Source organism: Balaenoptera musculus, chromosome 1, assembly GCF_009873245.2.
Source record: "Balaenoptera musculus isolate JJ_BM4_2016_0621 chromosome 1, mBalMus1.pri.v3, whole genome shotgun sequence".
NCBI lineage: Eukaryota > Metazoa > Chordata > Mammalia > Artiodactyla > Balaenopteridae > Balaenoptera > Balaenoptera musculus.
In genome coordinates, this window is record NC_045785.1 from 180,632,140 (window position 1) to 180,703,503 (window position 71,364).

A 71,364-nucleotide genomic window follows, 5' to 3' on the forward strand; every position below is an offset into this window, starting at 1 on the left:
TATTTCAGCAGCCATATATCTCTGTGCTCACTGATTAAGATGAACTTACTATGTAATACTTCCCTATTTTGAACAAAAAATAAATGGGAATGGGTTCTGCACTCTAACTTTTTAAAAGCATACTACTAGTAAGGTAAATTGTTATACAGTTAAGATTATAAACAGATAACCTCTGTTTATAGACCACTTTGACTGTATGTTTGGGGGCAAGAAGGAGTTATTTCCTCTAACCGACCTACTTTCTAATCAAGGAATTGACATTAAATGCCTGTATTAACAGTAGCCAGTATTGAAAAATTAAGCCTTCACTTTTATGGATGTTCCTACCTGTGCCATTAGCTGTTTCTAATCAAACCCATAAGAGCTTTGCCTGAATTGAGGACTGGAGGATTTTTTAAGGGTGAGGTTTTGACAGTAAAATTCTTGAAGTTGGAAGGATGCATTTAGGAAGTGATTCTTGGACCCTAATTAGAACCATTTGCCAGACGTTGCCATCGTTCTCCTCTTAGTCTATAGGAGGCAGATCAAATAATCTATAGAACGTTATTAGCAGTCTCTTTTTTTCACCATGAGAAGTGTACTTCTTCAAGATGATTGTTAAATAATTCAACAGTAACTTGTTTTATTTCTTTTGCAGTGTCCATATGGTCAAGTCAATGTTAAAGATCCATCCAAAAAGAAGCAATTCAATTCATATTTTTATGTTTGAGAAGAATTTCATTTCTGTTCTCCATCTAATTGAGCCTTATTAAAAAAATAAATAAAACCTTAATCCAGAATTGCTTTCTGTGCTGTTAGTACTTGAGCACTAGTTTAATCTTAAACTTAAGCATATATTAATCTTAATCTTAAACGTGTATTAAAAGAACATCAATAAAATTAAAAAGCTGGCAAATGTTTGTGTGTTTCTTTTCTGAGTATAAATTTATTTATTTATTTATTTATTTATTTATGTTTGGCTGCGTTGGGTCTTCGTTGCTGCACGCGGGCTTTTTCTAGTTGCGGCGAGTGGGGGCTACTCTTCGTTGTGGTGCCTGGGCGACTCATTGTGGTGGCTTCTCTTGTTGTGGAGCACAGGCTCTAGGCACGAGGGCTTCGGTAGTTGCAACGCACGTGCTCAGTAGTTGTGGCACACGGGCTCCGTGGCATGTGGGATCTTCCCGGACCAGGGCTCGAACGCTTGTCCCCTGCATTAGCAGGCGGATTCTTAACCACTGTACCACCAGGGAAGTCTCTGTTTGTGTGTATCTAAAGTGGCACACTGATAATTATTTTCCTTTCTTTTTGCTTCGTTATCAGACATATGTCGAAGAAAGAAAATAATGACTGTTCCATTAAATAAATAGCAGCAATTGGGTCACATTAGTAGCTCTTGATTTTTTTTTTCTATAGCCTCAATTCTCCTACTGTTTTCTCCTCAGAGTTAGCAACCCAAGGGAGCTTGCTGGCAAATAGAAGAGTTTGAATACATTCTTCCTTTTATTTATATCTTGAGCTATAAGGAGATTGATATAATGCTATATCATGCAGCGTATGAGTGTCCAAGAAGGGCCATTCTGCGGCGAGAAATGCTCTCATCTTCCATCTGTTCTCCTAATAAAACCTTTAAATCATTCTGACTTGGGGGTCAGGCTGCTTAAGATGCTTCGATTAAACCATTCTTTTTTTCTCTCCCCCCCCCCCCATTTTACTCCTCCATCTCTGATGGCACTTTGCAGGCTAATCTGTTTTAGGATGTTTTATTAGCTTTACACCCATTTCATTCACTGCTGCGAAGACCCTAGGCTTCAGTCTCCAACCCAGGTTCTGGGTCCCCTCCCCACGCCTCCTTTTCTGTTTCTCTCTGAGGATAGCAGCCCCCAGGAAGCCTTTTCCTTGCAGGGGAAAGCTGGTCAGTGAAATGGAAGGCTGGCTTTACCCAGAGCTGACCCTCAGCTTTTTCTCCCGGCAGAATCTGAATGGTTCTCCAACATCTCAGAGGTCTGCCTACGTCTCTGCCCGTGGTCTTCAATGAAGGTTTTTGCCTAAAGCTTTCTAAAAATCTTAAGCAGCAAAAAGACTCTGGTGCCTTCTCCCATATTTGACTCAAAACAAAAGACCTAAACTGTAAAATGAGTGAAAAGAAGCCCATTAAGTCTCCAATGTGCCACGTGTTCATTTTATGTCAAATAGTAAGTTGTCTCCCAAAACTGTTGGCAGTGTTGGTGCCCCAGTGTTTCTGACGCTCCTAACGGTGGTTCCCTCAACAACACTGCCCCGGGCCCTCCGTGGATGGAAAGAGAAGTGTCTGTGGCCTGGTGTTGCCCTCTCCAGGAACTATTCGGAGGAGAACAGGAGAAGGGATCGGCATTGTGACAGAGGAGGCAGTCAGCCTTTCCAGAAAGGTTCATGGACTCCTGGGAGCCACTTTCCTTTCCATTCTTAGGTCAACAAGCAGCCAGCTAGCTCCATGTTTCCCACTAGATTTGAAGATTACCAGAGACATCTTCTGGGTGGGAGCCGTATGGGGCTTTCTTCAGCAGTCCCAAGAGGAAAACCAGAAGGAAATGGAGTGGAGAAGGCCGACTTTCTGGAGACACAAGAGGAGGAGGAAAGCAAAGAGAAGTGTTCTATTTGCTTTTTGCAAGTTCACTTTGAGGCTCCCCCACCCCCCCGCCCCCGCCCCCGTCCCCGCCCCCTCGTAAGGCAGTGTTTTGAGAAAGCCCCTTGGCAGATGGGAATGAGGTAAGGGATGCGTCCCTCCTAGAGGCAGCTCTTTCCTCCTCCCAGAGCACCTCCTGCAGTGCTGAACTGGTCCAAGACGGGAGGACCCTTGGCGTGGGACTTTGTGACTCTTCCTGGCAGAACTTCTAGGCTTCCTGGCAACAACAGCCAAGGAGCCGCCGCTGGGGTGTGGGCGGGGAGGGGGACGCTCTGACTCTTTCCTGCCTCTGGAGCCGGGGAGCCGAGGTCTGAAGTTCTCCGCCGCGGTTCTGGGGAGATGCTTGTGAACCACACGTCGGGGATGGCAGCAGCGGGTGCTCCCGCATTAAACACAATACGGCCACGTAAATGGGCCTCTCGCTGCAAGAACTTCAGGTTCTATTGTATTCGCACCTTGTAAAGTAAAAAGTCAGGTTTCTTACTGGGTGTGTGTGTGTGTGTACAAATACACGTGGATGCCGAGAAATAGACTTCCCAGTTTAAATCAACTCCGCTGCTACTCCACTTTTAAGGTTTTTGGAGACTCCTGCCGCCGCAAGGCAGGCACCATAAATCAAGGGAGATTGATTTCTAGATTGTTTCTAATACTGAAAGACCCAAGGGAAGCTGGGGGTCTTGTGCGGGGTTTAGCGGGGTGGAGGGGGGCGGGATACGTTCCTGCCGCGGTGGTTCTTCCCTTCGCGGGGAAGGCCCTGCCCTGGGCCGTTCTCCCAGCAGGTGGATTACGTGTACACTCCCCCCTCTTCAAAAAGCCACACCGACCCCATCGATTTTGCAGAGCAAGGAAGGGAAGGGATTTTTTTTTTTTTTTTTTGCCCGAGTGCAACCTGGGGCTCCCACACCGGTGTGGGTGTCTTTGGACCAGAAGCGGCCTGGAGAAGCGGGGTTGACTCCCCGGGCGCGGCGCGGGTCTTTGTTCCCCGCAGGGCGCCGTGTCCTAAGGCGACCGCAAGTCTGTCCCGCGCGCCCGGATCCACCGCCGGAGGCCAGCGGGGTCTCCAGACAAGGCTGGGGAAGGGAGACCACGACCTGGCGAACGGCCATCGGCATGTCGCCTTCCCCTGAGCACTTTGAGGCCTCACGGTCCCCGCCTTTCCCCGAAGGAGCCCCCCCCTCACACACCTGCCCACTGCGTGTCGACACCTGCCTTTTCATTTCCTTTACATTTGAGCAAAGGCTTGAGTTGTGGACGGGACGTCTGCCCGTGAAGGAGGATTAAAACTCGGTGCTCTTTTTTTACTACCCTGCAACAATTAAAAGGTACTTCTGGATGCCAAAACTATCACCTCCCTCAGGAAAAAAAAGAAAGTCAGAAGTTTAAGTGTGTGGGTGTGTGTGTGTGTGTGTGGCGGGGGGGGGGGGTGTGTTGGCACCCTCTTGCGCGCCTCTGGAGAGCTCGATCTCTGAGAAAATGTCGTGGAAGAACTCGCAACTGTCTGTTGCCCACCCAGGCCCGCGGGATGCCCTGCAGAGCGCCCAAGCCCAGCGCTGGCTCATCCTCGCCCCTACAAATGGTTTCCAGGTTGGGCTCCTGACACAAAACCTCCAGACTCACGCCCCACCCTCTTCCTGAGACTGTGGGTGTAAAAGAGAGTAAAAACTTGGAATCATGGGCTCTGGGTGGTTTGGAAGATTCCCGGAGATAGCATCTTCCCATCCGAAATTTGTATTCTAAAGTGTGAGCTTCGGTGTGCACTTCAGTGCGCGCACGCGCGCCTCTGCCTCTGTGTGTGTGTGTGTGTGTGTGTGTGTGTGTGTGTAGAATGCATGTTTTTATCAAATACCTAAAACGGTTCGTGACCCCAAAGAGGATTAAACCCACTGGTTTGGACACGGATGAGTGGGAGCTCCTGAAGGTCTGCGGGTCGGTGTCGCCGTCCATCCATTCGACGGCCTAGCCAGCGAGCGGAGGAGCTGAACCTGGGAGGCTTGTCCCCTCCCTGGCTGGGAAAACGAACCGAGATAGGGGGGATTCTCGAGGACAGAAAGAGCTAAAGAGGACGGCTTGGGAAGGGGAACGTCGGGGGTGAGGGGAACTTAGAAGGTAAACTAGTAGGAATAGTTGGCTGGTGGGACTGGCTAGTGCAACCAAGGGTTCGGGTAGAAAGAGGGACTCTACCGGGGTGCTCTGAGCTACATTCCGGGACTTGGGACGGAAAGAGAAAGCCTGAGGGCTTTGATTCGTGGCTCCTGCTGGATCCCTTGCCAGCCCTAAACTGTGGGCAGAGCTTGCGGGGCGGGCGAAGGGGTGGGTCTACCCCTGCACAGTCCCACGGGCCCCCATCCCGGGCAGTGGTCTCCTGCGGCTCGCTGATGTGCGGGATCCGCCAACCCCCTGCGCGCTCGGCCCGCGCCCTGCGGAGGAGCCCCTGCCGCGGCCCAGAGGTGGAGGGGCAGGAAGGGAGCGCGGCAGCAGCACCCGGACCCGCATCGCGGAGCGGCCAATCTCTCTGCCCACACCCCTTCCGCATCCGCGCTGGAGCCTCCCAGTGATCCCCCGCCCCCATCTCTGAGCGCGAGGGGCGCACCGGGTGGACGAGTGGGTAAATAATTGGCCAGAGGCCAGGCTTCCCGGTTCTCTCTCCGTTTCCCCGCGGCCTGACTGCGCCCTTGGTTGCTGGGGCGACGCAGCCCCTCGGGAAGCCGAGACCAGGTAACCGGGCCCCCATCCCGTCCAGGTGTGGGAGTCTGTCTGTGTCCCCGCGAACTCTCGTCTCCCAGGGTTTGAGTTAGTTTTCTCCCGGCTGGATCTCCATCCCCGCCTCCTAGCCAGAGCCGAGCTGCAGAGATACCTCGGGCCCTCGCGCTGACCCGGCCGAGAACGCCACCCTCGAGCGCAGAACGCACCCCGAAGTGCTGGGTTGCTGGCGCCAAGCCCGGGAGCGCAGAGAGGAAAGGGAGGACCGGGAGGGAAAGGCGGGGAGGTGGCGGGTGAGCAATCAGTGGCTTAGCCCAGCTCCCTGCAGGAGCTACCGCCTGTTCACCGTCTATGCAGGCACCAGCTGGCAGCAGCATCTTTGAGGTACCAGCACCTGGAAGGCCAAGGCCGGATGGAGGCCCGGGAGCCCAGGGCGCGCCGCGGGACTCCAGCCCTCCCGCTGCGCCCAAGGCTCAAGATGCTCTCGGCTTTATGAGGTTCCCAAACGGCCGAGTCCTCCATTAACACCTTCCCTGATTACTGAGAGGCTGGAAGGGCTGAACACGGCCTCGGAGCTTGTCTCCCTGCACTGGTCCTCGTCTGTGTCCTCTGCCCACCCCTTTCTCCTCCTCCTCCCGATCTGGAAGCATAAATAGAAAATAAAAGACAGGTGGAGGGAGCTGCGGGTCAGAGGTGAGGGATTCGGGTCAATTCCGACAGAGAGGGGGGCGGGGAGAGAGAGAGAGAGAGAAGGAAGGAGAGAGAGTGGGAAGGAGAGAGAGAGGGAGAGAGAGAGGGAGAGAGAGAGAGAACCATCCACCCACCCAGCCACCGGTTGACTTATTTATTTGGATTAACAGAGGACCCCTTGGCGAGATCCGGGGACTGGCTCGCACCTCTGGCCGCCGACTCCCGCCCTCCCTCGCCGAGGACCGGGTTCTCGGGCGGGAACGTCTGGACCTCAAGGTAAGATCCCGATGGGGGTTGCCTGGCCGGAGCAGTTTTCCGCCCTCGGTGTGAGCCCGACCGCCCGGCTCCCGGGAGCGCCCCGGGCACCTACCGGAGGCTGCCCGGCTTCCCTCGGGGCCTCCCGGTACCCGAGGCCGCGGCGGGAGGAGCAGCTGGGACGCGCCCCCCGCGGGGTGGGAGGCGCTCGGGGCCCCGGGCCGCGCCTCGGAGCTGATGCGCTCGTTTCTCCGCGGTGCAGCCACCGTCGCTGAGGGACCCACTCCTGCTCTCAGAATGCTGAACGGCACCGCTCTAGAGGCAGGTGAGTTACCCGCCAGGCTCTTCCTCTTGCCCTTTCTCTTAGGCCGGAGCATATACTGTGTGGGTGTGTGGGTGTGTGTGTGCACGCGCGTGTGCACGCCTTCACCGGGTGGGAAGAAGAGGAGTTTGTTTGTGTCTGTCTTAGACATTAAACCGCGAACCGTAGGCTCTAAGATACATGGTCTCGTTCAGAGTCTCCTGACAGCATTCCTGAAATCCGCGTTCCCCTCCTCTCGCCTTCCTCTCGAAGGTCTGAGCTACTCAGGGCGGAGGCGCTGGGGGCGGAGGTCACGGTGCCACTGAGCCGCGAGGTGTCGGGGCGCGAGGGATGCGCTCCGGCTCCTTCGCGGAGCTGCTGGGGGCGTCTCCTCCCTGGAAGGGATGGGGCGGGGACGGGGGCAGGAAGACGTCGCTTCTCACCCATTAGGGCTTAACTGGAAACTGGTTTCACCCCCACTGTTGGTTCAACCTGACCCCCGCGTAGCCGTTTCTGCGGGCGATCTCCGCGGACGCGGGGGTGGCGGCGGGGGGAGGCTCCCTTTATTCCTGGGGCTGCTGCGGGCCCGCCGCGCGGCAAACCCCAGGTAAAAGAGCTTCAGATTTCAGAAGCGCGGTCTCTGCCACCGGCCGGCCGTCCCTTGGAGAAGAACCCAGGGGCGTTGGAGGCAGAGGTTTGAAGGCAGCGCGCAGCGGGCCGGAGACCTCGCGGGGCTAAGGGGGTGCGTGGGCACAGGGCGCACCCGAGGGCAGGGCCCGGCGCGCCGGCCGCGCGGAACGGGCTCCCGGCCGAGGTGCGCAGCGGCCCGGCCGCGGAGCTCCCTCTCCTCGCGCTAGAGCTCCCGCACCCCGGCGCCGCTCAGCCCCTTCCCATCCCGGCCGGAGGGAGGCCGCCCTTCCTAGTAGGACTGAATGCGAGGGGCGCCCTGGCGGCGGCGCCAGTCTGGATCGGCCACCCTCGGTGTACACACAGTTTCCCTGCGCCCACGGATGGAGAAGGGCCGGCTCGCCTCCGGGCTATGCTCTGGCCTCCTGCCCAGCGCAGACCCCGAGGCATCCAGGGCTGGGTGCGCGGTTCCAAGCCCCAGGACGGCGCCGACTCCCCCGGGCCCTGGGATGCTCAGGACGGCGCCCAACGCCGGACGCCGCTCCAAGAGCTGCACCTTTCAGACCAAGGAGGCTCCTCAACTGGCTTAATTGGGTCAGGCGGAAAGGCGACCTCTGCCCTTTTAAGGGCAAACCCGGGGCACAGGATCTTGGCCTCCAAAATTCAGGTCTGAAGAGACCTTGAGTCACTTATTCTCTCAGTCGAGGCAGGGTTTCCCCTTGGGACCCTAAAGCCTCCGTTGCCGCTTGATAAAGCCGAGCGTTCCCTTTGCTTCCCTCTCCTCCCCTCTGGGGAGGGAGTGGGAACCCGGGACCAGGCTGCCGCCCTAGCGGAGATTCCGAGGCCCTGACCCTCAATCCCAACTCCTGTGCCCCCGATCCCAGCCGCCCGCTTTCCTCAAAGCGGCCGCTCTAAGCGGCTGGGTGGCTGGTGGAGCAGAAAGGCAAGAGCGGACGAAGTGGGCTCCGTCGTGACGGAGGGCAGCCCCTGGCCAAGGTTCTGCCGCCCTGCTCCAAATAGAGCTCTGAGTTGAGAGGGGAGACTCGGGATTCCCCTCCTGGCCGCGGGGGTAGGGGTCCCTGCACCTGTCCCACTGAGAGATGCGGAGACTCAGCCCCAGGAACTGGCACTCGAGGGTCATTCGGCGGGCCCCGGGCCCCAGCAGCTCTTCTGGAGAGAGGAAAGAAGGCAGAGCCACCAAGACGCTCTCCTTAAAGTGCTTTGAGAGTGGTGGGCTGGGGGGCACTCTTAGGCCGTCTCCCCGAGGCTGCAAGACAAAAAGGTTAGGACGTCCCAGGTCACGCGCCCAATTCTTGGAGAAAATGTCCCCCGCCCCCACGGGCTTCCTTTTTCAGGAACTGTGAGAGGAGGCAGGGCTCGACCGACGGGGAGCGATTTCCGATCTCCCCAGAACTAAGGAGGACCTCCCGAACTCCAGCAGCCCCCCTGCCCCACCCCTAGCTCTCTGCAATCTTCCTGCATTGGCTGAGAAGGAAGAATCCTAGCAGTTCTCATCTTTATGGGAAGTAGCAAATCCCACCCGGAGCAGGAACTTGCAACCCGAGTTTTATAAGAAAAAGCAGGGATAGCTGGGCTCCAACCTGGAAGCTGATGGCAGGAGGTCCTCTGCCCTGCCTGTACCCGATTCACAATGAACAAATCTGTGTGCAGAGGATGAAGGAAGGACCGAAGGATTGGAGGGCTCACAGGACTTCTGTGCCTGGCTTCCCTGGAGATGTCACAAAAGTTCTAGCTTTTTCTTGGAGTTGTTTGTTAAGCTCTCACTTAATGAAGTCTCCAAAGTTTCAGTCCTTGCAAGGAGGCAGTGGTGTTCTTGGGTTCTTTGTTGTTTTTGCTGAGCAGGACCCAAGTCCAACAATAGCCAAACCCACTTCTGAACATCCACATGGGGGGGGGGCGGTGGAGGGAGTTAGCCTAGAAACTAGACAAAGCGGGTTCCTGGATTGAGGTCCCATATTTACTTTTTCCTTGGAGCCTCCTTGGGTTAATTGACTGATGTTCTTCTCAAAGACCCCTCCTCTTCCTCCTCCTCCCCCTCCTCCTCCTTGGTCCCAGTCACCGCCTTGTGGGAAGGCAGTCTGCCCCTTTGTGAGAGGACCTGCTGTCTCTGAAAGAGCTGCTGCCCCCAGCCCCAGCGTTTGTGCACGTGGGTTTGAAAAGCTCATTGATTTCCATCCAAAGGGGCTAATTACATTACTTACAGTAAATAGCAGCCCTGCTGTCCAGTAGGGCTGCCAAAGTGAGGGGAGGTCTCCAGCTTAGTTCACTTGATTGGCTTCATTTTTGTGTGAAATTGTGTTTTATGAGCTGTATTCTGGCACCCGGAGGACCATAACAGCGTCCAGTCTGCAAATAACATTATTTTTGACCCAGAGAAAAGAGTAAGGGGGAAGCAGTGTAGTCTTGGGTTTTCGTGGTAGAGGTGACTCCAGCAGCTTCAGAAGGCGATGCTTTGGGGCAGGAAGTCAGGATCTGCACCATTCTTCTCTTCCTTCCTTTCCTTTCTACTCCCTCTCTCATTTCCTTCCTCCGTTCCTCCCCCATGCTCTTCCTCCCTCCCTCCCTTCCTTCCTTCCTTCCTTCCTTCCTTCCTTCCTCCCTCCCTCCCTCCCTTCCTTCCTTCCCTCCCTCCCTTCCTTCCTTCCTTCCCTCCCTCCCTCTCTTCTTCCCTCTCTCCCTCTATCTTTCTAGATTTGGCCACCTTCCATGTCGGGCTCCTCCCGAGGGAAGCGAGTGCGCCACCAGCGGACTCCTCCAGGTGTCCGGGACGTGCCGGGGAGAAACGGGCGGCCCCGGGGAAGCCGACGGGGCGCGGTGGGAAACAGGCGGCCGGAGGGAGGACGGCGCAGAGCAGAGCGCAGCCGGGGCTTCCTCCTCTCGGCTCAGAGCTGGGTCGGTTCCTGCCGCCACCGCTCCCCGCTTCGGGCCCCTAGGGGGCTTCTGGTGGTTTGAATGAATCGACAATATCAGAGTATTGTGGACACTTTTTAATAGGGCCGAGGAGGGGCCGCCGCTCACGGGAACAGAGGGAGACAGAACAATCCTGCCTCTTGTGAGGCGCGGGGCTGCCATTCTGCTTGTCAGCTCTCACCTTCCCCTACTCCACGGCGAGGAGCCCCCTTCACATCCTCCTAAATGTGTGGCGCGTCCAGATTTACAAGCCCCCAGTCCAGCCGGGGCAGTGGGACGCGCGCCCGGTCCCGGGGGGCGGCGCCAAGCTCGCGCGAGTCCCCGAGTTGCTGCCCACATTGACAAGTTTCAGACGGGACACGGGACTCGCCATCGGTTTCCCTCCAAACCTGAACTGGGTGAGAGACTACAACCCCCTGTGGTCACGGTTCAGTTGCACATCACGTCTCCAAGCCCACGGCCTTTCCCCTACACTGGTGTGTCAAAGAAAAATCTTTTTGCCAGAAGTAAACTCCAGAAACATAGGCTCTTCTAGCTCCTTTTCACTTTGGGGGTTGCTTCAGTCCCTGCTGGGGTCGGGAGCCCTTGGGGAGGTGAAGCAACTTGCTTTTAAAAAGTGAATTGAGGAAGAGGGGGTGGGGAGGACAGGAATGTCTGTTCAATATTTACTTATTTGGGGATCCCGTAAGCTGGGGACCAGAAAGTCCACAAGGAGGAAACCTAAAGTTGGAAGCTGACATTCTGCATTTCTTGAGCCAGGATCTGCTCTTGAACTTGGACCAAACAGGCCGGCTCTCTGCCTTCTGCGCCAGGGCGGGGACAATAAGGGCTCCTTTTCCCCTTTAAAACGTGATTCCTGGGAACTCTTGGAAGGGTGTGTGTGTGTGTGTGTGTGTGTGTGTGTGTGTGTGTGTGTGTGTGTTGGGGGGAAGTAAATGCCCCCTCCTACTGTCTCCCCCCTACCCCCCCCCCCATGTTTGTCCCCACTTGCCCATCACCAGGGGGTTGAGAGGAGTATGACAGGTCTTTGTTGTCTGAATAAAAATCCGTGGCAGCTCCGGGGAGAGAACTCCTCCTACTAAATTATCAAAAATGGGCTGGCTTTAGTCTCTTAACAAATTGGACACAGCTCCGGCGGCAGGAGCAGTCCCCAACCCAACCTACAGGCACTGGGAACTTGCAAGCAGCCAGGGACCGCTGAAAATAGCACTTCTTTTTCTTTCTTTGTGTTCAAAACTATTTTCTTTCTTCACCAGATTTTGTTTTCCTCCCCCCGCTGCAGTTGTTTCCCATTAGTAACTCGATCTCTCAGAGCAGTAAGATTCGCCTGCCTTCTCCGCCTCCTTTCCCCTCCACCCGTGTTTGTTTGTTTTCTGCACATCTCCTTCAGGGAGCCGCTGGGGCTTTTTCTCCCCCCTTCTTCTTTTTTCCTTTCCGAGCAGACCAATTTCCACTCCGTCTGCCTCTTTCTTTCTTCCTCCCTCTCGCCCCCTCGCCCTCTGTCCCCGAGCGTCTCCGCAGCCCCCCATCGCGCCGCCTCTGCGGTCCCTGCTTCTCCTTCCCTCGGATGAGCTGAGAGCCCCGGGCGTGTGTATATGGAAATAGTGGGGTGCCGAGCAGAAGACAACTCGTGTCCTTTCCGCCCCCCAGCCATGCTCTTCCACGGGATCTCCGGAGGCCACATCCAAGGCATCATGGAGGAGATGGAGCGCAGATCCAAGACAGAGGCCCGCCTGGCCAAAGGCGCCCAGCTCAACGGCCGCGACGCGGTAAGGAAGGGCCGGCGGCGGCGGGAGCCGGGCGCCCGTGCGCGCGCGGGGCAGCCGAGCCGAGCCTCCCCGGCGGCCGACAGAGGATGGCGGCTCGTGGGGGCGTCCGCTCCAGGTTGGTGGGTGGCTTATCTCTGGTCCGCCTGGCTGCAGGGTAAGAAAGGGCTCTTTTCCGATTTGAATTGTCTGCACTCCTGACACCCCGAGCTCGCTCCCCTCTGCCGCAGCTGGTCCCGGGAAAGCAGGGAGAACCGGGCGCGAGAGGATGGGGACGTCCTCTCCTCCGGACCTCAGATTCCCGGGCGCCTCCCCGGCGAGGATCGGCGGCCGGAGGGCCAGCTGGTGCGGGCCACGGGCTGCCGGCGCGCGGCCGAGCGTCCGGGCTGAGCTGAAGCCTGGTGACTCTAGTCCCTGGGTCTGGTGACCGGACGTTTGGAGCGGACTAGAACGCGACTGGGCTCCCTCCAGCTCTCCGGATGCTCGGAACGTGGGACCTTCAAACCCCGCGAGTTTCGGAGTCTCTGGCAGCTCGTCTGGGCCTTTTGAGGGAGACGGGACTGCGCTCAGCTCTCGGGCCGGGCGGGTATGGTGTGCAGGGGACCCTAATAGAAAATCCGGAGGAGCGGGGCACCTAGCCCAAGAGCGAGAACTTTCCAACCCTTAAACGCTGTGATCGACCACCTACCTCTGTCGATTACACACGTAGGATAAAAGTCATGCCAGCTTAATAAAGAAAACCAATGAATAATCTATGTGCTCGCCTTTCCCACTTACGAGCCGGAGGGGGGAAACTACAAAAGTCTCCGGAAATGATTTCAGCCGAACATAGCTATGTAGATCCTCAGGCATCACACCGGGAATTGTGGCTCAGACTAAGCCGGTAGACTGCCCTGGGCGGGTCAGCGGTATTTTGGGTCCACCAAGTAGCCGCGTTGGTGGATGTTTCTACATCTGCAAAATGAATTCAGTGCAGGCCCTTGTCTGAATAAAGGGCGAAACTTTACTTTTCCAGGCCCGCCAGAGTTTCATGGGGGAAGTCCAACCCATTTCTGTTAGTCCTGAGGGAAATGTACAGCGGTTAACTTCTATTTTCCCCCCTTTTGTGGCTACCCTGTTTAAAAACAAAAAGCAGTAATCCAAACGCGAATTTCACAGCGGGGCTGCGCTTGTTAAGGCGAGGTGTCCCCATCCTTGCTGTGTCGTGGGGACGCAGGCGGGAAGCTTAACTTGGGTATTAAAAAGATTTTCCGGACAAAGATCTCCTGGGTATGTTGATGCCAGGGAAAGAGGGCCCGTGCAGAGGGGATCGGATAACGGACCCTCCCCGGGAACAGGCACGGTACACCCTTACCAAGGAAAGGACCAATAACCCTGAAGATTGGAGAACAGCAGGATCTGCCAAATACATCCCGATCAAAACAATGTCGACCAAATTATGAGCACCAGTATACAAACCTCTCCCTTCCTTTTAATTTCAACGTTGCTTATAAGGATTTAGAGAAATAGCAATGTAACAGTGTTTGTTGAAAAAACAATATGTGCTTGTTCAGATCGCCTTTCCATTCTCCAATAACAATTTCCGTTGTCTTATTTCGTGCGCAATGGAACCCACAATTTTTAACTTTTAATTATTCGAGTTTGGAAACATCCACCAAACTATAGTCCGTGCGCTCCTAGCCCTTTCGAAAAAGGCTCTAGGTGGCCGGCGCGTGTTTTTAGGTTAAGTCCGGGAAGGACGCGGACGCCGCGTTCAGACGGACGCGGTAGAAAGGGTGCGAGTCGCAGAGGGAAAAACTGCAAATGTTCCTCCGACGTTTGCCTTTGCGCAGGGGCCCCTGACCTTGCGGCGCTCGCCGAGGCCGAGGGCTGGCGCCGCGAAGGGTACCCGCGTGGGGCGGCCCCGCGCGCCCTCCTGACGCCGCGCGCGCTTCCTTGCAGGGGATGCCTCCGTTGAGCCCCGAGAAGCCCGCCCTGTGCGCCGGCTGCGGGGGCAAGATCGCCGACAGGTACTACCTGCTGGCCGTGGACAAGCAGTGGCACCTGAGGTGCCTGAAATGCTGTGAATGTAAGCTGGCCCTCGAGTCCGAGCTCACCTGCTTCGCCAAGGACGGTAGCATTTACTGCAAGGAGGACTACTACAGGTATTCCCACCCCTATCCCTTACGCCCTGGCACACCTGGAGGGGTCACCTGCCCGATCCCCGGAGTCCCCTCCCTGTCCCCAGCCTTTGGTCCCTTGGGGGTACTCTTACCAGTCCCCAGACCAGGGAAGCCCACCGCGTCCGCCTTCAAGCTGCAGCATACCCATCCCCGCCAGACGCGCGGGGGGGATGCGCGCGGACGGGGCCACCCAAGGTCTAGAGCGTGACCAGCGACTATCCCGCTCAGGGGGCCCTGGGCAGCTCGGCCGAGGGAACTGGGCAAATCTCGGAAGGGTAAATGAACGTGTCTCGGTCCACCGAGACGAAAGCGGGGTTTTTTTTGTTTTTGTTTTTGTTTTCCGTTTACTACGAACTGAGTGAGCAAGGCCCGTGTCTTGGAACTCAACTGGTGGCCGGGGCAGCAGCAACTGGTGTCAGGTTTTCGCGGGGGGGGGGGGGGGCGGGAACTCACGTAAAGGACCATGAAAAGGAATGATCACTGTTGCCGAAACCCAGGCCTCTCAGTTCCGAGATGCCTTTCCCGCTGGTTGGAACCTGCCCGCCAGACTCGAGAGACGCCGGAGAGTCAAGTCGCCGGCAGCTTGTTTATTGATTCTTCCCAGTTCTGGTTTTGGATTGGGGACGCGAGCGAGGTGCAGGGACTCGGCTCCGCTCTTGGCTGAGGAGAGAAAAGTGGTTAAAAAAAGAATTAGCTTCCCTCTGCAAAACTGTCCTTTTTTTTTTTTTCCAGGGCCGTGTCTGAATGCTTTCAGGCACGCTCACGCTTCCATAAATAGTAACATCCTTCGTTTGTATGTTTTGTAATCGAGGAAACGTTTTCACTTGACATCGCGATGTAATATTCTTAACATTGTGTTGTGAGTTAGCCAGTGCAGGGTTTGTTTTTGGTTTTGTTTTTGCTTTTTAAAATTTTCACTTTACAGAGAAGAAAACTGAGGATCAGTTACCCGATTCTTCTGAATTTAATGCATGGGTTCTTTGTCTTGTTCACCAGGGCAGGTCAATGAGCAAATAAAATTTATGTCCAAGTGGGCGCGGGTCCTCCCCTCCCGGACCCCTCCTAGGTCTCAGTCTTGGGCTACTGCGACCAAGCCCCAGGTGTCACAGTGGGAGGTGGCCCTGCCTTTGCCTCCACCAGCGCCCTGACTCGACTGTTTCCTTCCAGAAGGTTCTCTGTGCAGAGATGTGCCCGCTGCCACCTTGGCATCTCCGCCTCCGAGATGGTCATGCGCGCCCGAGACTCCGTCTACCACCTGAGCTGTTTCACCTGCTCCACCTGCAACAAGACCCTGACCACGGGCGATCATTTTGGCATGAAGGACAGCCTGGTGTACTGTCGCGCCCACTTCGAGACCCTCTTGCAAGGGGAGTATACACCTCAGCTGAGCTACACCGAGCTGGCGGCCAAGAGCGGCGGCTTGGCCCTGCCTTACTTCAACGGCGCTGGCACCGTGCAGAAGGGGCGGCCCAGGAAGCGGAAGAGCCCCGCGCTGGGGGTGGACATCGTCAGTTACAACTCAGGTGGGCGCCCAGCCCCTCCCCAGTGCCCCTGTAGCCCTAGCCTCCTCTGCTCAGAGGAGAATTCCATCCAGCTCCTTCCCGTCCAAGACCTGGTTGCAAGACGGTGCTTTCCTTAGCACGACCCTTTTCTCACTACAGCTCCCTTTCACTCAGAAAGAAGGGAAAGGTGGAGAGAGGGAAAGAGGGAGAGAAGAGGGGGAGGGGAGAGGGAGAACAGGTGAAAGAGAGCTTTCTGTAGTTTGGGGCAGAAAACACATTCATAAGGCTGCAATGACTTCCCCCACACAGGCCGAGCCAAATCCTTGTTGCCCATTAGTTAATGAGCCCATTAGTTTCTGGCTCCCAGTTGGAGCAAAACAGCCCCAGGGCAATTCCTGTGTGGAGGCCAAATTATAGATCCTGGAGGAGGTTTCCCTAAACACTAAAAAAGGAAAAAAAAAAAAAAAAAAAGAAAAGAAGTCTACAGAGCCCAACCCCAGTCTGTCTAGAAAGGGCAGAGGCTGTGGTCACCAGCTCAGAGTTAATCAGGGAAACAGTTGGCAAGAGTGTTGAAAAACCAAATCCCTGATCTTGGCGAAAAGCAGCTGTAAGGGCGGGAGTCAGTCTCCACAGCTGAGCTGGCCTGCTCCTTCCCTGGGTCAGGGGACCCATCCAGCCAGCTCATTCCCTGCGGGATAAACCATCCAGACACCCAGACCGCCCTGAAGACTGGAAGAACCTCCAGGTCAGGCCCTCTGAGGAGGCTTAGTGGGTGTCACAGGCTGCTCTTCTCTCCTCCTCCAGCTTTCTCTCTTAATTAAAAACAAAATGCAGGCAACAGGCCAGAGAGCACGCTTTGCTCCTTGCTTTGGGAGGCGCACACGTTATCATTCATCAATCTCTCTCACTCACCAGTTTCCCATTGTTGGTAGCCCGCCCTCACCTGCCATCCCCCAGGTGAGGATGGTGACAGGCCCTGAGGACCACAGTCTAGCTCCAAGCGGGATGGAAGCTCTTCTGGTGGGTCCCAGCCACTGGAAAAGAGGTTCCAGAAAGCCCTAGGATAACTCTGGGGCAACCTAAGGGTTGGTTTAGCTGCTCTGACTCCCTGTCCCCTGGCCTGGCCCCAGAAGGAAACCTCAGCAGTCAGGAGACTCAGGCCAGGGGAGTCCATTCTATTGGGAAGGACCTTGGGGACCTCATGGTGGCAACCCCTGTTTCCATGAGCACCCAGATACCAGCCAAAGGGTGGGCGCCCCAGAGCACGGATGGATCTTGCCTGTTTTTCTCTTCCAGTTCCCACGTGCCTGGTGTGGTGTGTGAGCCACTGTGGCTTAATGGTGAAGGGACACTGTCCCGTCAGATAAGTGACTTGCCCAGGGTCACACAGCCAGTGTGAGCTAGAGGAATCCGGAGTCCTGCTCGGGCCCACAGCTTTCAGGGTCCCCGCAGGCTGAGTGGGCTCTGCCCAGCTCTCTCCTCGGCTCCCTCCTGGTTCTCGGGAGGTTTTCACAGAAAAGGCGCAGCGGGTGGTGTCCCAGGGAGCGGGGACCCAGTGCGACTGTATTGGTCCCACGGGGTTCAAGCCGGGGTCACTGGGCAGAGGCGGAGGGCCAGCTGCCGGCTGCAGACCCTGACCGGGTGGGTTGGTGTCGCACAGCGGGCGCACCCCCGGGTTTTGCCAACCCCCCGCCGGAGGTCGGGCTGCGCACTGCCCTTGCTGTGCCCGAGGCTGGGGCTCTGGTTTGGGGCCACGGTGCCCAGCGCGCTTACTTGGGCTCCTTTGATGCGTGGTCCCCCGGGCAGGCCGGGCAGGGCACTAATTGTTCTCTGTTAATAGAAGATGACATCGGAATCTCCAGCCACTGACCAAGGCCCTAATGCCCTAATTAGAGTGAGAGAGATTGACAGAGAGAGAGACAGAGAGAGAGAGAGAGAAACTAGCCAGGCTTTTGGAGAGAGGGAAGTCCTCAGCCCAGAGAAGGTCCAGAAGTGTGGGGAGATTTCTAGCCAAAGGTGGCAAGCCTGGTTTTTCGCTTGTTTGTTTAACCTAATTAGCTACGTTTGATTTCGCCTTGATCTTACTTTACGTGAGAAAGATCCACAGAGCTTTAGGGTCAAGAAAATTGTGCTTCTCCGAGGAGAACTAGAGAGTACACATTTATTTCTTAGAAAGAACGAAAAATCTCTTTCCACTTAGGCCTTTAGTTTGCAAATTAGTGCTGCCACAAGGTTATGGAGAAAGTTGATGCTCTTGTTCATTAAGGAGGGAAAAGTTGCGGAGGCCTCCCTGACCGCAGGGAGTTTGTAGATCACACCACTGCAGAGCCGGTACCTCTTAATTAACATCCACCTTCTCCCTTCTGGACTTTTCCCAGAGATACGAGCAAATAGCATAAAGTTAAGATCAGGTGAAAATAATCTAGAGAAATTGGGTTAAAGATGCCTGACCAGAAATCAACCTGCCATTAAAAAAAAGTTTATGAATGCAATGCCAGTTTGTTATTACAAAACTAGCCAAAGAAACACTTCAGTGCATTGAAAACACGTTAGAGGGCAGACAGTAAAATGGACCCGCAGTTTTAGCTCCTTATTTTAGCTTTCTTTGGAGCCATCTCTGCTTAAGTGTAAATTAATCTCAGAAAAGACTAATGTTGATACTAAACACATCTAATTTATACATTGATATATTTTCAAACACATGTACACAGAATATGTTTATGATTCAGACTTCCAGAGATGGGAAGCTTGGCAAAGATCAGTAAGTGCTCGACATAAGGCAAACGTCTTTTCATGAGACTCTTCCTAATTTAGTTTATAGCTCTTTGTGCAGATATCAGGCAGATATTTTAGAAAGAGACCTGGAAAGTTTATCTGGGATGCTAGATTGAAATGCAGCCCTCCAGGATGAGAAGAGGATTTAGTCTAGGGCAGGCAGCTCTTGGTTGGGTAATTTAGCATTAATTGAGAGACTAAATTTTTGCCAGTTCGCGAAATCTCCCTCCTTAGGGTCTTTCTTGGCTTCCAAACTTCAAAAGCTCCCGGCAGTCGTTAAATTTGCCTGGCACTGACCCCTAGTGGTCTCCCAGGGATCAGTCCTCAGAAGGTTACACACCTGCAGAATAGAAACTCACTTCAGGATAAGGGACCATTCCATAAGTGACCGGAGAATAAAATATTAAGATCTTCTCATTAACTTTATAGTGCCAGATGTGTACTTACAGGTGTATGTTTAAGACAGTTTTAAGAGATTTATCATCTCATCTCATAATTCGGGGGGAAGAAAACCCCTATAGCTTTAAAAGTAGACCCTGGGGAAACACAATCACTTGCAAGTTTACGTAAGGCATTCATAGTGAAACACAAGTAATTTAGGCCAATGCACTGCGTTACTCTGTAGATGACATAGATTGCTCTATTAATTCACATAATATAACTGATCACACAGTTTATCTGTTTATATTAATACCAGTTTAATAAAGAGCTAACTTAATCTTTTTGCACAGTGAATTGTATTCTATGTGAAAACAAGTCCCATAATTGTTTTTAATACACTATAATTCTCTGCTGAGTTCTTAATCAGCAATAATGGATATAGAATGCACATTCAGAGAAGCAATTTTATCAAACCTGTCTATAATTTTTTTCATAAACTTCATTTTAAAGACTAATGAGTGTATAGTTAGGTTAGGAATCAAACCCATTTCTAAGAAATAGTAACTTGTGTGTGGGGGGGTGGATGGCTAAGGACATTACTTAAGTACCAAGTTAAGTCTTCTACCTCAAGTGTAATATTCCATTTAATGTGCTATTCAGGAAGGGTTACACATCACTCACCTATGACAGAATTGAAATCTTACTTGAAGAAGCCTCCAATGACTAAGGTGTGCCTCTTTGACTGTTTTGGTGTGGCTTCATTTATAGCTCAGTTTACTGGAGATAAGTATAGTTTTATAGTAGGTCATAAGATGCTGTTTCATCCATTTGAGGATACAAAAGTGCAATTCTGTAGAAGATTTGAACTTGACATCTCTCCCCGGGGATGCAATAGGATAAAATGTAAAGCATATTCTCTCTCTTATTTCTGGGTACAGGTTACCCTTTCTGTTGGAGTTTAAGGAGCCTCTGTTCAACATTCGGCTGTATATATCTAACTTGCATTCCATTTCAAGTTGATTTGACTTTGCATTTATAGTCACTCGTGATTTTATGGATGAACAAAGATTCAAAATCTTGATCGAATGCTCGCTGAGCTCCTGGCCCTGTGCATGACTTAGAGGACCCGATGGTGAACATGATAGAGTCTTTCTCTCCATGAACTCAATTGCTCTTTTGCCAAGTGTGCCCTCTTTATGGATCTCACGGAAATATGAACAAAGGAGACATTAGTCCATGCCTAGTCTTGTTACATTAGGGAGAATTTCTTAAGTGGATTTTGTGATGCAGCTGACTCTTGTTGATGACTATAAAACTACTGGGTTTCTGTATATATACTGATTTACTAAAAGTGTTTTTTAAAAAGTAATTGTAACCAGAGCATAGCAGGCAAATACTATTTTCTCCAGCAGAATGGAAGAGGTAGTAGTAAGAGATGTCTCACTTCCTTCAAGATTCAGGTTTCTCCCCCAAGGAAACGACCAGGTTGATTTTAGATATTCTATTATAATGCACTAACATGCATGATGATCAGTCTGAATATATATGAGATAAACATCTGAAGTAAGGTTTAAAGGAAAAAAAAAAAAAACCTGCCATGCCCTTTAAGTTGAGAAGTTGGCTGGATCAGTAAATATTTAGCAAAATGTTTTCGTTTTGTAATCATATTTCTTATGCAGAGCCAGTAGGTTATTGGAAACGACCTCTTAAATGCACATCTTTACATCCCGGGGATAAGGACTTTGAGGCTTGTTTCAAAGGCTGGGTTGTTTTGCCCTCAGTGCTGAGAGAGCTGTGCAAGGGGGGTTGTGATGCCGCCCTCCTTCTGCCCGGCGGGCCAGGGACACAGCTCAACCCCCCTCCGTACCACGTGCCAGAGCAGACGGGGCCACGATCCGAGCGGGACGTCAGAGCCTCTGAGCTGGGAGCTGTGGGGTGCGCTGCAGGCATGAACCAAGGGAAGAAAAGTCTGCGCTCGTTCTCTTTCAGAAATATTTTCTAAAATAACTCCAAGGGAAAACTATTTTCATCCTGGTTAGCCCTACGTTAAGCAGTTATAGCTAAAAGCCCTCGAAAATAATATTCCTACGGTTACATAAGAATCCTGCAAATTTTTATTTTCTAACTTCTCTCCCTTGCCCAGCCACTTTTAACTTTTTCTGGAAACGTTCTAGGATTAGCAGAAAAGGCTAAAAATTGGAACTCAGATTCTTCCTTCGTTGGGGGGCTCTCCGAGACCTTCAGATGTGAGAGAGCTGAAATTACTCGCTTGCATATCTTTCATGCCTTTAGAGAATACACCTCATCTCACAAATGCAGACAAAACGTGGAGTCTCTAAAAACCGTGTGTGGAGCGGCGGTGTGCTGATACACATAAATATAGTAGAAAAGGGTTTTTTCTTTTCCCTCTTGGAGAAGATTTCTCTCCCTCCCACACTTAACAGCTTATTCATCTTTTCAAGGTTTTCTAGCAACCATTAAGCCGAAGAGGGGATTTATCGAATATTTTTCTACTACCTAAACTTCGGGTGTGTCCACATGAACAGACTAGTTTGGAGGTCGTGGGCAATTAACCTCTTTCTTTTGTCTGGCTCCCACTCATAAGTGGGTCGACAGATTTTTTCCACCGTTGTTGTCCTGTCATGACATTGTCATGCCACCTGCCACCTTCGCAGCTAATGCAGGACTTTCCACTGAGCCCCTGTTTGTCCCCTGTGACTGCAACAGGTTGTAACGAGAATGAGGCCGACCATCTGGACCGAGATCAGCAGCCTTACCCGCCCTCGCAGAAGACCAAGCGCATGCGCACCTCCTTCAAGCATCACCAGCTCCGGACCATGAAATCCTACTTTGCCATCAACCACAACCCGGACGCCAAGGACCTCAAGCAGCTTGCTCAGAAAACAGGCCTGACCAAAAGAGTTTTGCAGGTAAGAAACCTCCATCGTTGGCTGTGTATACATCTTCCCCTTGCAGTAAAAATAGTTCTCTTCCCTGTGTGGAGTGATATGGCTATTTCCTGTACTGCTTCTCGTTAGTTTACCTTAGTTACCTCCCTAGAGAGTGTACTGAGATTTTTGCAGGGGCTTTCCGGAGACTGCCCAAAGAGAGACGCAGGGTCTTCTAAGATGCAGCCGCATTCTCCCTGCAGATGGAGAGACGGGTCCACCAAAGCCAGTTCAGCTTGCCTAGCTGCTCTGCAAACGCGGGTGACGTTATCTGCGCAAGCTGTGGCTTTGGAGACTTAACGTTCACATTAGGGTCAGTGCACAGACTTGGCGGGGGGACCTGCTGGCGCTGTCTTACTTCAACACACTCTTGGCAGCCTCACTACCTGTTGTGAGCTTCCAAATTCAAGACGACCCTTTGTGTCAACTCCTGGAAAGCCGCAAGTATGGTTAGTGTCTCGGCAACCACTTGGAGCAAGTATTTTCCCATTTTAACCAACCATATTTCACAACTAAATACTGGGAGTGATGAGATCTGCTGTCCAACTGCTTTCCCAAACTCATCACGGTAAGAATATGTAACTAGAGACATGATAGTGGGTTGCTGTGGGTCCCCTGTGATGCTCTTACACTTTTCAGTGACAAATAGCAGGCACTTAAAATTCCACCCGCCAGTTTCCGGTTGCTTGGAGTCCGTGGCCCTCGGGGTTTTTCCTATGCAGGGAATACTTGCCATGTGTCAGACTCAAGAATAGGCAGAAATCTGTTTCAATGATGTTCATTTCATGCGAGTGATTCTTACTTTGTGAACCATTCCCTGACCTCGCCTGCCCTCATTCTCAAAAAGACAGTAGTTGAGGAATCAGGGTGTGTTTCCCCCTCTTCGTCTCTGTGCCTTCATTTCCCCACGGTATCTCCACTTAAGTATCCGTAGCCCCCAAGCGGCAGTTGTTAATGCTGGGGCGGGGGCCCACGTGCTGCTCAGAGGGTGTCCGTAGTCGTACTGGAATTACTCTGTTTTAAAAGAAAGCAAAAAAAAAAAAAAAAAAAAAAAAGGCCCTTTTTTCCCAAGAAAAATAAACAATTATATTTAAAAGAGAAACATATCCAAAAAAAAAAAAAAAAAAAGAAAAAGAAAAAGAAAAAAAGGAAAGAGAGAGAGGAAAAAAAAGAAGTATAAAAATAAACATCGGTAAAGAAATCCATTGGGATTGGTTTGCAGGTTTGGTTCCAAAACGCACGAGCCAAATTCAGAAGGAACCTTTTGCGGCAGGAGAATGGGGGTGTTGATAAAGCTGATGGCACGTCGCTTCCGGCCCCGCCCCCAGCAGACAGCGGCGCGCTCAGTCCACCCGGCACTGCGACCACTTTAACAGACCTGACCAATCCCACTATCACTGTAGTGACAGCCGTGACCTCTAACATGGACAGCCACGAATCCGGAAGCCCCTCGCAAACTACCTTAACGAACCTTTTCTAACATTGGTTTTTTTTTTTTTTTTTTAATTCTTCCTCTTCTTTTTATTATTATTCTAATGATTATTTTATTATTTACAAGACTTTTTTTTTTTTTTTCCCCCTAACCCACAAGATACTTGGGAAATAAAAACAACAGCTTGGTGTGTAGCCTCTGCAGCCACTTGGCAAATGAGTTTACAGTATTGTCTCCTTTACAAAGTGTATTTTTTTTTTATTTTTGTCTACAAAGTGTATTTGGATATAAAAAAAATTAATTAGATCTTTCAGTCGGTAAGGGGAGTTTGGGAATCATTCTAATAAGTGCCTCTTAAAATTGTATGTTACTTATTTCCAGAATCCTGAAGAAAAAAAAAAGAGTGGTATTATGATGGGCAAATAATCATATTCCCGGTTATATAATTAGGTTAATAAAGAATCAGATAATTAATTAAAATTATTTTTTTAATCTTGCAATTGTACGTGTACTTAACGGAATTTTGAAAACTTCATATTGTCTTTTTTTAAATTTTAAAATGGAAAAAAATGTTTTGATCATTCCTTTTTCGTACAAATGAGGAATATGATTAAACAAGAACATTAAGGATAGCAAATCTAAATATTAAAGATTAATTAGGTGGGAAATCTAACCAGGAATGTGACTCTTTTTTCCTCTTAGGGTGTACATCCCAACAAAACTTTCTTATTAGTTAGTTACTGCTTTTCAACATTTGAAAAATACTTAAACCTCCTGTGTATCCATGAAAATTCCAAACAGAATTTGAAATTCTATACTTTTAACCTCCTCAAGCTAAAAATGATAGTTATAAAACCATTCTTTCTAAATTATTTTTTTCCCAGGGAAAATGGAAATAAGCAAAATATAATTTTTTAAGAAGTTAAAAAAATCAGTATAATTTAATCAATAGCTCTTAATTGGCTTCAGCTGTACCATGATATTGTATCTGGCATTCTATACAAATAATGTTTAAAAAAAAAAACTTAGTAACATGCTAACAATGAGAATTCTTTGGTTTTGTTTTGCTTCATTTTACTTTGGCACAGGTTGATGTATTTGTCAGAAAAAAAAAAACTTTTCTGACATTAGAGATTTGAGGTTCTTAGTTTTAAAGTAGATAAACTCAGAAGCCTTGTGGATGCTGATCTGAATATATTTCCTAGTTTACAGTAGCATTTTTTTTCTTTTAATTTAAGCTAAAATCTTAATGGTCTGGGCAGTGGTGAATGTTCATCTATATGCTTCTGTTGTAGTTAAATACCAATTAGATTGTGGATTTCCTAAAAAAAATAAAAATAAAAAAGAAGTCAAGATATATGTCTTGCTTTAGTGGATTGTTAAGAATAACTTTGCACATGTTCTCCACTTTTTGGACCCCTTAAATCTCCTCTGGCGGTCGAAGTGGCTATTTAATAGGTTTTAAAGGTGTCCTTCTGGCTGTATAAATGTGTGGTTACATATTGACAGTTCACTGCCCACATTAAAGTGCATTATTGTAACTTTTGCTCAGGGTCTTTAGAAAATTAGCACAGAAAGTAGCTTATTTTTTAAAAAAAGATGATGGAAGATAACACTGTAACAGAAGAAGGTGTGATTGCCATTATATATTTAGCAAGTGTGGTCATCATCTTATATGGAGCTTAAATCTTGACTTTTCATATTTCTATTACATTTTGGGCATTTACCACTAACCAGACCAAACAACCTTGGTAAGGCTGAGATCTTATTAATACACTTTTACAGGTAAAATATTGATACTTATAAATTTTGTTCTTTGACAGAACAATATATGGTACTATAGATCTACTTTATTAAGTAGACTAATTATAACTCAGTTCTCCTATGTGCCTTATGAGATAACTTGGAAGTAAGTTTGTGAAAAATCAGGATATATGTGTTGTTTGTTAAATTAACTGTTTTAAGCCCTTTTGACACCTCGCTAGTTTTGTACTGTTTTACCTCTTATTTCTGAAACTCTTTTTATGGTGTATCCTGTTAGAGGGGACAAACATGTCATAGAAAGCAGTTGTGCACTCTTTCCAATATAGTTGATAAATTCAATAATCTTATATATTGAGCTTCGTGTTTATAGTACAGTAAGTGGTCTAGCAAAATTGTCCATGTTTCTTTGTTTATTGATAAATGCATTGTATAGAAACTATTTCCCCTAAATATTTATGGACCAAACAATTGTGATATATCCTATTAAATTTGTGTGAATAAACGATTTTGAATCTAAGGAGTTTTATTTCCCATTAGTTTTACTTAAGGCTTAACTGTACTAGAGTGTTTTCGATTGTCTATTTGTAAAAGCTATTAAAACGGTGATATGAAAAATTTTAGATATGCAAACATACAAATAGTTTTTAGATTTCCAAACTTCTGATTCATTTTAAATTACCATTGCATATGCAGTGTAATTCAACTTAGAATTACCTTTAAATATATTTTCCTACAATAAAAGTAATGCCCCACTGATTTGACTCAGCCTGATTCTTAGAATTAAAAAAAAGATAATTAGCAGATAAAGTAATTGCATGAAAAGAAACCTTAAATATGATTAAGTTTAATGTTAGGTCTATTGAGCACAAATGGATATTTGTAAATCTAAATAGAAATTGCAGACCCCTAAAAGCCAAGTTGCTCTGTAGTTAATAAATTGTCACTATGATTTTTTTCAGGGAGAACAAATCTTGGGGCATTACAGCCAAACATCCCGACGTTTGAAAATTCCCTAAAGTATTAAAAGAAGGGGAAAAGTTTGATCGGAAATCCACTGCAGTGAAGACAAAGACAATATTAGGTTATGATAATCATACATTTAAAAATCTATTGAGCCAAAAAAAGAGAGACAGAGAGAGAGAGAGAGAGAGAGAGAGAGAGAGAGAGACCGGGAGACTTAAATGTCATTTACTGAATGTTAACAAAACTTCTGTTTTTATGATGTCTAACACAAATGGAGGCTTAAAATTATATGGTTTTAAACAAAATTAGATAAATCGTGTATAAATCAGAGCAACCAGGCAGTAATATGCCCACCCCAGATTTGAAGAAAATTATTGAAAAAAAAAAATCCCACACATTTGTCAAGCACAGTAGTTGTAAAATAAAATCCAAAAACATTCATTTCACCTGCTTGCTAATGTGTATTAGTCCTATCTGTTAATGGCATTTTCCAATTGTAAATTCAAAGAAAAGCTATCACTCATTTAAGAGTATAGGGATCAAAATCCAGTGATTTTAGTATTATTGTTTATTACTTCCTTTTTAAACAGAAATCTCTGCATGCACTTTTACATCTGTCACTTCTAGTGTACATCTCTGTATGATGACTTATCTTTGCTGTTTCTTGTATGATAAATAGCTTTCATTAATAAACATTTTATTTGATGGAAACATAGTTAACTTTATGTTAAACACACACTTTTGAAATTAATTTGGAACACTGTCTTAAAAGGCAGCACAATACATTTCCAACTTGTTATACTTAGGAAAAAGCCCAAATGATATAATGAGGTTAAATTCTGGTAATCTAGGATAAAATTATTTACTTGGTTTTTGGCTTCTCATGACTTTTTATTAGTTGTATTCACTTGACACATGGACTAAAAATATTTTTTAAAAAAACAAAGAAAACCCAAATTACAACAAAAATAAACCTCAATATACTGTCATGTAAAATTTCAGCAACTTTTTTAGATGATTAGGGTAAAATTTATAGATCCTCTGTAAGTTTACATGTTTGCTATGCAATGAGCAAATTTACTGAAAGTATACAAATATACTCTGAGCTATGACAAGATCCAATCTTTGCATAGTTCAAACTACATATGATATCACAAACAAAAGAGCAAGTGGAAAGAAAAACAAATGTTTAGGAATGAGGTTTTTTAATTGTTAAAGGGATATTTGAAGACAGAATTTTTTTAACTATTCATATTTAGCTGTATATCCAAAGCATATGTTAAACAAATTAACATATAACTTTCCAGAAAAGTTTTCATTATGATGAAATTTTTATTATATACAAATGAACCCTATGTAAATGATGTAACTTTTATGAATAATAGTGTAAATATTTCACTTACATGTATTCTCAGAATTTTGAATGTTTTCTTAAATGCTTTCGCTTCCTGAATACTAAAAAAGAAAAAAAAATTTTAAAAAGAGAGAGCAACTTACTAATAAAAGAAAAAAAACAATGCACCATGACAAGTAGACTACTTTGAGTGATCATGAAACATGTTGGTTTTGTCAGTAACTTGAATGTTTATGCCTCATTGAAAACCTCAACCACGGCTATTGTAACTTAAATAGATTTTCCAATACATTTCCAGCCAGTTTATTCCAATCCTTGTCCTGTAGCTTTGCCTTCTTTCCCTGTGCTGTCACCTGTGGCAGTTCCGTTTAGAAATATTTTGGAACTTCACCTGGTTTTACAGACCTTTACATATTTCTCTGGAATGTGAAATGTGGGAAGAGACCACAGAGGGAAAGAACATAACTGAAATTAGACATCTGACAAAAATAATACAAATTTGAAACAGGCACATTGTGAAAGAGGAAAGGAAAGGAGCGTTAATTATGTGAGTGGGAAGAGAAAAAAGCGTATGATGCTGAATCCGAAGGTCTGTGGTGCTTTCCTGTGATGGACAGCGGTCTCTGAGTCTGCAAAACTGCACCCTTATTGTTTGGCGAGGAAGAGAAGGACGCGGACTTCTTGGTTGGGGGCAGGGCACTATATTTTTGTAGCTTCTACCTCCCAAAGGCTTGGGTTAGTCTACTTCTTGCGAATTGATCTCGGGCACAAAACGCTTCACTGGGAGTCAGCATCTGTCGGCTTTGGTGAGTTGCCACATTAAGGCTGACTTGCAGAGTGGGTGGGTTTTTTTATACCTCAGATAAGGACATTACTCCATAGCAAAGGACCCAAAGCAAACACTTTTAAAACCTTGGTGATGTTTCATCACCTATAGAGTAGATAGCTTTATTTTAACAAAACCTTGTAGAATCCACCGCACGTTATTTTACAATAGCATTTCTTCGGCCGCGCAGCATCTTACAAGCCACGTAAAAATAGCATCTCATTTTCTGTTGCAGTGTGCCTGCCAGGGAGAAGTGTTAGAAGTGGGAAATTCTGATGAAAAAGGATATACCTATGTATGTATAACTGAGTCACTTTGCTGTACAGCAGAAATGAACACAACACTGTAAATCAACTACACTTCAATAAAATTAAAAAAAAAAAAGAAGTGAGAAATTCTGGAATGGAAATTTGGAGTCATGTTATTCTAGGCTCTTACAGAGAATCCTAGGGATAATATCGTTATAAAAATAATGTAAAGAACTAATTTTGTATGGAGTGTTGCTGTTTAATTTTCAACTATGTTATAAACAAAGCTAGCTTTACTTGTAGGGAGTTTGTGTACGTGTACTCTCCAGGGGATCCAAAACCTTTCACATTTTATGGTCTCTAGACACCAGGGTTAAATAAGGACACTAGGACTTAGTCCAAATTGCAGAAATGGCATTGTGTTTTCTTTGAAACCATATAGCTGTATAACTATGTAGATACACTCTGGATTGGCATTTTGGATCTATTTTATACATTTAGTAATCGGGAACCAACTCTGAATATTCAAATAAATAAAACCCTTCTGATGTAAAGCCACAGTCCTTTGCTTTACAGTCCGTGCCAAAAATAGGAAGTTTCTTTCTTTACAGTACACCATTGATTTAAAAATATTTTTGTAATACCTATTCTGCCCATATAACATTTTTTTTCAGAATGATATTACCATCTACCATGTTTTCAAAATACATTATAACTCTAAGTTAATATATTCTTTTGAATGCCCTCTGGAAAGATTTCCATTTCATTTTATCTATTTCCATAGCAAAAAAAAAAAAAAAAAAAAAAAAGCTTGGAACTGGGCATGGTACTCAAGGGAAAGCCTATGAATATGATGTAGGTAGCAATATAATCACAACTAAATTTCTTTTTAACTCTGTTGCAAAATAGATATTTTTACCTAACATCACTCCTCACTTCCAACATTCCTTTGCGAATATTAATATAGTAAACCCTCTCGTATCATGCATCACATCAACGAGTTTTTCTTCCCTTGGATTATTAACTTTTGCTTCTTTGCACTACATTTATCTGTGCTGAAATGACGAAAGGCAGGCAAGAATAAAGATCCAGGTATTAGCCATATGTAGAAAGTTCCTGGTGTGTATCTCTGTGTACTTTTTCCTCATCTATTAGAATTGTCAGGAATGATTTTTTTTTTCCTTTGAAACGTCATGTTTACATCTTGCATGATCTCATAAATTAATCTGAAGAGTAACTGGATACCTTTTATGGTCATTTGAAAATAAAATTTGCTACAAATAAGATGCTCCAGTCTCTGTCGCCTCCTATTATGCATGAATATATTAATTTTTTCTGTACTTTCCCTTTGAACCAGAAAATATTAACCTCAAAGGGTATTTAAATTGTTATTTATGATGAAAATACAAAGATGAAGAAGTCCAAAGGTGAGGTTGCCTTTCCTTAATCATTCTCTTTCTGCTTCCTTTCTTATTCCAAAGCAGCAAAAATCATGAAGGGCTATCTGCTTTAACTTTGACATTCAAGGGTTTTGACAGCTTGCATCACTTAAAGTTATATTTATTATTCAGTAAACTTTAATTCTATAGAATAAATGCCCTTTATGAAATGTGATTTTTGAAAAGCACAAAGGTATTTCACCATCTCAAGCAGTTGAAGCTGTTTGAATTCCACAAACAGAGTGGTGTTTTCAGAAGAAAAATATAGTGGAAATTATTTTAAATATAGTATTTGTAGCATTTTACCAGCTTGACCTGGATGCTCTACAGCATTTTTAAAGAGCTATAAAAACCTCCAAAATGTTATGTAAATAATTAAATGATGGTATTTTTCTGTAATATAAATCGAGACAGTTTATTTTATAAATACAATTACACAGTCATTTTATTATTTCAGTGCAGGTCTGAGTTCTCCTCTTGGATATTTTAATGACAAGGAGATCTTTATATTTCCGAGCGTTCTAATAGAATTCTTTATCCAATTTTCCTCTTAAGCATCATGAGCGTGTGTGTGTGTGTGTGTGTGTGTGTGTGTTGTGTATTTTCTTCCTAACACCCATGAAAAGACATATATTTTTAAGAAAGAAGGCTCAACGTCTAATTAAAAGCTAAGCAAAAAGGCAAAATAATGGCAATTTTCCTTAAGTTGGAGATATTGTAATAGGCCTACTTTTTGCTAACTTAACATGAAGCTACATTCCCCAGAGCTTCCCTGCTGATATTAATCCTCTTTCTGGGTTCCGTGCATGTTACTGTCTTCACTGAGCTTGGCCATAACTTTGCTTTTTATTGGAATTACGTTCCTGGGTTGGACTTTTCTGTTCAACAAAGTTTGACTAATGTTTACATTTCAACACAAACAACCACCACCAAAACAGAAAAGGCAATTTTTGTTGGAGTGAACAGTTTAACTTACTTCATCTATTAAAAGAGGCATGTTAGAAAGAAAAGGTTCTTTTATAATTCAAGGAAGATATTTTGGTTTAAATTGAGCAGTGTTAGTCTGTTAAGGTGGCTAGAGCTCAATGCATTCATAAGTGATCATGAGTATAAATATATACTTGTGGACACGTAAGTATGCAGGATGGTATGCTAAATATGCATATTATATGATAGATGCAGCTAGATTCTGAGGCTTACCAAGAGACGTTTCACCACATAGGCGACTCCCATAGCCTGAATACCTAACTGTTAAGTATTGGATTATGAAACATTTCGTATCAACTCTGGTGTTATCTGTTTCTCTGCAGTACCTTGCATAGGAACATATCACCAATAAAAATGATCACCATGGGCTTTGCTTTTGTTTTCGTTTTGACTCAGGTATGGATAAACTCATGGAATCACTCTGTAGGTTGGAAAGAACCTCAGTAAATAGTCTCGTTCAAATCCTACCCAACCCCCTCTTTTCTTCCTTTTGCTGTTGAAACAGAAAGCACTGAGACAGATGTGTATTGTTTTTAGTTCAGAGACAATTGTGGGCTTCCCTCAGATAAACAAGGATATCAAGAGTTCCAGTTTAACTTCTGCAGATTTACTTTTTTTTTTTTAATTTTTAAAAAATTTATTTATATTTAGCTGTGTTGGGTCTTCGTTTCTGTGCGAGGGCTTTCTCTAGTTGCGGCAAGTGGGGGCCGCTCTTCATCGCGGTGCGCGGGCCTCTCACTATCGTGGACTCTCTTGTTGCGGAGCACAGGCTCCAGACGCGCAGGCTCAGTAGTTGTGGCTCACGGGCCTAGTTGCTCCGTGGCATGTGGGATCCTCCCAGACCAGGGCTCGAACCCGTGTCCCCTGCATTGGCAGGCAGACTCTCAACCACTGCGCCACCAGGGAAGCCCCTACTTTTTTTTTTTTTTTAAACCAGTGCTGGAACCATGTCAGTGCAGTAGTATGGCCCTGCTAATACCGCTTATTTATTGCTGCTGCTTTGTGAGTACTACGTACGTTCCATTTAGAAAGATGACAATGATATCAGAACACAGACGGTTATTACTTCGTGGAATTTTCTAGAACTGTTCACAGCTTCTATTCATCTCTTCAGCTACTCACCCCCATCCTCTAAAATTCCCTTTCATCTTATGTCTATTCCCATCACACCACTGAAACCATTTTCCTTCAAGTTAGCAGTGATTTTTTTTTTCTTTACCAAAATCATGGTATTTCCCCTATCTTTAATCACACGTCCTTTGGTGCCAGATTTTTTTTTTTAAACATCTTTATTGGAGTATAATTGCTTTACAATGGTGTGTTAGTTTCTGCTTTATAACGAAGTGAATCAGTTATACATATACATGGTGCCGGATTTTATAGCCCGTGTGACTTGCTTCTCTTTAAAACGATTCCCGAGCACTGGGATTTTCCACAATCAGGGCACCTGCTCTGCTGACTCATGGCCACTGTGTCACCATCCAGCTCGGGGACCTCTCTGCCTGCCTCTGCATGCTCCCTGGAAACAGCATTCTTTCTTAAAGTTTCATCTTTTTAGTGATGACTCCAAATATATTTCTTGAGATACCTTCCCCTGACTGTTCTGTCAGTGAAAGTGCAGCAGGAACGATGTTGAACTCATTGTTTTCTCTGCAGCAAACTTCACCTCTGGGCTTTGTTATTTCTGCTCATGATTTGACTCTTCTCCCATCACCCAGACTGGGAGTCACCGAGTCATCAATTTCTCCATTGCCTTCTCCTTTGCAAAAAAAACATCATTTTGTATCATTCTGTTGCCAAGTCCTATTGATCCTTTCTTTAGCCTATGTGTTTGACCAGCCCTCTTGATCCACTTTCTTTTTTTTTGGCATGTCCCCACCCCTATATCACTGGAACTTGTAGGGGCCAGACCAGAACCGACCTGTGGGAAGATATTCTCTGTGAAAGCTGTGAGCTGTTCCAGATATTGTTTTGCTTTCCCCATCTCTGCACCCTGATCCCCCATAAGAATAGACCCAATGGTCAGCAATTTAAAAAAGATTATATTAAAACTAATTAGATGACATAACTTTCTCATTAATGTAGAAGCCTACAATCTACAAGATAATGACTCTTCTCGGTGGGGATTTAAAAAGATCCTGGTTGTTGCTCATTTGGACAGCTGGAGGAGGGCTTTCTCGGTCCATGTATAATTGGAATAGAATATACCTATCATGACTTTTACGTGGCAAAAATTTTATTTTATTTTATTTTTTTAGAATAATACAATTTCTTTATTACTTTTAATATAGATGAACTATGTGGCAAACACTTTAAATATTAATTTCATATCAAAACAAATGCGATACACAATAGAAGAAAGTAAGTGTTGCTTGAAATGTAAAATCTTCTATTTCAAAGACAATTTTGGTTTGCAGCTTGCTGTGCCCTAGGTCCTTCGGGACACTGGTGGAGGAATTTGAAGTTGTGGAGTTGATGGTCTCCAGGGTCCTTTCTGGTTCCAGTCACACACGACAGGTGTGTGAAGGGCAGAATCGTGGGCTTTGGGCAGATAGATCTGAGTTCACATTCTGTCTCTTCCATGAGGTTCTCATCCAAGCCCTGATTTGCTCGCATACCTCAGACTGCAATCACGGCTTTGCGGTTTTTTGCTTTTGTTTGTTCGTTTTTCTCTCAATCTCTCTCCACTCAAAATCTTTCCTGTACGTTACCAGAGCAATCTTTCTAAACATTATCTTTCAGCTATACCTTCTTTCTCAGGAACTTTAATGAGTTCCCAACGTAGATATGATTAAATATAAACTCGTCTATGAGACAGCCAAGGTTCTTGGTACTATGACTCTTGTCTTACTTTTTTGGTTTATTTTCCCAGAACGAACACTTCACTGTCTGTAGCACAGGCCATATTCTGTCATATTTTTGCCTGCAGTCCCTTCTCTAATTATAAAACATTTCCCATTACTTCTTATCTGCCTACATCTTAGAAATCCTTTTTTATTCCTTCCTTACAGCACATATAATACTAATAAACAAAAAAAATTCAGAAGAAATAAAATCACCGGCAATCCCCAAACCATCATATAACATCTCTCTATATTTTCTCTGAGTTCTTTTCCAGTTTTGATATTTTGTTAAAGCTTATCCTGTGGTTCCTGGGATATGATAAGCCCTCAATAAATGGCAATTTATTTGAACCTCAAAATGATCATTTCTTTAAATTATTCTAATTCTATCTCCATGAAAATTGTCTTCATTAACGTTTGTGATAAGCCAAGCCTTCATTCCTGACCCCCATAACTCTCACTGTGTGTATGTCTCTCACCCTCGACATGAGTATTTTTGTCCTGGCATGAGTATTATTTCCTATCTCTTTCTCAAACATTATATTTTTCTTGAGAAAAGGGATGGTGTCTTATACCTCTATTGCCTTTCTATAGGTGCTAGGAAAATAGTAATTGTTCAGTAAGCATTTTTAACAACTGAGTTGAGAACCAGTACTTCTCTCATGGATTCGTGGATAGAATTGGCTGAAGAAGACATTGTGACCTGAACTCTGGGGGAAAGATAAGCTTTCATTGTGGAGAATTACTGCTGGCACTTAGAATTCTCCATGATGTCAGGCAGGGGAAGGGCAACAGATACGGATCCAGCAGGACTTACTCGAGTCTTACTTTCCTTCTCTGACCAATAAATGCTCTGTGGCTTTAACCTCTCCAGAATGGAGGGCATATGACACCCATCATTATTGTAAATTTCTCATAGAGAGAAAATTCCAGAGGCCCATCCTGGCGTCCTGTTGGGAAGCACAGGAGCTCTTTGCCCTAAATCTTTCTGTTATGTCACTGCAGTAGTTCTTTCCATTTTGTTACAAGCACTGCTTTCCAGTGTGTTTTTGGAGGCACGCTGGAAAGGAATTAAAAAACTCAAAGGAGCGCCACACTAGTCACCAATGATGACAGCACAAATGACAAAGTTGCCCGCTTACCAGCCAATCGTTCCAGTCTTGGTAAGGTTGTGTACTACCCTGACCGGACATTCTTATACATTTACAAGGCAAACTTCATATTTAGATAAGCACTGATTTTTTTTTTGGTGCCAGATTCATGTTAAGCTACATTTCTTCCTCTTGGGGACACCAAGTATTAATCTATCTGGCTCCACAGACCTCTAGCCAATGGCAGTACCTTATCAGTATATAAACTCAGGACAAAAATAAATATTGCACACTGATCAGAGTCTGGCATGAAACCCTTTGTGGTGCGCACAGCTGAGTTGCAGAGCTGAGCTGCAAAGGCTTCCCAGAGCTTCCCCAGAGAGCAGTGTCCTGCTCGAGAGTCACTGTGTGACAGAAGGGGTCATGATCTTTTCTCCCCGAGAGACCCCAGCTCACGGGTGTCTACATATCCTATTATTTTCCAAGGATGGTTGTCGATTTTGGTATCCTTCACGTTAGAAAATAGGTATCAATTTTGTCCACCAAATCCATGCTAATAGTCCTTAAGAAGCATCAACTTTTTGAGATAAATGGTCTCTAGTGATTGGCCTTCTCTACTTAATAAAATAGATACAGCCTTTAGATAAATACATATAGATGTTCCTAGCAGCAAGGATTAATGACCATGCAATGAACATTGAAATAAGAGGCTCTGAAGCATTTCTTTCTTTTCTTTTTTGAGACAGGTGAACTTTTCAAGCATGATCAGATTTGCAGATATTTCAGGCCAGTTGCTCTCAAATTCTTCTTTTAAGTCACAAAACCTTGCTTGCGGAACTTTTTCGCGGAACTTTTTAACAGAACTGAATGTATGAAACAGGTGAGGATAAGGCTTTTCTGGTGGAGAAAAGAAGGAGTGTGGTAGGCCGTGGTCCCATGGAGCCTTCCTGTGGGGTCCGGGGGCTTCAGGTGCTCATTCTGGAAAGCATGAGTTTGGAACCAGTCCTGAGGTCCTGTTAAAGATTTTGATAAACGTGTAGAGAGGCCCCAAAATGAACCTCTTGTGGCCATCAGTTAGATGGGGGAGAATGTAAAAGTGGTGAACAAAGCTGGGACCTGGGTGAATTCCTTCAGCAGTGTCTGTCTTGGTTTCATCATCTGTAAAAAGTGAGGCTGCCCTAAATCATTGTTTCTAAAACTTACCTGACCCTAAGCTTCACCTGGAGGGTTTGCTGGAAGAAGGGGTTCTGGCCCCGCCCCTACTCCATGGAAGAGTTCTGAAAGCTGTTGTTTCTTAATTGTGCCCCAGGTAATGGGGTGAGTTTGGGAAAACACTGGCTTCCGTCTTTTCTGCCATAACTTTCAGCACCAACCTTTTTTAGGGTTCCACTCGGTTCCTCCATTTCTTCCACGGGTCGCTCTATGACAGGGATGTTTCTTCAGATTGGAAAGAGCGTAGCAACCGAAAAGCAGGTACTTAAACCTGCTGGAGTAACGACAATTATATAAAGAGGTTTCGCTTCCAGGAAACTTGCCCAAACAGCAGTCAGGAATCTTTGAGAAAGTAGCAAAAACTAGGATGTTCGGAGTTCAGTAAGCTATTAAAGTGCTTCTCAATATCATTTGGGGTGAAAAGTGTTCTGATTACAAAATACGTATTTCTGCACCTCCCCAGGCTCGTCTGTCTGGGGGCGGGCGCACAGGCATCACATGGTTTCAGTCGCCCCAATCTCAGTGTTTATCTGCTTCGTGCTCCGGAAGGACTTCTACACCACTCTCTTCCCAAGTCCCCAGGGGGTGTTTCAGACACGTTCGTTCACTCATCTGGCAGGTATGTAAAGGAGGTGCCCTTGTGTTTCCCCCTCCGCTCTGGTTTCCCTGGGTGTCTTCTGAACAAGGGTGTCTTCCTGAGAATTCGACATTTGTGCCCAAGATGCTGTTTCTTAAGATTCCCAAGGAAGGGGGAGGCCTCCCCTGACTCACAGCTGCTCTGTCCCCTGGGGGTGGGGGGAAGCAATGCTGTGGTCAGTCCTTCCTCGGCTTCTGCTTGGGGTCCCCCTGCCCCCAGACCTTGCTGCCAGCCCACAGGACTGGTGGGGGGAGAGATACCATTTCAGCATCCCCCCACGTCACCCCCAGACATCTGCACACAACGCTCCTTCCTCCTTCAGCCCCCAAACAAAAGTCGTCAGACAATGAATTCCTGCAGATGGACTCATCCGAGGTCTGTCCATTTTGCCAGACCTGATTCGACAAATTTGAATCTCAATTCGGGCTCAGGGTGGGGGAACCGCTATATGGAGCTGTGTGGATTGGGAACTGATTTGAAAACTCGATCCCAGAGAGCGCCAATTAAGGAATTAATACCCCCTGAGGGAGGCGCCTGGGGCTTGTTCAAGGACTCTGTTCTTTTCAACGTTTTTATTACTGAATTAGGACAGACCTGTCACACTTGTAGATGGCGCGAAGCTGGGAGGGATAGAAAATACCGCGGATGGCAAAATCTGAATGGAAAAGATACCAAGAGGCTGGGAGGCTGATCTGAAGCTAAGAGATAAAATTTAGGAGGAAGAACATGTAAAGCTACATGTAGACCCTCAATTCCACCTGCACTAATTCAAGGTGTGATAGAGATCGCTACATGTATTTTACCAGGGAGTGCTTTCGAAACACAAAATCTTACCAGAGTCCTCATATAGGACCTAAAATCTGTTCTGGCTGAGGTGGGAGTGGGGGAGCTGGGGACCCCATACTCCTCCTCACCTCTCTCCATGGCCCCCGAGGAGGTTTTGTAAAACCTGGTTTGAAAGCTCTTGGGCTCTAAGGTAGTGGGGAGAGTGAGAGAGGGGAGAAAAATGGGAGGACGGGACGGCTATGAAAACAACGTGATTAGTTTGAGTTCAAGGTATACTCACTAGGAACCCACAGTGTGATGTGGTCATTCCCGAAAACACGTGATTTTATCTGAGGCTGGGTTAATGGACTAAGGGTACTAAGACTGGAAACATGTCTCTTCTGGGCACACCGTACAGGGACATGATGTTTTCACATGGCTGGGATCATCTGGAAGCAATACTTCTGCATCTTGCTATTTTAGGAACCTTTCGTCACTGTTGGAAACTTGGCCAAGGAAGTCACATATGATTGCATAGCCTGTGCACTGTGCAAGTCCAAGGACACTATTTTCAGAGACGATAATGATTATAAAAGGCTGTTGCTCTTAATTTTTTCTCATTTTTCCTTTAGTTTTCCTGCCATTCAGAACTTTACGCTGGTTTCTTTTTTTTTTTCGCATCTTTATTGGAGTATAAACGTTTACAATGTTGTGTTAGTTTCTGCTTTATAACAAAGTGAATCAGTTATACATATACATATATCCCCATATCCCCTCCCTCTTGCGACGCCCTCGTACCCTCCCAATCCCACCCCTCTAGGTGGTCACAAAGCATTGAGCTGATCTCCCTGTGCTATGCGGCTGCTTCCCACTAGCTATTTTACATTTGGTAGTGTATATATGTCCATGCCACTCTCTCACTTCGTCCCAGCTTACCCTTCCCCCACTGTGCCCTCAAGCTCGTTCTCTACATCTGCGTCTTTATTCCTGCCCTGCCACTAGGTTCATCAGTACCGCTTTTTAAAATTCCATATATACGTGTTAGCATACGGTATTTGTCTTTCTCTTTCTGACTTACTTCACTCTGTATGACAGATTCTGGGTCCATCCACCTCACTACAAATAACTCAATTTTGTTCCTTTTTATGGCTGAGTAATATTGCATTGTATAGATGTGCCACATCTTCTTTATCCATTCATCTTTTGATGGATACTTAGGTTGCTTCCATGTCCTGGCTATTGTAAATAGTGCTGCAATGAACATTGTGGTACATGACTCTTTTTGAATTATGGTTTTTTCTCAGGGTATACACCCTAAGCTGGCTTCTTTTAAGGTCAGCCATACACCAAAGTGTATGGCTAGAAAATGATATGAATTAAAAAAAAAAGATATTTGTTCTGCTAGGATTTAAAGAATTATAGTAACACCAGGGTGTGTTGTTTTCTTGTTGGGGTATGGGATGAAAATAACTGAGGCAATAAAAATACTCCATACATTAAGGTTTCCAGTATTCTTTCCACAATCCACAGCAGATTGTGACTCTGACTTTCCCAAATTAGAGGGTGGCTTCAGGGTTATCAGCTAAATCAGCTCTGACCTCCGTCCACACTCAGTTTCCTCTTAAAAACAGTGATCTGGATGGGGTGATCTCAATGTTTTTTTCAACTTTAATGCTTCGCAATTCTATGGTAGTTCCTAGTCAGTGAAAACTTGTCGTTTAGAGATGGAGGTGATGACACCTAACACATTATATTATAATTGAATCCATCTGTTCCACTCAGAGTCATGCAACCTCTGTGGGGAGATGCTAAAGCAATCGTTCTCAAAGTATGGCGCCGGGAACACTGGGGGTTCCTTAGATGCTTTCAGGGCTTCCACAAGGTCAAAACCATTTGTATAATAATACTAACGTATTATTTGCCATTTTCACTCTCATTCTTTCAAGTGTACAGAGTGTGAGAAGTTTGTGGTAAAGTTTTCAGATCCTGTATTGCAACTAACCTTTAAGAAACTACCATTGTCTAGACTTGAGGACACGGGGAGGGGGAAGGGTAAGCTGGGACGAAGTGAGAGAGTGGCATGGACATATATACACTACCAAATGTAAAATAGATAGCTAGTGGGAAGCAGCTGCATAGCACAGGGAGATCAGCTCAGTGCTTTGTAACCACCTAGAGGGGTGGGATAGGGAGGGTGGGAGGGAGACGCAAGAAGGAGGAGATATGGAGATATATGTATACATATAGCTGATTCACTTTGTTATACAGCAGAAACTAACACAACATTGTAAAGTAATTATACTCCAATAAAGATGTTAAAAAAAAATAAATAAAGGCCACTCTGGGAAACTGTTAAAGAAAAGAAAAAAAATGTCCATCGACAGATGAATGGATAAAGAAGATGTGGCCCATATATACAATGAAATATTACTCAGCCATAAAAAGGAACGAAATTGAGTCATTTGTAGAGAGGTGGATGGACCTAGAGACTGTCATACAGAATGAAGTAAGTCAGAAAGAGAAAAACAACAGGAAAATGTATGCTAACATACATATATGGAATCTAAAAACAATGGTACTGATGAACCTAGTGGCAGGGCAGGAATAAACACGCAGACGTAGAGAACAGACTTGAGGACATGGGGACAGGGAAGGGTAAACTAGGATGAAGTGAGAGAGTGGCATGGACATATATACACTACCAAATGTAAAATAGATAGCTAGTGGGAAGCAGCCGCATAGCACAGGGAGATCAGCTCAGTGCTTTGTGACCACCTAGAAGGGTGGGATAGGGAGGGTGGGAGGGAGGCTCAAGAGGGAGGGGATATGGGGATATATGTATACATATAGCTGATTCACTTTGTTGTACAGCAGAAACTAACACAACATTGTAAAGCAATTATTCTTCAATAAAGATATTAAAAAAAAAAAGAAAGAAACTACCATTGTCAAGTTTGGGGGTAGGATCAAAGAAAACTATTTACAATGATCTGAAAGGCTATTAAAATATTCCTCTCTTTTCCAATTACATTTCCTCACAAGGCCAAATTTTCTTCATATACTGCAACCAAAACAACACATCGTAACAGATTGAAAACAAGAAATTGTGAGACTCAGTTTTAATTTCTAATACGATAAATATTGATATAAACCTGCAAAAAACAAGGATCTTTGAGGTCCTTCATAAATATTGAGTGTAAGAGTGAGAGCAAAACGTTTGAGAGAGATGAGGGTGGTAGCAGTACCCGAGGTCCAAGATTCCAGAAAAGAGGTTACACCCACCGCCCTTGTATATTCCTCAAAAGAGGATGTAGGAAGGGCGGATGCCATAGCCACTGTGGCTGGAGGGCTCCCATGGGAAAGGAGAATGAAGTTTTCCTCTGGATGACTCTGCTTTGTGCTGTTTTTGACTTGAGAAGGAGTCAGGATGTGTCCAGATCACTGCATGATCTGTCACTCAAATGAGGGCCCAGTGCGTGATGCCTGTTGCAGAGGCCAGAAGCTGTACGGTGAAAGCCAAATGCCCCCAAACCTCTGCATTTACTTGGAAGTGCCTCATTAGTTGGATGATTTTTCTTTGCTTTTCTTTTTTTTTTATTGGAGTATGATTGCTTTACAGTGTTGTGTTAGTTTCTGCTGTACAATGAAGTGAATCAGCTATATGTATACATATAGCCCCTCCCTCGTGGACCTCCCTCCCAGTCCCTGCATCCCACCCATGTAGGTCATCACAGAGCACCGAGCTGAGCTCCCTGTGCTATACAGCAGGTTCCCACTAGCTATCTATTTTACACATGGTATTGTATCTATGTCAAACCTAATCTCCCAATTCATCCCACGCTCCCCTTCCCCTCTTTGGGTCCACACGTTCGTTCTCTACATCTGCATCTCTATATTCTTGTGTTTCTATTCCTGGACTATTTCTCTCTCTCTCTCTCTCTCTCTCTCTCTCTCTCAAAAATAAGCCTTCCACTTGAGTATTCACAATTCAGGAATCAGCAAAAGGGAAAGAGTAGAAGAACTGAGTATACAAAGAACTTGTATTTGTGTACTTTCATGTACCTTCCTAATGAATTTTCAGATGATCCCTGGCCTGTTTAGTTTCCCATCCCTACCCCTCCCACTTAAAAAAAATACAAAAAACTTTTCCAGGGCCATATTCCTGTTTTTCTCCCACTCAGGGTGAAGATACACATCACCTAGGTGAGGCAGACTGACCGAGGCTGGCTTCAACCCTTGCTGGGATGCAGGCAGCATTGGAAGGGACACAGTGGCTTCTATCAATGCCACCAGTATAACTCAGGCCCTTTCATTCCCAATCAGGTCACCAGTCATGAGATACTGGAACCTTTCCCCAGGGTCAGCCCCGGATGTGAAAGTCAAGCTCACTGCAATTTTAGCTCATCAGATGGAACACAGGAAGAGGGGAGGTGACAGCCCAAATCCTAATAGTTAGATGAGGGCTGCCTACAAGCAAGGTTAGCAGATGGAATGTAAGGTTACGATGATATACAATCATTTGGAACATGGTCTCGCTGTGGTTATTTTCATACATGAATTTTCAAGGAACTAAGCGTAAAATATTTATGGAGTAGAATTCTTCCACCATTCATTCACTCATCTATACACTTTTGCTAATAATCTAAGTTCTCTCACTCCATCTTTTCATCACGTTTGAGTGACAAGAAGTCAAACCTGAATGAGCTTAATGATGTATTTTTTCCACGACTCCATTCAAACAGCTGAGCTCTGCTGGAGAAATTTGCACAATAGGTCAGATGGATGCTGTGATAAATTCACATTGTGAGCCTCAATATTTCCTGGCCATCTAGGAATTCCTCTGATCGAACTCACCCCTCATCCTCTGCCACAGCTCTTCAGATCTGCTCCACTCCTGTCAAACCTCTTACATCATCTTCTCCATGACACCACCTACTGTGCAGCCCACTCTTTATAAGCAGATGACCTGGCTTATTTCCCAGGAGACGGAATCCATTAGAATGGGAACTATACCAACTCCTGCTAAAAAGGACCAACCAAATCATCAAGATTCAACCTCTCTTCTCTCCTGTCCCAGTGAAGGGGGTTTCCTTTCCCATGTAAAGTCCTTCCATCTGTGGATCCATATTCTCTAGTGTTTCAGGAGCTGCTCACAACAATTCATTCATCTTCCCTCTTATTTGTCAACTTATCTGATTTTTTTTTTATTTTAGGGAATGGCATCATCATTTATCTGTTATACAAGCCAGAAACCTTGGACTAAAACTTAACACTTAATTTTCTTTTTTAAAAAAACTTTTCAAATTTTTAAAAATAATTTTTAAAGATTACATGCCATTTACAGTTGTACAAAATACTGTCTATACTCCCTGTTTTGTAAAGTACAGCCCTGAGCCCATTTTACACCCAACAGTGTGTGCCTCCCGCTCCCCCACCGCTATGTTCTGTCCCCGCAACTGGTAACCACTAGTTTGTTCTCTATATCTGTGAGTCTGCTTATTTTTTGTTATATTCACTAGTTTGTTGTATTTTTTTAGATTCCACATATAAGTGATCTCATACAGTATTTGTCTTTCTCTGTCTGACTTATTTCACTTAGCATAACACCCTCCAAGTCCATCCATGTTGTTGCAAATGGCAAAATTTCATTCATTTTCATGGCTGAGTAGTATTCCATTTTGTGTGTGTGTGTGTGTGTGTGTGTGTGTGTGTAAAGATATAGATATATATCTCATCTTCTTTATTTATTCATCTGTTGATGGACACTTAGGTTGCTTCCATACATTGGCAATTGTAAATAATGCTGCTATGAACAATCGGGTGCATGTACCTTTTCGAATTAGTGTTCTTTTTTTTTTTTTGGATATATGCCCAGGAGTGGAATTGCTGGATCATATGGTGGTTCTATTTTTAGTTTTTTGAGAAGCCTCCGTACCATTCTCCATAGTGGCTGCACTAATTTACTTTCCCACCAACAGTGCATGAGGGTTCCCTTTTCTCCACATCCTCACCAACATTTTTTTAAATGCTTAGTTTTAGCTCTAATAGCCAATCATCCTCACATTCTGTCAAGTTTTACTCCAAAATATTTCTCAAATCCATGTCTCCCTTTGCTAGCTCTGTGGTCTGAGCCTGCACCCTCCTGGTCTTTGGCTGCAGCAGTGCTTTGAATGGGCTCTGTGTGCTCCCATCATATATTTTCCATCCGCTCAACACAACTCCAGTCATGTCCCCACCGTCACCCCGCCCTAGTCCTCCTGCTCTAAACCTTTCTTGTACTGCTACCCACCATTTCAGAAAAAAGACCCGTTTTTAATTTGGGATGGAAGGCCTGCCTTTCACTGTTGCCCCCTGATCCCTGTGCTTCAGCCCCGGGGATCGCATTCTCCCGGGGCACGGGGCCTTTGCACCTGCTGTGCCCTCAGCCTGGAATGCGCCTTAGTCCCTCCGACACACGCTCATCCTTCCTTTTTAGCTTGAGTGACACTTTCTTAGAAGCACACCTCAGACAAGATCAATTCTCCTTGATAAGCCTTCATAACATCCTGTGCCTTTCCTTTCTACAAGGGGTGACAGCTGCCATTGTATATTTATTTGTGAGATTACTTAATTAACTCCAATCTCCCTAACTTGCCTACAAATTCAGGAGGCTGGGGACATTTCTACTCTTGCACTGTATCCCTAGCATCATGCCTGGCATGTGGTAGACACTCTATAAATATTTATTGAACGAATGTGGGTCGAATAAATAACAGTATGTTCAGGGCATGGTGTTAGATGCTCCAGGCCTCTGGTTCTTAAACTTCAGCATCAGAATAACCTGAAGGCTCATTAAAGCCCAGTTTGCTGGGCCCCAATTCTAGAATTTCTGACTCAGTAGGTCTTGGGTGTCACGGAAGAATTTACATTTCTGACAAATTCCAAGGTAATACTGATGTTGCCGGCCCAGGGTCCACAATTTGAGGAGCATTGCTTTAGGGAATTAAATACATGATTGTGACATGGTCAACTGTCTTCCAGAAATTTACAGTTTTGTTCAGGTGCAAATAGTAGATAAGAGACATTTGATTTAAAAAAATACAGAATTTAAAAATGGTGGATGCCAGAGCTAGAAAAGACACGTTATGATCTACTGTCTACTGTTGATACAAGTAATTGGTTGCTATGCCAATTTTAGGGCCAGTAATTGCTATTTTGGTAATTGCTGTTAGTATCTGTCTGAGATGATCTTAGAAAGAGTTCACAGGATTTAAAGTGAGCCTTAAAGTAAACTACAGAAGTGTTGAGGGGTTGACTTTTCAGGGTGGAGTAGGATGAAAAAAATATATGAAAGAGCAATATAGAGAGAATAAGCTAATTTAGCTGGAATCCAGATTTATATAAAAGAAGAGTATAAAATTAAACAGGAAGTGAAAGGAAGGGAAGAAGGCTTTGAAGGTAGCTGAATATAAAAGTGAAGGTGAGCCAGGAACACTTTTCTGTGCGGGACCAAACTATATCTATTGGTTTTTCATTCCCTATTTACTACCTGCCTCATCTATAGGGGACAATGGTCCAGGGAAAAACCAATGGCTCCTCCTATAAGGCACCAGATACGGGAAATAATATCTGTTCCATTTCTGCCACTACAATCTCTAGTATGAAGCTGATAGAAATGGCAGGACCAAGAGGGTCAAAACTTTTGTAAGACTCGGTTTTTAGGTGATAAAAGCAGGTCCTGGTACAAGTTCTCATAGCCCATTAAGATTCTACTTTTTTATTAAAGGTGCTAAAAACATCACTATTGTCTGCATAGGTTCTACAGCTATTGCTGAATCAAGATATTTTCAGAGATGAATTGCAAAGTACTCACGGCCACTGCAGATGGTACCCTGCTCAGGACACAAGAACTGAAGTCCTAAGGAAGGACTGTGCCTTGAAAAGTGACAAACTTCCACTCATACGACCAGGTGACAGAGTGTCAGCAGCCCCGCTGTCATCGAGATCTTTAGAAACACAGCTGTTGGACTTCTATGCAGGGAAAACTCTTGGTTTTAGAATATATCACTTCATAAACATGATACTTTTCAATATCATGAAATATAAAATTTTGCATCACTTCTTTTGTGTCGTGAACACTCAATAGATATAGAATTGAATTAAAGAAGTCTTGGATTCTTTTATGTGACTAGATAATCTTAGGCATGTTTTATTTCACATGTTTATACAGGTTACACAGTAAACATTATGCTATGAAATTTGTCAAAGGTTTTGTATTCATTCCAGTAAGTTAGGTAGGGGAAAAAATTTTTTTTTTCCCCGAAAGACCTTAAAAACTCCATTGCCCATTCTCAAGTGTGAAAGCAGTATTTAAGGAAAAATTCTGCCCTCCTGTACATCTATTCGGCAGGATAACAGTTTGCCTAATGTACATTCCCCCTGGTGACCGATAGTTGTGTCCTGATTTTAAAAGGAGTGAGTATACAATCAAAGACCTTCATTCTTACCAGAATCCAGCCCTTTTCTCCTTTCCCTTAAATGAGATGTCTCAGAAGGGGGGTTACCTTTTCCTCACTGGTTAGCAGGAAGTGGTGTGGTAGGATGTTTCTCTTCTGGTCAGGAGAGTTTTTCATTTGTTTTTGAAATTTGCATGGCATATTTGATCACAATTCACTGATATTAAAAAAACCAACACTATTTTTATACATAGAAGTGCCACCAACAGGCTTCATTTAGTCCAAGTTGCCCAGAGAACTTCTGACGTCCCACAGCACGTACTGTGGGTGACACCTTCTTTGTCACTTCACTCTATCATGTCTTGTATCAGTTTCACAGCTGTGTTCTGTGTAAATTTTTTCTCCTCTCTAAGATCACAAGCTCCTTGCACCCGGGGACAGTGTTACATGTTTCTTTTGTGGTTTTGGGGCTGCATCTGTGGCCAAGCATAGCAAATGCTAGCTGATGGATTCATGGAGTGAGAAAAGCCATTTGTACATCTTGGACTGTTTGTTTAGTTATTACTAAGGGAGCAGATCATGAATAGAACCTTGAAACTCAATTACCAGGTTGCGTTTTTATTTTGTTTTTGTGAATGAGATGTTCTGACAGATTGGAGTATTAAATAGACCCGTAATAGTCATGTCAGGAAGGAAAAGCATAATTACGTCCATTAAAAAGATATTGTATGTGAGGACAAACAAAAGGATATCCTAGGAAATTTGGGATTAACAGATACACACTACTATATATAAAATAGTTAAACAACAAAGACAGGGAACAACAAAAAAAAATTGAATCCCACATATGCCATAACTCACGAAGAAAAACAGAACTTGGTTTACTCTGTTCTAGGCTGAGGCAAGACAATTCAATTCATAGATTGAAATGTTTATCCCCCCAGGTTCACATGTTGGAGCCCTAACCTCAGTCTGCAGTAATTGGAGACTAAGGAAGTAGTTAAGGTCAAGTGAGGTCACAAGGGTGGGCCCTGATGCAACGGGATTGGGGTCCTTATAAGCTCGCTCTCTCTCTCTCTCTCTCTCTCCCACGTGCCACACCGGGGACAGGCCTAGTGAGGATACAGGGGAGAAGGCAGCCACCTGCAAGAGGAGAGAGCCCTCACCTGAAATCGAGTCAGCCAGAACCTCGATCATGAACGGAGAAAATACATTTCTGTTGTTTAAGCCACCCAGTTTATGGTATTTTGTCATGGCAGTCTGAGCAGAGTAATACAGGCCATGTGTGATCAACATTACTTTCCTCTCTTTGCTCCTAATTTCTATCAGTCAGCAGTCCCACCAGCCCAAAGGTGAGCTTATAAGACTTTTATCTATTCCTGCTTTAAAGGCAACAAAAAGGGCACCACGTAAGACCTGGATGCGCTGCAAACTAGGGAAGTGGCCTTACGTAACTCAATGCACAGCAAACAGTTCTGGAAGGCCTTTGTGGAGGCAGGCACCAACCTAGGTGCCGGGGATGGAGTAGCAGACATCCCTGCCTTCAGGCAGCTCGCATATTCCAATCGTCTATTATGGAAACAGAGGGCACCGACACAGACACAAGTCCATATAAAAGCAGTGTTGGGTGGTGACAGCGACACCGAGAAGAGAACAGCAAAGGACTGGGGTGGGGGAGGGCTGGAAGGAGTCAGAATTGCAAACGCAGAGCTTTCAAGGCTGAATGAAGCCATGTAAGAGGGGAGGGAGGGAGGGAGCCATGTGGCCGCCGGGGGGGAAAGTGTTCCTGGCCTGAGATGGCCTGAGTGTGATTGAATGACAGAAAAGAGCAGAAAGGAAGCCAGGGGAGGGTTGGCAGCAGAGGCCTGACACCGTATGTCTGATGTCTAATGTTCTAACGTCTAATGTCTAATGTTCTACTGCAATCGCTTGGGCTGTTACGTTGAAAAGAGCCAAAAGACGTGTCAGGAGACTATAGCGATCGGCCACGTGAGAAACGATGGTGGATGTAAGCGGCTCAGAGCCATGGAACTGGCGAGAAGTGATGGGATTCGGATATATTGACATTTCCATAGGCTGAATGGGTTGGTCGACAGATTGGATAAGGGCTGTGAGAGAAAGGGATTGAGAATTATTCAAAACATGTTCATCTCAGCAGCTAGGAGGATGGGGATCCATCAGCTGAGACGGGAAAAGCTGCGGGAGGAGGGCTTGGGGTGGAGGATGGGACATTGGGGGCTTGGATTTATACACATTAAGTTTGAGATAGTTATTAGATCTCAAGCGGAGACACTGAGTAGGCAGTGACTAAGGACTAACTGACATTATTCAGTTAAGATGGAATGAATGACATTTGGTGTGTTTGCCGGTGGGAAAGATCTCGCAGAGATGGGAGTTCTGGGAAGGCTGAGAGAGGGGGAAGGGTGATCTTCTCCTGCAGGTGGGGGAGAGGTTGGGCTTTAGTGCCCCCCCCCCCCAAGACGTTGTCGGCACCGTGTTCACAATCGATCGTAACCCTAACCCTAAGGGTCGTAAGAAAAAAGGCGGCCTCCGCAGCTCAGGTGTCGGGGGAGGGTCAGTGTGATGAGAGGAACCGGTGGAAATTCTTTACTGACCAATTTTCTCAGTGGAAAAGGAAGCGAGGTGATCAGCGAGATAGAAAATAGGGAAGGAGCGGTCGGAGGTTTGACGAAAAAGAAGACATGAAACAACGGGCTGGGAATGGAGAGCCCACGGTCCGGGCAAGGATGGCAGGATTGCCTGCCAGGCGGAAGGGTCCCCTCGAAGGTCATGGTGGTGAATTTATTATTTATTTATTTATTTTAAAAAAAGTTTTAAATTATTTATTTATTTATTTATGGCTGTGTTGGGTCTTCGTTTCTGTGCGAGGGCTTTCTCTAGTTGCGGCGAGCGGGGGCCACTCTTCATCGCGGTGCGCGGGCCTCTCACTATCGCGGCCTCTCTTGTTGCAGAGCACAGGCTCCAGACGCGCATGCTCAGTAGTTGTGGCGCACAGGCTCCAGACGCGCAGGCGCAGTAGTTGTGGAGCGCAGGCTCCAGACGCGCAGGCGCAGTAGGTGTGGCTCACGGAACTAGGTTGCTCCGCGGCATGTGGGATCTTCCCAGACCAGGGCTCGAACCCGTGTCCCCTGCATTGGCAGGCGGATTCTCAACCACTAAGCCACCAAGGAAGCCCCCATAGTGGTGAATTTAAACAGAGCCCTGCCTGCCTCAGCCGCCGTCGGCGGAGCAGGTGCAGGCGTGGAGTCCGCAGGAGCTGGAGCTTCGCCGAGGTGTGAGGGCAGGCAGGGTGTGAGAGGGCTCTGGGAGGGAAGGCCAGGCCGGGGGTCAGCGGCCACGGAGCACGACGGAAGCTGAGCCCTTACAGGAGGAGGGTGAGGACAGGAGGGGCCCAGGGACCTTGAGAGGGCGGCAGCATCCGCGGACTGAGGTTCCCTGCACCGGCAAAGAATTGCTGGAGTCCCGGCAGCAGAGGAAGTGAGCTGGTGTGAGAGGAGGTGGAGGCCGGAGAGTGAGGTCCTGAAAACGGAGATGGTGTCCGTTACGACGCGGGTCCTCCAAATCCAATTTACAGATAAGGCTTCTGACCAACAGGGAACATTCATTAATTAACAGGAGTTTGAAATAACGTCTAAAAGGGCCCCTTGGCTGTGACTTCTATTTGGGACTATTTCCACAAACAGAGGGCAGGCAAAAAAAAACAAAAAAAACAAAAGTGAATGTATTCTCGGAAGGTATTAATAGTAAAACCCTATGCCTGGAAGTACCTCCAACAGGTCCTAGTTTGGATTAGCGCACACTCTCCCGCCAGCTCTAAACACCTTGGCGAAGAGACGCCGCCCCGCAGCTCAGTCCATCATGTGCTCCAGGACTCTCTCCGGTTATAGCTTTTGTAAAACACTTTTATTGAATTTGAAGCCTATGTCCTTATTTTTTCTTTCAGGGGAGTAAGAGAAGAACAGGTCAGGGTCATCTGCCTAACAGCCCTTAAACACCAGAAGGCAATTTCCAATTAGAGTTTGGTGCGTACCGAGGATCACCTGGCAGAAGGTTTTCACCTGGCTGAGAGGTAGAGCGAGATCTCTCCGGGCAAAAGGCTCGCGAGAAAGTTCATCACAGTGCGCTGACCTGGGGATGCCTCACTCCTCTTTATTCAAAAAAAAACAAACAAAAGACTTTCATGTGCATTTACAACAATAGCATGAAATCTCACTCAGAAGAATCATGAGCCCACACGTCTAAAGAAAAGGTAAGATTCAAAATTTTAAAACTCTATTGTTGATATATTTAAAAAAGTAATCCATGCTGTGTCAAAGGTTGGAGCTGTGTCTGTGCTTGAATTATCCTTGGAATTCTCTGCTCACTGGCTTGGGAGCACAAGCCTCCCTTCTGGGTTTGAGGCATTTGCAGTAGGACAGCTTGTTAGGGAAGGTGTGACTGAGGCAGCTGACTCAGGTGCTCTTGAGGGGAAGTTTGTTCTGGGGAGAAACTATTACTCTAAGGCCTTGTTAGGGTTTTGGAGCCTTGGGCTTTTTGGCAGGTCAGTGTGCTAAGTCATTAAAAAATATGGAAAGTCAGATAGAAAGCCTTTCCTTTTTCTTTTTTAAAGGCTGGAAACAAGCACAGCAGACACAGATGAACCAGAAATCAGAGTGCTGCTGGGATTGTGGTTGTCGTCTGTTGGTTGTATGTTTCTGGTTCTGATTAAACTTAAGTCGATTTTAAAGGGAAATGCTTTTTAAGTCAAGGGACCTTAAAAGCCCCCAGTGCAAGAGAGAAGTGAAAACAAAGATTGATTATTTCAAACTTGCCTCATTTACTGCATCAATAGACACCCATGGAAACATATTCAAAGATTGCTAACTGAGAACTAAGAGAAGGAAGCGGTTGGGAAGAAATCGGTTATTTCAAGGTGGTGTGCGTCACATAGTGGGAGAAGGTGGGAAAGGATTAGGTATCTCAAAGAGGAAGAAAAGCTGAGATAGACTAAGTTACAGAACTCCCTCCAACTAGCATAAGGGAAAATGGAACAGGAAGAAATACAGCAGAGTCTGAGGGGCTGGAAGTGGGAAGTGGAGTGATATTGGGTCCTTAGCTCTCTTTCCCTCCCCCTCACCCCAGCCCCATATCCCCACATCCCTGCATGGCCGTTTGCCTCTGCTTCTCTCTCTCCAGTTGGGTTTTGGCTGCTTGGCATGTGATGGACCGACGTGACCGCGCCACAGCTCCTGGGGGTGCATGTATGGGCTGGGACTAAGGACCAGAGTGGCTGACTGACTCAGCTCTCTCCTAATTCAGGACTCCTGGAGAGAGACGCTGATGGGACCCACTGTGGTCAGGGCCACGCCAGTGAGGCAGGGTTATATGATGCAAACGAGAAGGCCGGTTTCTCCCTGTGGGTAGGTGGGCACCAGAAGTTCTCTGAGAAGGCCGTGGGCTGGGCAACACCCCAGGAGTGACGCATAGAGAAGCCTTTGTGTCACTAGGTTGATTTGAATGGGACCTGGGCAAATGTATGGTTTGCATAGTGGTTCAGTTTTTGCACGACTCTGTTCCGGTTGGTATGTTGAGCAATCTCTCTCCTGAGACTGGAGAGGATGGGGGAGGATTGTATATCATAGTTAATTGCTAGTTCAGCCTGGCTCATCTTGCCAGTGTGTCACTGTTCACGTTCAGAAGCCTTTTGGGTGACGAGGGGTGAATGCGTAGAGCTCCCTGCTAGTAAACAAAGGTCTAGTTGTCTTCTGGACCCCCCTCTCTCTCTTTAGTGCAGTGACTTGGAATCGTGGATGGTACTAAGGGGTAGTTTATTTTTACTCTGAACATACTAACACTAATTTAGTAAACATGTATTTTTTAAAATTAATTTTTATTGGAGTCTAGTTGATTTATAATATTGTGTTAGTTTCTGCTGTACAGCAAAATGAAGCAGTTATACATATACATCTATCCAGTCTTTTTTTAGCTTCTTTTCCCATATAGGTCATTACAGAGTATTGAGTAGAGTTCCCTGTGCTCTACAGTAGGTCCTTATTATCTGTTTTATATACAGTAGTGTGTATTGGTCAATCCTAAGCTTCCAATTTATCCCTCTTCCCCCCCCACCTTGGTAACCATGAGTTGAAACATGTATTTAAATATGTCAATTTCATTACATTTTTAAATATTTGAGGGAATCGCAGCACCAAAGAGTTTCAATAAATTCGACCACAGGCCCATTTAGGGGCATGTTTCTAGGCTATGAACACGAGAAACAAAAAGAAAATTTGCATCTATAGGGAAGATTTCTGGATTTCATAAGTAGCCTGGAAACTTCACAGAACGAGTGGCCGTGTGTTTCTGTGTCTATTTGGGCTCATCTAGTGACAAACGTGGGAAACCGTGTCTGCCGCGAGTCAAATATTGCTCTCTGGGAGCTGGGGCCCTCCACAGATCCTCCTTGCTGAGAGTGAGACGGGGAGGGGAGTGTCTCTCTCTTTCCTTAATAGAATCTGTGTTTTCATTTAGTGGATTTTGGAAACAAAATTTAGGGTTCTTTTTTCTTCTCCAAGTTTTGCGTGCCTTTTGGCTCAGATATTTGTCTTGCCAAGAAGCTTTTAAAAACCAAGTGGTCTGTACCTCAACCAAGAAGTAAACTGTGAAATTCTCTGTAATTTAATGCTTTGATTTAAAACACTTGGAAGGCATTTAGTTTGTGTTTGGCGGTGTTGATATGACTATATTTAAAAAAAATAGAATGCTAGATTCCATTTTCACTTAAACAGCTTTAAAACGTCTCTTGTGGGTGGGTGAGTTGTCAGAAAGCATCTCAAAGAGGATCAGAGTGGGAAGATAAAGGGTAGCCCTTCCTTTATTTTATTAACCAAGTCTGATGAAATATGAGGATTAGTAAACCAAGATTCGTATACCTGTATAAGCATTATTAATATAATCTTTCTTACTATTGTCCTGTTAGCAGTAGTGGGTCATATTTTATAGGGGAGAATGAACATAAATAGGAAAGTGGATCTGAGATCATGTCGGAGTCCAGGGTGGTACTAAGGGTTTTCATCCCTGCTCTGTTAACACTTGATGTGTGTGCCTCAGCAAGATACCTCATAATATTAATTTTTTAATTTTTTGACCATACTGCGCGGCATGTGGGATCTTGGTTCCCCGACCAGGGATCGAACCTGTGCCCCCTGCAGTGGAAGTGCAGTCTTAACCACTGGACCACCAGGGAAGTTCCCCTCATATTATTTTGAGATTCTTCTCATTCTAGGTATGAGAAAGAGAATGGTATCTCATGGTTGATCTTTCCAAATACGGAAATCATTAAACTGAGTCATTCATGCTGTTGTTGAAGATACATCCTCAGAGTTGAGAAGTCCTGGGGGCAGGTGGGCTGGCCAGCTAGACAGGTTTTCCCACGGCAACAGTCGGTTCCTTACTCTGGAACCTTTTCCTCTTGTTTGAAAGCAAAGCATCTTGATTTTTTGGGCCACTTTTGCCTGACTTGATCATGCTTTTCAAGTCTGGCTCATAAATTAACAACAGTAATAACACTACACATCTGATTTTGTTAAAAGCAACAATTTATTGATCTCCATTGAATATGCCCTTCCAATATCCAGATATTTGTTTCCGCCATTTAGGGATTCCAGTTTCTGGAATTAAGTTACTGGGAAGGACACAGTAATAAACAGAATATTGCTTGGTTGGTGATTGTGGAATCAGAGCAAAGGGAATGGATTTTTTGGGATGATATTTTAATGATGCCATGGTGGTAAATCCTGGTGGTGGATTTTCTCTGCTCCTCGACAGAGAGCACTTCTGTTGTGACTCATCTAGATTCGGTATCTCTTTTCCTTTTTTTCTGATTCAGAGTTGGATAAGTACTGTTAAAATCTTGAATCTTGTGTTTCCATGTATCCTCTATTCCATGCAGATTGCAGCCCTTCTGTTAACACCTTCTTTTATGAAGCCATTGCTGTTGTTTCTGGCTAAGCCTATTTTCCTATAGCTAAGTGCCCAGAAGATTGGTTGGACTTGGGGGGTTCTAGATGCCTCTCAACCACCCACTTTTAGACCTTATTTCAAGGTGGGCTTTGACAGATGACTGATCTCAGGGTAATAATCACTGCATTTTTTGAGCCTATGATATACCACCAGGCTTGTTAACTCTTTTAGTTTGCAGACTGGGTATTTGATACTCATTTTAGAGGTAAGGAAACTGAAGCTCAAAGAGGTTCAAGAATTTACCCAGTGTCTCACAGCTTGATTCTGGCTGAGTTGGGATTCAGAACCAGTTCTCTCTGATCAAATCTTGTTCTTTCTAACACTGAATCTTCCTACTTTTACTTTCAGGGGATACTAATGTCTAAGTTTTGTAAGAACCCTACTTTACCTTTCAATCCTGATTAGAGTGGAATACTCTATTATATTACTATATTACTATAATATAACAGTGTATTATAGTAGAATACTTATATTTTAGAACAAAAATGTGTAAGGCAGAGTCTTTACAGCACATCAACATGACAGAAGTGTTACACAGCTCGCATGTATTTAGAATTTAATACGTGCTCATATTATTGAAATGCTTGACACACATAATTTCGTTTATTTTTAAGGACAATTCTTTGAGGTTGGTGGTACTATTACCAACACTGTGTAGTTGGGGAGATTAAGTCAGAAGTTAAATAACCCACAGAGTGACACAAGCCCTGACTCGAATCCATGCTGTCTGACCAGGTTTGACCTCTTACCGGTTCTACTGCACTGCCTCTTTGGTGAATAGAAACTTGAGGACTCCAGGTCCGAAGATCATACTGCCTGAACTAGCTTTACCTATAGGTCTCCTTCAGGAAAGTCTGCACCTCCTCTATGCCAGGTGTGGTGTCAGGAGACGATGATAAATAAGTCCTTTCCTTTAAACATTTTATTGACATGTAAGTGACATAGCTATAACCCAAAGTGATAAGTAAGGAAGTCGCTGGGGCCGTGAGAATACAGATGAGGAGGAAATTCATTCTGCCTGAGGGAGGGGGAGGGGAGGGTATGCCACGTAGGAACTGAGAAGTGATGAGTAAGGAGAGTCTTTAAGTCCAAGGAGGCGGCAGGAGGGGGAGAGGAGTATCACCGTAGGCAGTGGCAAGACGCCTGGGGGCGAGAAAACACAAGGCTTGCTCCGGAAGAGTGAGTGCTGGAGCAAAGCAGAAGAGGGCGCTGGTGAATGACTGGAAAAGAAGACAAGAAAGTCAGACTGGGACCAGAGTTTGAAGAGCCTTTTACGCATGGAGGTTGGAGATTGGAAGTAACTGAGAGCCACGGAGGTTTTTCAGCATTGGAGTCGCATGATTCGCTAAGACTCGTGTGGAGAATGGGAGATCAAGTGAAGGAAATACGGTGGTTTAGAAGAGCAGCTTACAGTAATACAGGGGAGAGTAAAGGATGAGTGTCTGGTGTAGAAGAGCCACACTGGGAGTGGAGGTTGCTTAAGTAGAACCTGCGGGAACTGGAGGCTGATTAGTTGGAACCAGGGAGCCAAGGGCGACTTTGGGGTTTCCAACTTGGGCAATGGAACGAATGGTGGTTTTCTTTTTTCTCTTTTGAATGTAGTTGCTTTAATGAAAAATGACACAGAAACATACAAAGATATTTACTTAAAGAAGGAGATAACACAGTATATCCTAGACCAGGGCGTAACTTCCCATTCCCCAAGCTCCCCCCAGGAACACATTGCTATGAATGATACCACTGCTTGGAATGAGGGTTACCCCTTTTTTTCATTCTTTTGGGGTTTTATGCCCTCCAAATGCCTCCCACCATGGGGGCTTGGCTAAGCAATAACCTTCCCTCTGGGTACAAGAAACTGGAATTGGTAACAACGCAGACACTATAAATAGGGACCTGAGCTTCACATGGGTTAGAGGATTTAATTTATACAACTAGCACTGTCCATTAAGCTTCACGCTGAGAAAGTAATATTAAAATATTTTGCCAAGGGAAAGAATACAGTCGAATGGTGCTTTCCTTAACCAATGTTAACAATTTAAGATGAGGAGCATGGGCTTCCCTGGTGGTGCAGTGGTTAAGAATCTACGTGCCAATGCAGGGGACACGGGTTTGAGCCCTGGTCCGGGAAGATCCCATATGCCGTGGAGCAACTAAGCCCGTGCACCACAACTACTGAGCCTGCGCTCTAGAGCCCGCAAGCCACAACTACTGAAGCCCCCGAGCCACAACTACTGAAGCCCCCATGCCACAACTACTGAAGCCCCCATGCCACAACTACTGAAGCCCCCATGCCACAATTACTGAAGCCCGCGTGCCTAGAGCCCGTGCTCTGCAGCAAGAGAAGCCACCACAATGAAAAGTCCGTGCACCACAACAAAGACCCAACGCAACCAAAAAAAAAAAAAAAAAAAAAAAAAAAAAGCAGTACCATTTAAAAAAAAAAAAAGATGAGAATTTTTGTAATTGTGTTTTTATTGTTGTTTGTTTTTTGACATAACTTTCAAGTGTCTCGAAAATTCCTAAGCTGTGAATATAAGTTTTAGCTTGTATGGTCTTAATTTTTTTTGTCTCTGACATAATATTTTTTTTTCACATCTTTATTGGAGTATAATTGCTTTACAATGGTATGTTAGTTTCTGCTTTATAACAAAGTGAATCAGTTATACATATACATATATCCCCATATCTCTTCCCTCTTGCGTCTCCTTCCCTCCCACCCTCCCTATCCCACCCCTCTAGGTGGTCACAAAGCACCGAGCTGATCTCCCTGTGCTATGCAGCTGCTTCCCACTAGCTATCTGTTTTACATTTGGTAGTGTATATATGTCCATGCCACTCTCTCACTTTGTCTCAGCTTACCCTTCCCCCTCCCCGTGTCCTCAAGTCCATTCTCTAGTAGGTCTGTGTCTTTATTCCCGTCTTGCCCCTAAGGTCTTCATGACCTTTTTTTTTTTTTTAGATTCAATATATATGTGTTAGCATACGGTATTTGTTTTTCTCTTTCTGACTTACTTCACTCTGTATGACAGACTCTAGGTTCATCCACCTCATGACAAATAACTCAATTTCGTTTCTTTTTATGGCTCAGTAATATTCCATTGTATATATGTGCCACATCTTCTTTATCCATTCATCTGTCGATGGACATTTAGGTTGCTTCCATGTCCTGGCTATTGTAAATAGAGCTGCAATGAACATTGTGGTACATGACTCTTTTTGAATTATGGTTTTCTCAGGGTATATGCCCAGTAGTGGGAGTGCTGGGTCATATGGTAGTTCTATTTTTAGTTTTTTAAGGAACCTCCATACTGTTCTCCATAGTGGCTGTATCAATTTACATTCCCACCAACAGTGCAAGAGGGTTCCCTTTTCTCCACACCCTCTCCAGCATTTATTGTTTGTAGATTTTTTGGATGATGGCCATTCTGACCAGTGTGAGATGATATCGCATTGTAGTTTTGATTTGCATTTCTCTAGTGACTAATGATGTAGAGCATTCTTTCATGTGTTTGTTGGCAATCTGTATATCTTTTTTGGAGAAATGTCTATTTAGGTCGTCTGCCTATTTTTGGATTGGGTTGTTTGTTTTCTTGATATTGAGCTGCATGAGCTGCTTGTATATTTTGGAGATTAATCCTTTGTCAGTTGCTTCCTTTGCAAATATTTTCTCCCATTCTGAGGGTTGTCTTTTCATCTTGTTTATGGTTTTCTTTGCTGTGAAAAAGCTTTTAAGTTTCATTAGGTCCCATTTGTTTACTTTTGTTTTTATTTCCATTTCTCTAGGAGGTGGGTCAAAAAGAATCTTGCTGTGATTTGTGTCATGGAGTGTTCTGCCTATGTTTTCCTCTAAGAGTTTAATAGTATCTGGCCTTACATTTAGGTCTTTAATCCATTTTGAGTTTATTTTTGTGTATGGTGTTAGGGAGTGTTGTAATTTCATACTTTCACATGTAACTGTCCAGTTTTCCCATCACCACTTATTGAAGAGGCTGTCTTTTCTCCACTGTATATTCTTGCCTTGTTTATCAAAGATAAGGTGACCATATGTGTGTGGGTTTATCCCTGGGTTTTCTATCCTGTTCCATTGATCTATATTTCTGTTTCTGTGCCAGTACCATACTGTCTTGATTACTGTAGCTTTGTAGTATAGTCTGAAGTCAGGGAGCCTGATTCCTCCAGCTCTGTTTTTCTTTCTCAAGATTGCTTTGGCTATTTGGGGTCTTTTGTGTTTCCATACAAATTGTGAGATTTTTTTATTCTAGTTCTGTGAAAACTGCCAGTGGTAGTTTGATAGGGATTGCATTGAATCTGTAGATTGCTTTGGGTAGTAGAGTCATTTTCACAATGTTGATTCTTCCAATCCCAGAACATGTTATATCTCTCCATCTATTTGTATCATCTTTAATTTCTTTCATCAGTGTCTTGTAATTTTCTGCATACAGGTCTTTTGTCTCCTTAGGTAGGTTTATTCCTAGATATTTTATTCTTTTTGTTGCAATGGTAAATGGGAGTGTTTTCTTAATTTCACTTTCAGATTTTTCATCATTTGTGTATAGGAATGCAAGAGATTTCTGTGCATTAATTTTGTATCCTGCTACTTTACCAAATTCATTGATTAGCTCTAGTAGTTTTCTGGTAGCATCTTTAGGATTCTCTATGTATAGTATCATGTCATCTGCAAACAGTGACAGCTTTATTTCTTCTTTTCCGATTTGGATTCCTTTTATTTCTTTTTCTTCTCTGAGTGTCATGGCTAAAACTTCCAAAACTATGTTGAATAATAGTGGTGAGAGTGGGCAACCTTGTCTTGTTCCTGATCTTAGTGGAAATGGTTTCAGTTTTTCACCATTGACGACGATGTTGGCTGTGGGTTTGTCATATATGGCCTTTACTATGTTGAGGTAAGTTCCTCTATGCCTACTTTCTGCAGGGTTTTTATAATAAATGGGTGTTGAATTTTGTCGAAAGCTTTCTCTGCATCTACTGAGATGATCATATGGTTTTTCTCCTTCAATTTGTTAATATGGTGTATCACATTGATTGATTTGTGTATACTGAAGAATCCTTGCATTCCTGGGATAAACCCCACTTGATCATGGTGTATGATCCTTTTAATGTGCTGTTGGATTCTGTTTGCCAGTATTTTGTTGAGGATTTTTGCATCTATGTTCACCAGTGATATTGGCCTGTAGTTTTCCTTCTTTGTGACATCTTTGTCTGGTTTTGGTATCAGGGTGATGGTGGCCTCATAGAATGAGTTTGGGCGTGTTCCTCCCTCTGCTATATTTTAGAAGAGTTTGAGAAGGATAGGTGTTAGCTCTTCTCTAAATGTTTGATAAAATTCGCCTGTGAAGCCATCTGGTCCTGGGTTTTTGTTTGTTGGAAGGTTTTTAATCACAGTTTCAATTTCAGTGCTTGTGATTAGTCTGTTCATATTTTCTATTTCTTCCTGGTTCAGTCTCGGCAGGTTGTGCATTTCTAAGAATTTGTCCATTTCTTCCAGGTTGTCCATTTTATTGGCATATAGTTGCTTGTAGTAATCTCTCATGATCCTTTGTATTTCTGCAGTGTCAGTTGTTACTTCTCCTTTTTCATTTCTAATTCTATTGATTTGAGTCTTCTCCCTTTTTTTCTTGATGAGTCTGGCTAATGGTTTTTCAATTTTGTTTATCTTCTCAAAGAACCAGCTTTTAGTTTTATTGATGTTTGCTATCGTTTCCTTCATTTCTTTTTCATTTATTTCTGATCTAATCTTTATGATTTCTTTCCTTCTGCTAACTTTGGGGGTTTTTTGTTCTTCCTTCTCTAATTTCTTTAGGTGTAAGTTTAGATTGTTTATTTGAGGTGTTTTTTGTTTCGTAAGGTAGGATTGTATTGCTATGAACTTCCCTCTTAGAACTGCTTTTGCTGCATCCCATAGGTTTTGGGTCGTCATGTTTTCATTGTCATTTGTTTCTAGGTATTTTTTGATTTCTTCTTTGATTTCTTCAGTGATCTCTTGGTTATTAAGTAGTGTATTGTTAGCCTCCATGTGTTTGTATTTTTTAAAGATTTTCCCCTGTAATTGATATCTAGTCTCATAGCATTGTGGTCAGAAAAGATACTTGATAATGATTTCAATTTTCTTAAATTTACCAAGGCTTGATATGTGACCCAAGATATGATCTATCCTGGAGAATGTTCCATGAGCACTTGAGAAGAAAGTGTATTCTGTTGTTTTTGGATGGAATGTCCCCTAAATATCAATTAAGTCCATCTTGTTTAATGTATCATTTAAAGCTTGTGTTTCCTTATTTATTTTCATTTTGGATGATCTGTCCATTGGTGAAAGTGGGGTGTTAAAGGCCCCTACTATGATTGTGTTACTGTCAATTTCCCCTTTTATGGCTGTTAGTATTTGCCTTATGTATTGAGGTGCTCCTATGTTGGGTGCATAAATATTTGCAATTGTTATATCTTCTTCTTGGATTGATCCCTTGATAATTATGTTGTGTCCTTCTTTGTCTCTTGCAATAGTCTTTGTTTTAAAATCTATTTTGTCTGATATGAGAATTGCTACTCCAGCTTTCTTTTGATTTCCATTTGCATGGAGTATCTATTTCCATCCCCTCACTTTCAGTCTATGTGTGTCCCTAGGTCTGAAGTGGATCTCTTGTAGACAGCATATATATGGGTCTTGTTTTTGTATCCATTCAGCCAGTCTATTTATTTGGTTGGAACATTTAATCCATTTACATTGAAGGTAATTATCGATGTGTATGTTCCTATTACCATTTTCTTAATTGTTTTGGGTTTGTTATTGTAGGTCTTTTCCTTCTCTTGTGTTTCCTGCCTAGAGAAGTTCCTTTAGTATTTGTTATAAAGCTGGTTTGGTGGTGCTGAATTCTCTTAGCTTTTGCTTGTCTGTAAAGGTTTTAATTTCTCAGTCAAATCTGAATGAGATCCTTGCTGGGTAGAGTAATCTTGGTTGTAAGTTTTTCCCCTTCATCACTTTAAATATGACATAATATTTTTAATCAAAATGTTTCTAGAAGCTAGTAATTCAATTAATCAAACTTTTAAAATCTATTATGTGGCAGACACATGTAAATATTTGATGAACAATAGCCATTCAATCTCAAGGTGAAACAAAGGCAGCTGTCACAGTTGAGGTGTTCAGTGGTTCTCTGTTCAGCTCATGATGGTGAAGGAATTGCCCTACCTCCTTGTGGTCCCTCAAGTACAGAGAGTGCCCCCTTGTGTTTTTGGACCTCACAGCTGACATCCCTGGTAACCACCTGCCAACTACTTGAACATGAGTCATTAATCCTTATTTAGACTAATCGTTTTCCTACCCCAGAAGGTTTTGTTTTCAATCTTACATGAGAAGTTGCCTCCAGAAGTTTATTTTTCACATAGTCATTAAGGTAAGCCTGGTTCTTCAAACCAGGATCAACATATAACAAAAATTGGGAAACCTGAAAGGAAAACTCTAGCAGAGAGAAAAAGCCATTTCCGTTAGTCCTATGTTTTCTAATTTTTGCATTGTTTCTAGATACACTAATCTAAGGTTAAAATTTTTTTTTTCAAACTTTTAACAGACTGTATTGATTCAGAAGCCAAACAAAGCAGCATTTAGTGAGTAAGACATCTTGTTGAAAACATATCCCAGTGCTTTCAAGTGATCCTGGGCATGGGATTTGAGGCTGGAAAAGACTAGGTTTGGATGATACAATTTAGGATCATTACTTATTTATTAAAAAGGGTCCTTTCTTATTCCATGAATGGAAGAAAGCTAGAGCATAGAAAACAGAGAATATAGCTTTTTGACCAGGGACTGAGGCATGAGGGAGCTCTTTGTTCTTGGCTGCTGCGTCTGGAGTGGAGTTTTGCATCACTGAGCTGGGAAGGGGAGGAAGCAGGTTTTGGTCAAATACCACTGACTCTCATTGTTCTCACAGAGTTTTTATGTTTTCTTGAATAAATGTGTCTTCATTTGCTGTATGCCCTTAGGACAATTTCCAGAGACTTTTTTTTTTAAATTTATTTTATTTATTTATTTTTGGCTGCGTTGGGTCTTTGTTGCTGTGCACGGGCTTTCTCTAGCTGCGGTGAGCAGAGGCTACTCCTCGTTGCGGTGCGCGGCCTTCTCATTGCGGTGGCTTCTCTTGTTGTGGAGCATGGGCTCTAGGGGCACGGGCTTCAGTAGTTGTGGCACATGGGCTCAGTAGTTGTGGCTCGTGGGCTCTAGAGCACAGGCTCAGTAGTTGTGGCACACAGGCTTAGTTGCTCCGCGGCATGTGGTATCTTCCCGGACCAGGGCACGAACCTGTGTCCCCTGCATTGGCAGGTGGATTCTTAACCACTGCACCACAAGGGGAGCCCCTCCAGAGACTTTTAACAGTTTTTTTTTTTTTTAACTTTTACCAGTTTCCCTGAGGAGAGGGTCCTTGGAAGTCCTCACACTATCATGCTGGAAATAGAACTCCCTTCTAGACTATTTTTTTAAAATATTGTCGTTATTCTAGAATAAATGAAAGATCAATCCCTTTGGGTTACTTAGGAATAATACTGTATTGCCATGTTTAATTTCTTTCATGTGTACATTTACAGGCTCCCATCTATATGAAAAAGAAACTGCCTCATTGCTATAACATTGCTGCTCCTCCAAATATTCCTTTTGAATCCCAAGCCACCTCCCTGCATCTTTACCGTGACTCACCACCTCATGGCAGGAGGGCCACCCATGGGATCAGTCAGACTTCTTCTGACACTATGCATAAGCAGAGTCTAGGATGCTGAATTCAATCATTGAATCAGTTTCTCTTTTCTCTTTGCCACGAGGTCACCAAGTATTTCTACCTGCCTTAGTCCAAGGGAAGGATGCAGAAGGAAGCCATTCCTGGACAGAGGGCTCTCTGAGTTATTAATGAGCACACTGTAACTTCTCACCCAGCAGTCCCCTGGTGTCCATTGCTGCCTTCAGCTTTCCTCGCAGCTTTGAGCAGGAGGGCCAGCTTTGGGGGCTTGCAGTCTGTATAGTTACACTGTGCCTGTTACTAAAAAGGGCCTCACTCTTGGTTTAATCCTCTGCTGTTACTGTCTTGAAATTCTTAATAACTGTTAGGCAAAGGATCTGCGTGTTCATTTTGCAAATTCTGTAGTTGGTCCTGCTGAGTGAGAGGTCACCATGTCCTGCAGACTGTCCCTCGTGACCCAAAGGAAGACACAGAGGGTTGCAGCCAATCTGGCCTCCCTTGGCAGCCTAGGCAGCCCTGGAAGCATTTCCTGGGTTCCTTGGGGATGCTCTTAGGCCAGTTTGACCACTGACACATGGGGTACCATGTCTGCTGAGGCTTCAGCCTGCCCGTACTCCTCACAAGTCCTTCTAAGTTTAAGTTAGCAAATATTTGTTGAGTACCTGTTATATTCTCAGTACTGTGGTGGCTGTAATAAACAGGAGAGACTAAAATCTCATTGAAAGGAATTACTTATGGTTATGTGATAAAATTAGAACCGTGTTTTCCAACTGATGTTCCAAGGCACACTTGTGTCCCATAAGGTGTTAATAGGTGATGCACTAAAGAAAAGTTATTACTAATAAACAAGAACTTTGAGAATCCCTGGGTTGATATTTCTTCCCTCTGCAACTTTCTGGAGACTTTTACACAATTATGGGCATCTTGAATCTCTTCACATTTCTTTAAAGAAGCATTTTTTTAAACAAGTACCATTTATTGCTCAACTACTGTTACTCCTTCAGTGATGAAATTTAGGAGGAAAGAACTGAATGAATTTCCCAAGTATAAGAACTTGTGACTCAAACCCAGTTCTTTATATTTCTAGTTCTCAAATGAATTAATGAGTGAGTAAATCTGGGTAAATCTCTTTGAACTGATTTTTAGGGTACAGAATTGGCTATAGCATTAATATATGAGCTTAAGAAAGATATATGATTTTAAAACATCATGATATTCAAGAGTTTGACCAAGCAGTTAATACTTATTACATCTAGACTCATAGATTCATTTAAATATCTCAAGGAAAACACATTTTTTGGCTTTGGTTACTCCCCTTTCAGATTTCTTTCTGTCACTTTAGTGCCAGGCCTTGCTCTTTAAGTATCAGATACTCTGGAATGATGTGGACTCTGGCATATTTGTGGGAACCACACATAGCTTTTCAAAAAAATTTCTTTATCTGAAAGATAACTTAAAGACTCTTATCCTGGACGTTACTTGAATGCCTGTAGACGCCTGGCTGGACTTGACCGCAGAGAGGCTCTGGTTCAAGTTGTTATTTTGCAACAGGGAAGCTGGAGCCAGAGAGGAGAGGGATCCGCCCATGACCATCTGGGAAATGACAATAAAGTGAAGATTGGATCCCAGAACGGCTTTCTTTCCTCCAGTCCTGTGCGATGAGAAACATCAACTCTCTGTTAGGTAAATAGCACACACGTCCATCATTCGTACTAAAGGAACACTTTTCAGGTTTCTCAGTAGAACACAGTTTGGGAAATGATGAATTGGAGACTAATGTAAGCCCTCACTTGTTTAAAATCCAAAATATGTGGAATGAGTAACACATGATAATTTATAAGAGGGCAGAGTTCGCGTGGTATGAAACGACCGAGGAACGTATCACCTAATAAACATCTTGTAATTGAAAGGGTCCTCAGTGCCAACACTTGGACTGTTGAGACCTCCGGGACAGGCAGGGGAAAAGGAAGAAGAAGCCAAAACCAGGAGGGATCAAGGCCAAGGGAAACAATCAGGCCAGAAAACTGGGTCCAAAAGAGCATGTCTGTTCCTCGTGGCCTACTCTGGAGAGAGATGTTTAGAAACACAATTTCCCAGCATAGATGGTACTTGAAGTCAAGAGAGTGGCAGCAACATGGTCCCTAATGTTACATTTTGGAACATGACCCAAGGCGATGCCTGGGGCTGGCCTCAGGGCATCCCTGTCTCCTGTTACTTCATTAGCTCACAAAGCTCTCATTGGACAATCCGCTCAGCCCACTGTTCTGTTCTTGATCTCATGGACCCATCCCGGTGTCCTGTTCCTGCTTCTGCAGGGTCGTGCCTCCTGCCTCTTCCACGTCGGTGTCTTTATCCTGCTAATGCGTTGTGGCAGGTGTGACAAGGAGATTATCGAAAAATGCAGGAGTATTTTATAGATGCAGATCTACACCTTGGATGCCACACTTCTTCCGATTAGAGTAAGATATTGAATAGATGGGAGTTCATTAACTAGGCAATTTACTTTTTACCTTTACCATGGACATCAGTTTTGGTCCTCATTCAGGCAGAGTGCAACTGACTTTAGATCAGTGATTCTTGTGGGAATCTAACAAAATTAATTAATGTTACTTAAAAATTAATTTAAACATAAATAGATTTAATTTAGCCCTATCAAGAAGAATTAAATATTATGGAAGAAGACTCTGTCTGGTGGAATTAAGCTTTGGAGGACTGGAAACCACTGCAATATCTAGATATTTTTCTCACAGCCGCCCAGGAACAGATTTTTGTTCTTGGGATGTTATTTCCCCATTTGGGGTCACATACGTTACAGTATTTCAGGCCTTGACATGTAACATCCGAATTGGTGTCTTGATTTAGAAAGGTATCAGGTTGTGGAGTGATTTTAGGGATTGACTTTGGCATTCGAATTTGTCATGGAGCAGCCCCTGGAGTGACTGGTGCTTTCCATCCTTCTGGCCGGTTTCTCCATGAATGGATCTGGTTATTCATTCATTCAATCCAGCAATACACACCTGTCTTTGATGAGCACCTACTACGTGCTGCACTGTACAGGTGGTAGGGGTACAAAGAAGATAAGGTAATACAGCCTGCTGGGGAAGACACACAGGCAAGCTGGGACCTACAATAAAATAGAATTTTCCCAGTGCAGTGATAACAGTTATTCTGGGAGCACTGAAAAGGAGCACCTAACAGCAGATGGGATGGAGAGAGCTGTTCAGGAAGGCTTGCTGGAGATGCTGACACCTTGAACAACATCAGAGAGACTTTTATGGACTAATGGTCCAGAATCAGACTGAGCCAGCTCACTTCATCTGGTCCCATCCCTGCGATTAGGAAGTGGAAGACTCAGCTGGGCAGGGCAAACAGAATAAAGCATGTTGATCCTGGCATGTTGGACTCCTAGCTGAATCATGCGTTATGTGTGCATATATAAATATATAGTGTAGATATAGTATAGATATGCACTACACACACACACACACACACACACACACACACACGTGCATTGTATAGCCTGTCTACCCTTCTCCATTCCTATCCTCCTGTCCCCGTCCCCACCCCGATTCAAGGTAAGCACTGTTACCCATCTGATGTGTGTCTTGCCATATTTTGGCTATTACAAACAAGGCTGCAATAAGCTCCCTTGCACCCAGTCTTTTTCTTTAAAAAGTGTTATACTGATTGCAAAATAATTGATGTTTATTAAAGAAGCTTTGGAAAATAAAGAAAAGGACAATGACGAAAATATCAAAGAAGGGAAAAAATCCAGCCATACCCTGCCTTCCAGAAACAGACACTTTCCACATTTTGGAGACTATTTCAGTTTTTTTTCTATGCAACTACATATGCTTACTTGCATACATGTGCATACACACATTTCTTTTACGACATTAGGATCACACCACGTATGCTGCTTTGTAACTTTTTTTTCTCTAAGTTGATATATTGTCAATATTTTACCATATCACTAGAGAATCCTCTTTATTTATAAAATCTTAATTGATTTCTTCCTCTGGCCATGAAAATAATTCGTACCCATTATGTGTGTATGTGTGTGTGTGTATAAAGTATGTGTTGTCTACCCATTGTGTGTGTGTGTGTGTGTGTGTGTGTGTGTAAAGTATGTGTTGTCTTTGTATACAGATATGTCCTAATTGTAGGTTAGATTTCAGATTTAAAATATGTATTATAATTATGTATGCATATAGAGCATAATAGAAGTGAGATCATATGATACATGCTATTCAATAAATTGCATTTTTCACTAGAGACTGTATCTTGAACCAGTCAGTTTAGATAGAGCTATTTTTACATGGTTGTATGGTAGTCCATTGTTCATTAATCAATCTCTTATCAATAGATTATCAATTAACAATTAACCGTAAATGGATGGGTATTTTAATTATTAACAATTCTTTTTTCTTGCCAAGATTGCTGAATGAGTAACTGATCAAATATCTTTGGGCATGAATGACAACATTTCAGTTGGAGTAACCCCTAGAAATTTCTTGTATAGTTCCAAGAATGTTTGTTTCTTATAATTTCTGTCTCACAAAAAATAAACCAATCCCAATTTTTATTAAATAATTTTATTTAAATCATCTAAACGTACCATGCGTTAGATTGGTTTTTAGAGCTCTGAATGGACTGAGGGTAATTTATAAACATTATCCCATTCTTGACAAATCGTGATAAGAAGTTTCAACCCTTAGTCAAACGTTGCAATGTTTATAATTAAGGCTCAGACTAAACTTTCCTTGAATGAGAGGTATTTGACCACTAGCAATCGCAGAGTGCTTCCGGCTAAAGCAAAGACAGGCCAGTTTCACTGTTCGCAGTAAAAAAAAAAAAGGAGCATCGAAGTACCAGAAGCCACCTGGTGTGGGTGGATGCACCCTGTTGGCAATTGATAGATTCTTGCTGACTGTGGTCCATTAGAGCTTTTTTAGGCATATATGGAGAGATGGGGGCCGAGAAAGAGCAGTCCCAGAATAAATTCTACTAGAAGGGATCATTTCTGATAAGACACACTTGAACCCAAAGAGAAGTTCCTCGACAGCTGAATGAGGGCTTTCTAACCATGAGCCATCTCTGCTCAGCTAATACCTAGACTCACATCGCCAGGAATAGCTAAACTGTCAAGGAAGGCCTCCTGAACGTTGTTATTTATAAATTACACATTTGTTCAATGATGTCTTCAAATCATTTAACCAGCACGGCTTGGCACCAAGGTATCAATATTTGACCTAGAATCAGTCACCTCTGTGTCTTCTTTAGAAAAAGGTGAGGCTTTTCTTCTCTTTTCATAAGGTGTTCAAGTCCTAGGGGGTCACTTTCAGGGTCATAGGTGATAAATTATAGCAAAAACATTATTTAAAATATGTTGTTTTAGCATAATACGCTGTACCTTTCCTTATGGAAACAAAAAATGCTTGTTATAACATCAGTAATATATATTTTGTTGGCTTACGAATGAAGGCCCTTATAAGCATTTAACTAAAAATACGTTATATTTATTTATTGAAGATTTATGTAAAATGTTATTGACAAAATCAAAATCATAAAAGGTGCCTCTTTGAAGCATCCCTATACAGGTTTTTTTTTTTTTTTTAAATAAAATTATTTATTTATTTCTTTTGTCTGCGTCGGGTCTTCGTGGCTGCACTCAGGCTCTCTCTAGTTGCGGCGAGCGGGGGCTACTCTTCGTTGCAGTGCGTGGGCTTCTCATTGCGGTGGCTTCTCTTGTTGCGGAGCACGGGCTCTAGGCATGCGGGCTCAGTAGTTGTGGCTCATGGGCTTAGTTGCTCCGCGGTATGTGGGATCTTCCTGGACCAGGGCTCAAACCCGTGTCCCCTGCATTGGCAGGCGGATTCTTAACCACTGTACTACCAGGGATGTCCCCTATACAGGTTTAAGATAGGAATAATGAAAGGCGGCTTACAAACTAATGACATTTTCAGAAAAGTATATTGATATGTAAATATATGCTAGCCAAAGCTCCTTGATGAGTGTGGTATTCTTAATTACGATGACTGTGAAGGAAAAATACTAGTGAAAATATCTACTCTCTCCTGGTTAAAAATATTAACGTTTTTCCCCCCAGTAAAAGTAGAGACACTTTAGATTTTAGGACCCTCTTGGCTCCTGAAGCCTAAGGGCTGCTTTAAAAATGGCCCTTTCAGCTTTTAGCAGCAGCCAGTTTAAATCCACAACAGAGACACCTAACGTCTGTGCTTTAAATGGCAGGCCGCCGTTTTGGAAAATTGTAGCTTTTTGAAAGAAGAAAAAATCTAGTAAGCCATTTAATTCACCCCCTTGGAACTAGATGTAAGTTAAGGAAACAATAAGTAGGGTGAGCAGAAAAGATGCCAAATTCCTATTTTAAAACTCTTTCAATGTTTGGTCGAAGTGGAGTCTATCATGAAAGCCTCCAGAGTAGCTGTTCAAATAGAATCATTTTAAAGAACTCAGCTTCCGTCAAAGAAGAAAGATGAAAAAAAAAAAAAAGATAAAAATAAAAAAGATGGATGCCTTTCTGCCACTTGCACCTGGACAAGGAGAGTTAGCGGACAGCTAACGAATGGGCGACCTCAGATGGTAGAATTTGTGCAGCTGACGCTATCGCAACATTGTTAATCGGCTATACTCCAATATAGAATAAAAAGTTTAAAAATAAATAAATAAATAAGTAAGTAAGTAAATAAATAAATAAAATGGAAAGATTTAGCAAAGCAAACAAACAAAAAAATGAAAATGTATTATAACCACGAATAAAAAAGAATGTGTGAGTGCACAGGGATATTTAAAAAAGAGGGAATGGGAGGGACTCTTTTGCACAGAAGAAAGCCAGCTTATAAACGTAAAATGAGTAATAGAATTTAAAAATTACTGCTCTGGGCTTCCCTGGTGGCGCAGTGGTTGAGAATCTGCCTGCCAATGCAGGGGACACGGGTTCGAGCCCTGGTCCGGGAAGATCCCACATGCCGCGGAGCAACTGGGCCCGTGAGCCACAACTACTGAGCCTGCGCGTCTGGAGCCTGTGCTCCGCAACAAGAGAGGCTGCGACAGTGAGAGGCCCGCGCACCGCGATGAAGAGTGGCCCCCGCTTGCCACAACTAGAGAAAGCCCTCGCACAGAAACGAAGACCCAACACAGCCAAGAATGAATAAATAAATAAATAAATAAATAAATAAATGTACTATTCAATTAAAAAAAAAATCACTGCTCTACAACCGCCTCTATTATCAATTCAGGCAAGGATTATCAATGGATGTGAAGCCCATTATGTAAATGTTTGTGGGGGAACAAGATAGTCACACAGTCTTCACGTGTTACCCACAGATGATGCATTCAATACAAACAGGGAAAAGGTACTTTTACAATGGATAAATCTGACACATATCATGTTAAAGAAGAGATCAGCCTTTGGCTCATCGACGATGGGATCGACGCACGTGGCATGCCTGCTGATGTGATGCAAGGAAAGTAGAAACCGTCACCCACGTAACACTGAAGCTTCCAAAGAACGTTCAACCTGATACAGTCACGAGGTAAGAATCAGAAAAATCCAGATCAGGAAACGGTCTACATCTGCAAGACAATTAGCTGGATTCTTCAAAAATATCAATGTCATGAAAGACAAGAACAGACAGACCTAGGGCCTGTCCTAGGTTACAGGGGACGAAAAAGACGCCTGGCAGCCAAAAGTAAGGTGGACTCCTTGGTTGGATTCTGGATGTCACACACACACAGAGCGCAGCCGTAAAGAACATTTTGATGACAATAGGGAAATTTGAATGAGGACTTAATATTCTTGTGTAATATTACATTTATTTGATGTGATAATCATGTTGTAGTTGGGAAGAAGAATGCCTTTGCTCTTAGGAGACACATAGTGGGGAGTTTAAGGTGAATTATCATGTTTGCAACTTATTTTTAAATAGTTGAGAAAAATGGAAATAAATATACACGTGTGTATATATATATATATATATATGTACAGTTATGAAATACAAATATTTGGGAGAGAAAGAAAAATACTAATCTGTTGAGAATTGGTAAATCTAGATGAAGGACATGTGAGTGTTCATTATATTACTGCAACATCTTTGTAGGTTTGAGAACTTTCAAAATAAAACATTGGGGAGATAAAGAAGAGTTTAAGTCTAATGGGAACTTAATTAAAACAAAGTCATTCCTTTCCTTGTAAAGGGACGTATAAACAGGCCTGGGTCACAGTGTGAATGAGATCGACTCTTCTTCCCTCCCACACCTCACCTTGTTAGAGATCTGGCCTTTATGTATAGCATAAGAAATTACAGTGTTCAGCAAAGTTAGAATCACTTAGCTAAAAGGAATGACAAAGATACTGTCTGCTGTCTGTTCTAATTCCTCAACTAAAGGCAAGTAATGGAAAAAACATGTTATGATTAGTGATTTTTGACTTTCCTCTTACGGCTCTCATTAATTTATCTTTGCCTCTACCAGTGAGCACTCAGGATCAAAGCTATGTGCTGGGCACCAGGGCCACAGAGATGACCAAGATGGGGCCTGACCATCTGGAAGCCCAGCTCTCTAGTGAGAGCTAAGTCACATTGAGAAACATGTAAACACACCTTAACACTTAACGAGTTGCCCCAGCTTGTATGAATTTTTTTAAGAAATCATACTTTCATAAATTTTATAATATTAACTATTTGGTGTCTGAAGCATCAGTCTACTAATGTCTATAACAGAAAAAGGATGTGGAGGCATGGCATTCTTTGAAATTGGCAGGTTCTAGCCTTTGTTGTCTGCTGAGATGAAACTGTGGCTTGGAGTGGGGGATGTAGACGTGTTTATCTCGCTCTGTAGAAATGTTTATTAAAAATCTCTCAGCTCTCTCGTCAGGAGTGGCCATCTGAAAACCAAGAGTAACTCCCTTGGA

At 44.3% G+C, this 71,364-nt stretch overlaps 2 protein-coding genes across 5 annotated transcripts in view; both read left to right on the forward strand.

The window, feature by feature from the left end:
- C1H1orf53 (chromosome 1 C1orf53 homolog) overlaps positions 1-886 on the forward strand; it is a 7,526-nt gene extending 6,640 nt beyond the window's left edge. Inside the window, exon 4 of the mRNA XM_036835093.1 lies at positions 638-886. Within this exon, the coding sequence (XP_036690988.1) occupies positions 638-709 (72 nt within the window). The 3' untranslated portion in view covers positions 710-886. The remainder of the gene's footprint in view (positions 1-637) is intronic.
- Positions 887-6,220: 5,334 nt separating this feature from the next.
- LHX9 (LIM homeobox 9) lies at positions 6,221-25,891 on the forward strand. 4 transcript variants are annotated; one of them, XM_036871231.1, is made up of 7 exons: positions 6,221-6,307; positions 6,549-6,611; positions 11,796-11,914; positions 13,853-14,055; positions 15,241-15,596; positions 21,459-21,661; positions 22,902-23,779. In XM_036871231.1, the coding sequence occupies exons 2-7, from the start codon at positions 6,584-6,586 to the stop codon at positions 23,157-23,159; spliced, it is 1,167 nt and encodes a 388-aa protein (XP_036727126.1). In that variant the 5' UTR covers positions 6,221-6,307; positions 6,549-6,583; the 3' UTR covers positions 23,160-23,779. The 4 variants fall into 4 exon arrangements, with proteins under 4 accessions (XP_036727126.1, XP_036727130.1, XP_036727121.1 ...); XM_036871235.1 differs by lacking the exons at positions 6,221-6,307; positions 6,549-6,611 and adding an exon at positions 10,702-10,761 and having other exon boundaries at positions 22,902-23,496; XM_036871226.1 differs by lacking the exons at positions 6,221-6,307; positions 6,549-6,611 and having other exon boundaries at positions 11,696-11,914; positions 22,902-24,435.
- The last annotated feature ends 45,473 nt before the right edge of the window (positions 25,892-71,364 follow it).

What these genes read in the sequence shown, in the direction of transcription:
- LHX9 (XM_036871226.1), top strand. Translation starts at nt 11,741, where the DNA reads ATGGAAATAGTGGGGTGCCGAGCAGAAGACAACTCGTGTCCTTTCCGC. An exon ending in AGCTCAACGGCCGCGACGCG is followed by an intron (nt 11,915 to 13,852) that starts GTAAGGAAGGGC and finishes GCTTCCTTGCAG; the next exon opens with GGGATGCCTCCGTTGAGCCC. An exon ending in TGACCAAAAGAGTTTTGCAG is followed by an intron (nt 21,662 to 22,901) that starts GTAAGAAACCTC and finishes ATTGGTTTGCAG; the next exon opens with GTTTGGTTCCAAAACGCACG.